Below are 72,089 nucleotides of genomic sequence, written 5' to 3'. Positions count from 1 at the left end.
AGACATAGATTCAGAGAAGGACAGAAACTTCTTCAAGGACACACACCAGTAAGTGTTAGAACTGGAATTCTGTCCCGTCTGTTTGTCAGTGCTCTTGAATATTGCACTATGCTGCCCCAGATCCTGGCAATGCACTGCTCACCTTAACATTTGTAATAAAATTTTGGAGTCATTGACTCCTCCCTTGCTGGAAGACCTGAGAGAGAATCTGGTCCAGATATTTACTACCTTGTTTTAACCACAGAATCTATTATTCCAAAGAAATTGCACAGAGTAAAAAATAAAAGTAGAGCAGTTCAGCCCATGGATACAAGAACTGGAGGATGAGATGAAGTCATGTGAGGATTTTCTTTTCTTCGTTCTTGCTTTTTTTTTTTTTAATGGAAGATAGTAGAGAGCCTGTCAGAAGTTGATGAAATTGATCTAAGATAAGATAAAATGAATAATTTAGAGAGATGGAGAAAACATTGAGAAACCAAAGAGAAACTTTCCTGAGCATAAGGATTTTTGTAGTATATGGTTGGTAATAACAACAAGAACAAAAATGGAACAAACTAAATTTACACAAACAGGCAAAGGGTTAAACTGTGGACCATTCATTTTTATGGAATACAATATGCAAGTTAATACGAATAAGGACAGATTTTTAAGACCTACCCTTAAGTGAAAAAAGCAAGATGATCAAAACCACACTAAGACATCTTCTCTATAAGGGAAGACAAACCAGATATTTCTACATGCACGTATAAATGTATAGAAAGTCAGAAAGAAGTCTGGAAAATACACTAAACTTTGCCCTCTGGAGAGGGGCCTGGGATAAGGAGGAAGTTCAGTGGAGATGCTTGCTCTATCTGTATTATTGGAATGTTGTACATTGAGAATGTGTCTTGTATTGCTTTGGGCAAAACAAAAAACAGTATTGAAAACAAAACTTTTCTTTCATGTACATTTACATGGACAAATATATAGACCACAATTGCTATTTCTTCCATATCAACTTATCTACGTTATTGGTAGCCAGAAAATGTTGATTTTGCACAAATCTGCATTTCAGTGAAAAGTATCATTTGGCTATAAACTGATGTGAAAGATTTCCACACACCATGCAGTTCAGGCTTTGTGTTCAGCTGTACTACCACAGTGTGAGAGACACAGTACCTGCCCTTTATGGGACAATCTCTAACAGGTGAGATTGTCAAGGTAAATAATTGTAATACACACCCTAATCATACAATCCGGCAATCTCACTCCCTGGTATCTACCCAAATGAGTTTAAATCTTATGTCCACACCAAATGTGCACACAGATGCTTATAGCAGCTTTATTCATAATTGCCAAAACTTGGAAGCAACTAAGATGTCCTTCAGTAGGTAAATGAATAAATAAACTGCAGTATATTCAGACAATGGTATGTTATCAAACCATGAAAATACTTGGAGGAACCTTAAATTTGTATTAATAATTCAAAGAAGCCTATCTGAAAAGGCTACATATTGTATGATTCCAACTATGTGACATTGTGGAAAAGCCCAATCTCTGGGGACAGCAAAAGAGATCGGTGGTTGCCAGGGAATGGGAGAGAGGGAGGGATGAAAAAGAGCAAATAGGACTTTTATGGCAGTGAAACTACTCTCTATGATATGATGATGGATACATGTCATTATATGATTGCCAAAACCCATAGAAACTACACTGCCAAGAGTGAACCTTAATGTAAACTATGGACTTTGGGTGATAATGATGTGTCAATGTAGGTTCATCAATGTAATAAATGTACCAACCTGGTGAGGGAAGTTTATAGTGCTGAAGGCTGTACATGTGGCGGGGTAGGAGTTAAATGGGAACTCTTTGTACTTCCTGCTCATTTTCAAGATGAACCTAAAACTGTCCTAAGAAATAAAGTCTACTGTAAAAAAATATAATTGTAAACTTTCCAGCCCTAAAATTTTATTATTCTAAATTTTTTTAAAGAAGAAACCAGGGGCTTCGGTCAGACAGCAGGGAGAGGACTGGGGTTGGCGGCGTGAACACAGCCTGAAGGGGTTAGTGCACCACAGCTAGCCGGGAGGGAGTCCGGGAAAAAGTCTGCAGCTGCCGAAGAGGCAAGAGACTTCTTCTTCCCTCTTTGTTTCCTGGTGCGCGAGGAGAGGGGATTCAGAGCACCGCCTAAACGAGCTCCAGAGACGGGCGCGAGCCGCGGCTATCAGCGCGGACCCCAGAGACGGGCGTGAGACGCTAAGGCTGCTGCTGCCGCCACCAAGAAGCCTGTGTGTGAGCACAGGTCACTCTCCACACCGCCCCTCCCGGGAGCCTGTGCAGCCCGCCACTGCCAGGGTCCCGTGATCCGGGGACAACTTCCCCGGGAGAACGCACTGCGCGCCTCAGGCTGCTGCAACGTCACGCCGGCCTCTGATGCCGCAGGCTTGCCCCGCCTCCTCTGTACCCCTCCCTCCCCCGGCCTGAGTGAGCCAGAGCCCCCGAAGCAGCTGCTCCTTTAACCCCGTCCTGTCTGGGCGGGGAACAGACGCCCTCAGGCGACCTACACGCAGAGGCGGGTCCAAATCCAAAGCTGAACCCCAGGAGCTGTGCGAACAGAGAAGAGAAGGGGAAATCTCTCCCAGCAGCCTCAGAAGCAGCGGATTAAAACTCCACAAAGAACTTGATGTGATGCATCTCTTGAATACCTGAATAGACAACGAATCATCCCAAATTCAGGAGGTGGACTTTGGGAGCAGGATATATTAATTTTTCCCCTTTTCCTTTTTTTTGTGAGTGTATATGTATATGCTTCTGGGTGAGATTTTGTCTGTATAGCTTTGCTTTATAATAGCTTTATTTTACTTCACTATATTATAGCCTCTTTCTTTCTTTCTATTTTTTCTCCCTTTTACTCTGAGCCGTCTGGACGAAAGGCTCTTGGTGCTCCAGCCAGGCATCAGGGCCGTACCTCTGAGGTGGGAGAGCCAACTTCAGGACACTGGTCCACAAGAGACCTCCCAGCTCCACGTAATACCAAACGGCAAAAATCTCTCAGAGATCTCCATCTCAACATCAAGACCCAGCATCACTCAATGACCAGCAAGTTACAGTGCTGAACACCCTATGCCAAACAACTAGCAAGACAGGAACACAGCTCCATCCATTAGCAGAGAGGCTACCTAAAATTATAATAAGGCCACAGACACCCCAAAATACACCACCAGACATGGACGTGCCCACCAGAAAGACAAGATCCAGCCTCATCCACCAGAACTCAGGCACTAGTTCCCTCCACCAGGTAGCCTACACAACACACTGAACCAACCTTAGCCACTGGGGACAGATACCAAAAACAACGGGAACTACGAACCTGCAGCCTGTGAAAAGGAGACCCCAAACACAGTAAGATAAGCAAAATGAGACGACAGAAAAGCACACAGCAGATGAAGGAGCAGGGTCAAAACACACCAGACTTAACAAATGAAGAGGAAATAGGTAGTCTACCTGAAAAAGAATTCAGAATAATGATAGTAAGGATGATCCAAAATCTGGGAAATAGAATAGACAAAATGCAAGAAACATTTAACAAGGACGTAGAAGAACTAAAGAGGAACCAAGCAACGATGAAAAACACAATAAATGAAATTAAAAATACTCTAGATGGGATCAATAGCAGAATAACTGAGGCAGAAGAAAGGATAAGTGACCTGGAAGATAAAACGGTGGAAATAACTACTGCAGAGCAGGATAAAGAAAAAAGAATGAAAAGAACTGAGGACAGTCTCAGAGACCTCTGGGACAACATTAAACGCACCAACATTCGAATTATAGGGGTCCCAGAAGAAGAAGAGAAAAAGAAAGGGACTGAGAAAATATTTGAAGAGATTATAGTTGAAAACTTCCCTAATATGGGAAAGGAAATAGTTAATCAAGTCCTGGAAGCACAGAGAGTCCCATACAGGATAAATCCAAGGAGAAACACGCCAATACACATATTAATCAAACTGTCAAAAATTAAATATAAGGAAAACATATTAAAAGCAGCAAGGGAAAAACAACAAATAACACACAAGGGAACCCCCATAAGGTTAACATCTGATCTTTCAGCAGAAACTCTGCAAGCCAGTAGGGAGTGGCAGGATATACTTAAAGTGATGAAGGAGAAAAACCTACAACCAAGATTACTCTACCCAGCAAGGATCTCATTCAGATGTGATGGAGAAATTAAAACCTTTACAGACAAGCAAAAGCTGAGAGAATTCAGCACCACCAAACCAGCTTCACAACAAATGCTAAAGGAACTTCTCTAGGCAAGAAACACAAGAGAAGGAAAACACCTGCAATAACAAACCCAAAACATTTAAGAAAATGGGAATAGGAACATACATATCGATAATTACCTTGAATGTAAATGGATTAAATGCTCCCACCAAAAGACACAGGCTGGCTGAATGGATACAAAAACAAGACCCATATATATGCTGTCTAAAAGAGACCCACTTCAGACTTAGAGACACATACAGACTGAAAGTGAGGGGATGGAAAAAGATATTCCATGCAAATGGAAATCAAAAGAAAGCTGGCGTAGCAATTCTCATATCAGACAAAATAGACTTTAAAATAAAGACTATTACAAGAGACAAAGAAGGACACTATATAATGATCAAGGGATCGATCCAAGAGGAAGGTATAACAATTGTAAATATTTATGCACCCAACATAGGAGCACCTCAATACATAAGGCAAATACTAACAGCCATAAAAGGGGAAATCGACAGCAACACAATCATAGTAGGGGACTTTAACACCCCACTTTCACCAATGGACAGATCATCCAAAATGAAAATAAATAAGGAAACACAAGCTTTAAATGATACATTAAACAAGATGGACTTAATTGATATTTATAGGACATTCCACCCAAAAACAACAGAATACACATTTTTCTCAAGTGCTCATGGAACATTCTCCAGGATAGATCATATCTTGGGTCACAAATCAAGCCTTGGTAAATTTAAGAAAATTGAAATCGTATCAAGTATCTTTTCTGACCACAACGCTATGAGACTAGATATCAATTACAGGAAAAGATCTGTAAAAAATACAAATACATGGAGGCTACACAATACACTACTTAATAACAAAGTGATCACTGAAGAAATCAAAGGGGAAATCAAAAAATACCTAGAAACAAATGACAATGGAGATACGACGACCCAAAACCTGTGGGACGCAGCAAAAGCAGTGCTAAGAGGGAAGTTTATAGCAATACAAGCCTACCTCAAGAAACAGGAAACATCTCGAATAAACAACCTAACCTTGCACCTAAAGCAATTAGAGAAAGAAGAACAAAAAAACCCCGAAGCCAGCAGAAGGAAAGAAATCATAAAGATTAGGTCAGAAATAAAGGAAAAAGAAATGAAGGAAACAATAGCAAAAATCAATGAAACTAAAAGCTGGTTCTTTCAGAAGATAAACAAAATTGATAAACCATTAGCCAGACTCATCAAGAGAAAAAGGGAGAAGACTCAGATCAATAGAATTAGAAATGAAAAAGGAGAAGTAACCACTGACACTGCAGAAATACAAAAGATCATGAGAGATTACCACAAGCAGCTCTATGCCAATAAAATGGACAACCTGGAAGAAATGGACAGATTCTTAGAAATGCACAACCTGCCGAGACTGAACCAGGAAGAAATAGAAAATATGAACAGACCAATCACAAGCACTGAAATTGAAACTGTGATTAAAAACCTTCCAACAAACAAAAGCCCAGGACCAGGTGGCTTCACAGGCGAATTCTATCAAATATTTAGAGAAGAGCTAACACCTATCCTTCTCAAACTCTTCCAAAATATTGCAGAGGGAAGAACACTCCCAAACTCATTCTACGAGGCCACCATCACCCTGATACCAAAACCAGACAAAGATGTCACAAAGAAAGAAAACTACAGGCCAATATCACTGATGAACATAGATGCAAAAATCCTCAACAAAATACTAGCAAACAGAATCCAACAGCACATTAAAAGGATCATACACCATGATCAAGTGGGGTTTATCCCAGGAATGCAAGGATTCTTCAACATACGCAAATCAATCAATGTGATACACCATATTAACAAATTGAAGGAGAAAAACCATATGATCATCTCAATACATGCAGAGAAAGCTTTCGACAAAATTCAACACCCATTTATGATAAAAGCCCTGCAGAAAGTATGCATAGAGGGAACTTTCCTCAACATAATAAAGGCCATATATGACAAACCCACAGCCAACATTGTCCTCAATGGTGAAAAACTGAAACCATTTCCACTAAGATCAGGAACAAGACAAGGTTGCCCACTCTCACCACTATTATTCAACATAGTTTTGGAAGTGTTAGCCACAGCAATCAGAGAAGACAAAGAGATAAAAGGAATCCAAATCGGAAAAGAAGAAGTAAAGCTGTCACTATTTGCAGATGACATGATACTATACATAGAGAATCCTAAAGATGCTACCAGAAAACTACTAGAGCTAATCAATGAATTTGGTAAAGTAGCAGGATACAAAATTAATGCACAGAAATCTCTTGCATTTCTATACACTAATGACGAAAAATCTGAAAGTGAAATTAAGAAAACACTCCCGTTTACCATTGCAACAAAGAGAATAAAATATTTAGGAATAAACCTACCTAAGGAGACAAAAGAGCTGTATGCAGAAAATTATAAGACACTGATGAAAGAAATTAAAGGTGATACACATAGATGGAGAGATATACCATGTTCCTGGATTGGAAGAATCAACATTGTGAAAATGACTCTACTACCCAAAGCAATCTACAGATTCAATGCAATCCCTATCAAACTACCACTGGCATTTTTCACAGAACTAGAACAAAAAATTTCACAATTTGTATGCAAACACAAAAGACCCCGAATAGCCAAAGCAATCTTGAGAACGAAGAATGGAGCTGGGGGAATCAGGCTCCCTGACTTCAGACTATATTACAAAGCTTCAGTAATCAAGACAGTTTGGTACTGGCACAAAAACAGAAATATAGATCAATGGAACAGGATAGAAAGCCCAGAGATAAACCCACACACATATGGTCACCTTATCTTTGATAAGGGAGGCAAGCATATATAGTGGAGAAAAGACAGCCTCTTCAATAAGTGGTGCTGGGAAAATTGGACAGGTACATGTAAAAGTATGAAATTAGAACACTCCCTGACACCATGCACAAAAATAAACTCAAAATGGATTAAAGATTTTAGTGTAAGGGCAGACACTATCAAACTCTTAGAGGAAAACATAGGCAGAACACTCTATGACATACATCACAGCAAGATTCTTTTTGACCCAGCTCCCAGAGAAATGGATACAAGAACACAAATAAATAAATGGGACCTAATGAAACTTAAAAGCTTCTGCACAGCAAAGGAAACCATAAACAAGACGAAAAGACAACCATCAGAATGGGAGAAAATATTTGCAAATGAAGCAACTGACAAAGGATTAATCTCCAAGATTTACAAGCAGCTCATGCAGCTCAATAACAAAAAAATGAACAACCCAATCCAAAAATGGGCAGAAGACCTAAATAGACATTTCTCCAAAGAAGATATACAGATGGCCTACAGACACATGAAAGAATGCTCAAGATCATTAATCATTAGAAAAATGCAAATCAAAACTCCAATGAGATATCATCTCACACCGGTCAGAATGGCCATCATCAAAAAATCTAGAAACAATAAATGCTGGAGAGGGTGTGGAGGAAAGGGAACACTCTTGCACTGTTGGTGGGAATGTAAATTGATACAGCCACTATGGAGAACAGTATGGAGGTTCCTTAAAAAACTACAAATAGAACTACCATACGACCCAGCAATCCCACTACTGGGCATATACCCTGAGAAAAACCATAGGTTAAAAAGAGTCATGTACCAAAATGTTCGTTGCAGCTCTATTTACAATAGCCAGGACATGGAAGCAACCTAAATGTCCATCGACAGATGAATGGATAAAGAAGATGTGGCACATATATACAATGGAATATTACTCAGCCATAAAAAGAAATGAAATGGAGGTATTTGTAATGAGGTGGATGGAGTTAGAGTCTGTCATACAGAGTGAAGTAAGTCAGAAAGAGAAAAACAAATACAGTATGCTAACACATATATACAGAATCTAAGGAAGAAAAAAAAAAAAGGCCATGAAGAACCTAGTGGCAAGATGGGAATAAAGACACAGACCTACTAGAGAATGGACTTGAGGATATGGGGAGGGGGTGGGGTGAGATGTGACAGGGTAAGAGAGTGTCATGGACATATATACACTACCAAATGTAAAATAGATAGCTAGTGGGAAGCAGCCGCATAGCACAGGGAGATCAGCTAGGTGCTTTGTGACCACCTAGAGGGGTGGGATGGGGAGGGTGGGAGGGAGGGAGATGCAAGAGGGAAGAGAAATGGGAACATACTGTATATGTATAACTGATTCACTTTGTTATAAAGCAGAAGCTAACAAAAAATAAATAAATAAAAACACTTGAAAAACAAACAAAAAAAACCAAAAAAAAAAAAAAGAAGAAACCATTCCTGTTCATTAATGTTTAAAATCAGTTTTAAAGTATCGTTTGTTTAGAGGCTCCAAATCAAGTTAAACTTTTCCTAAAAGTAAACATTCATTCTTTAAAAGTATTAAATTTACTTTATAATTTTTTTCTTAACATTTTTATTGGAGTATAATTGCTTTACAATGATGTGTTAGTTTCTGCTGTATAACAAAGTGAATCATCTATATGTATACATATATTCCCCATATCCTCTCCCTCTTGCGTGACCCTCCCACCCTCCTTATCCCACCCCTCTAGGTGGTCACAAAACACCAAGCTGATCACCCTGTGCTATGCGGCTTCTTCTCGCTAGCTATCTATTTTACATTTGGTAATGTATATTACCATATGTCCATATGTCCATATATACACTACCAGTGTCTAACTTTGTCACAGCTTACCCTTCACCCTCCCCCGTCCGGAAGTCCATTCTCTAGTATGTCTGTGTCTTTATTCCCGTCTTGCCCCTAGGCTCTTCATGACCCTTTTTTTTTTAGATTCCATATATATGTGTTAGCATATGGTATTTGTTTTTCTCTTTCGGACTTACTTCACTCTGTATGACAGACTCTAGGTCCAACCACCTCACTACAAATAACTCAATTTTGTTTCTTTTTACGGCTGAATAATATTCCATTGTATATATGTGCCACATATTCTTCATCCATTCATCTGTCAATGGACACTTAGGTTGCTTCCATGTCTAGGCTATTGTAAATAGAACTGCAGTGAACATTGTGGTACAAGACTCTTTTTGAATTATGGTTTGCTCAGGGTATATGCCCAGCAGTGGGATTGCTGGGTCGTATGGTAGTTCTATTTTTACTTTTTTAAGGAACCTCCATACAGTTCTCCATAGTGGCTGTATCAGTTTAATTTCCTACCAACAGTGTATGAGGGTACCCGTTTCTCCACACCCTCTCCAGCATGTATTGTTTGTAGATTTTTTGATGATGGCCATTCTGACCAGTGTGATATGATATCACATTGTTGTTTTGATTTGCATTTCTCTAATGATTAATGATGTTCAGCATTCTTTCATGTGTTTGTTGCCAATCTGTATATCTTCTTTGGAGAAACGCCTGTTTAGGTCTCCTGCCCGTTTTTGGATTGGATTTTTTTTTGATATTGAGCTGCATGAGCTGCTTGTAAATTTTGGAGATTAATCCTCTGTCAGTTGCTTCATTTGCAAATACTTTCTCCCATTCTGAGGGTTGTCTTTTCGTCTTGTTTACGGTTTCCTTTGCTGTGTAAAAGCTTTTAAGTTTCATTAGGTCCCATTTGTTTATTTTTGTTTTTATTTCCATTTCTCTAGGAGCTGGGTCAAAAAGGATCTCGCTGTGATTTATGTCACAGAGTGTTCTGCCTATGTTTTCTCTAAGAGTTTGATAGTGTCTGGCCTTCCATTTAGGTCTTTAATCCATTTTGAGTATATTTTTGTGTATTGTGTTAGGGAGTGTTCTAATTTCATTCTTTAATGTGTAGCTGTCCAGTTTTCCCAGCACCACTTATTGAAGAGGCTGTCTTTTCTCCATTGTATATGCTTGCCTCCTTTATCAAGACACATATTAATCAAACTATCAAAAATTAAATACAAAGAAAAAATATTAAAAGCAGCAAGGGAAAAACAACAAATAACACACAAGGGAATCCCCATAAGGTTAACAGCTGATCTTTCAGCAGAAACTCTGCAAGCCAGAAGGGAGTGGCAGGACATATTTAAAGTGATGAGAGGAAAAATCCTACAACCAAAATTACTCTACCCAGCAAGGATCTCATTCAGATTTGATGGAGAAATTAAAACTTTTACAGACAAGCAAAAGCTAAGAGGATTCGCACCACCAGACGAGCTTTACAACAAATGCTAAAGGAACTTCTCTAGGCAGGAAACACCAGAGAAGGAGAAGACCTACAATAACAAACCCAAAACAATTAAGAAAATGGGAATAGGAACATACATATCGATAATTACCTTAAATGTAAATGGATTAAATACTCCCACCAAAAGACACAGACTGGCTGAATAGATACAAAAACAAGACCCGTATATATGCTGTCTACAAGAGACCCACTTCAGACCTAGCGACACATACAGACTGAAAGTGAGGGGATGGAAAAAGATATTCCATGTAAATGGAAATCAAAAGAAAGCTGGCGTAGCAATTCTCATATCAGACAAAATAGACTTTAAAATAAAGACTATTACAAGAGCCAAAGAAGGAGACTACATAATGATCAAGGGATCAATCCAAGAAGAAGATATAACAATTGTAAATATTTATGCACCCAACATAGGAGCACCTCAATACATAAGGCTAATACTAACAGCCATAAAAGGGGAAATTGACAGTAACACAGTCATAGAAGGGAACTTTAACACCCCACTTTCTCCAATGGACAGATCATCCAAAATGAAAATAAATAAAGAAACAGAAGCTTTAAATGATACATTAAACAAGATGGACTTAATTGATTTTTATAGGACATTCCATCCAAAAACAACAGAATACACTTTCTTCTCAAGTGCTCATGGAACATTCTCCAGGATAGATCATATCTTGGGTCACAAATCAAGCCTTGGTGAATTTAAGAAAATTGAAATCATATCAAGTACCTTTTCTGACCACAACGCTATGAGACCAGATATCAATTACAGGAAAAAAACTGTATAAAATACAAACACATGGAGGCTAAACAGTACACTACTAAATAACCAAAAGATGACTGAAGAAATGAAAGAGGAAATAAAAAAATACCTAGAGACAAATGACAATGAAAACGATGATGAGTCAAAACCTGTGGGATGCAGCAAAAGCAGTTCTAAGGGGGAATTTTATAGCAACACAATCCTACCTCAAGAAACAACTCAAAAAACAACCTAACCTTACACCTAAAGCAATTAGAGAAAGAAGAACAAAAAAAAAACCCCTAAAGTTAGCAGAAGGAAAGAAACCATAAAGATCAGATCAGAAATAAATGAAAAAGAAATGAAGGAAACAATAGCAAAGATCAATCATACTAAAACCTGGTTCTTTGAGAAGATAAAAAATTGATAACCCATTAGCCAGACTCATCAAGAAATAAAGGGAGAAGACTCACATCAACAGATTTAGAAATGAAAACGGAGAAGTAACAACTGACACTGCAGAAATACAAAGGATCATGAGAGACTACTACAAGCAACTCTATGCCAATAAAATGGACAACCTGGAAGAAATGGACAACTTCTTAGAAATGCACAACCTTCCGAGAATGAACCAGGAAGAAATAGAAAATATGAACAGACCAATCACAAACACTGAAATTGAAACTGTGATTAAAACTCTTCCAACAAACAAAAGCCCAGGATCAGATGGCTTCACAGGCGAATTCTATCAAACATTTAGAGAAGAGCTAACGCCTATCCTTCTCAAACTCTTCCAAAATATAGCAGAGGGAGGAACACTCCCAAACTCATTCTACGAGGCCAACATCACCCTGATACCAAAACCAGACAAAGACGTCACAAAAAAAGAAAACTACAGACCAATATCACTGATGAACATAGATGCAAAAATCCTCAACAAAATACTAGCAAACAGAATCCAACAGCACATTAAAAGGATCATACACCATGATCAAGTGGGGTTTATCCCAGGAATGCAAAGATTCTTCACTATACGCAAATCAACCAATGTGATACACCATATTAACAAATTGAAGGAGAAAACCCATATGATCATCTCAACAGACGCAGAGAAAGCTTTCGACAAAATTCAACACCCATTTATCATAAAAACCCTCCAGAAAGTAGGCATAGAGGGAACTTACCTCAACATAATAAAGGCCATATATGACAAACCCACAGCCAACATTGTCCTCAATGGTGAAAAACTGAAATTATTTCCACTAAGATCAGGAAGAAGACAAGGTTGCCCACTCTCACCACTATTATTCAACATACTCTCACCACTATTATTCAACATAGTTTTGGAAGTTTTAGCCACAGCAATCAGAGAAGAAAAAGAAATAAAAGGAATCCAAATCAGAAAAGAAGAAGTAAAGCTGTCACTGTTTGTAGATGACATGATACTATACATAGAGAATCCTAAAGATGCTACCAGAAAACTACTAGAGCTAATCAATGAATCTGATAAAGTAGCAGGATACAAAATTAATGCACAGAAACCTCTTTCATTCCTATACACTAATGATGAAAAATCTGAAAGTGAAATTAAGAAAACACTACCATTTACCATTGCAACAAAAAGAATAAAATACCTAGGAATAATCCTACCTAAGGAGACAAAGACCTGTATGCAGAAAATTATAAGACACTGTTGAAAGAAATTAAAGATGATACACATAGATGGAGAGATATACCATGTTCTTGGATTGGAAGAATCAACATTGTGAAAATGAGTCTACTACCTAAAGCAATCTACAGATTCAATGCAATCCCTATCAAACTACCACTGGCATTTTTCACAGAACTAGAGCAAAAAATTTCACAATTCGTATGGAAACACAAAAGACCCCCAATAGCCAAAGCAATCTTGAGAAAGAAAAAGGAAGCTGGAGGTATCAGGTTCCCTGACTTCAGACTATACTACAAAGCTACAATAATCAAGACAGTATGGTACTATCACAAAAACAGAAATATAGATCAGTGGAACAGGATAGAAAGCCCAGAGATAAACCCACGCAGATATGGTCACCTTATCTTTGATAAAGGATACTTTATAATTTTTAAAGAACATTTATACCTTTATTATTTATAGAAATTACAGTGCAATTATTTACTCAACTAGCATTTACATAATATAAGATTGATAGGGACAGAGTAAAGGGACAACGTAGGTAATTAAATAGATAATCCCACTAGGGGACTAAGTAAAAAAAATATATGGGGGACCCCTGTAAGTTAATGATCACTTACGAAAACAGGTTTGCTTGACCACAAAACCAAGCAGGCGTGCTTAGCAACAAAACCATGCAACAGAAACATGAGACATGCCCCCAAACAATAAAAAAATGGTGGCATGAGACCCACATCCTGCCCAGTGAGCTCAGTAAGTTAGTGACCCCTAGGACATGCTCTCTGCCCACATGAAAAACAATAATATATGGAAAGGTGGCATTTCAAAGTGAAAGACCCTCATTGTACTGAGACCTAAAATAATTTTTCCATAGTGCCATAACAGTCCAGGCTTGACCATGTAGGGACAAGAAAACTCCCCTGTCCAACCTGGAGGAGGAGCTGATGATGGAGGCATGACGTCTACTCAAGAATGCAGAAGAAGGTTGTCTTTTCTTCCTCCCCACTTTTCCTTTGATTATAAAACTGTAACCCACTAAGTTCTCCAGGGCAGCACCCTGTTGCCCACCCGCTTGTAAGCCTCACAAGCATCCTATCCTAATAAATCACTTCTTATCTATCACTTTGCCTCTCACTGAATTCTTTCTGCATGGGGGACATAAAGAACCCGAGCTCTTCAGAGCCCCCCCAAAAAGCCACATAGCGGTTTCAAGATTTTTTAAAAATACTGAATTATATAGTTCTGCTTGCAAAACTAATTTATATCCTCTGGTCTGGTCTACCAGTAGGTGTCTAAAAGTTCTGAGGCTCAGAATGTCTACCCAATAATCACTAGAGAGGAATCCAATCTCTTCTCTGTCCCCCTCCTTGCACTGGCTGCTAAAGCACCCTGGGTGAATCAGGATTCTTTGGTGCCACACGTATAAGCTGAGTCCCACTTCACACCCTGGATTCTGCTCTCATTCACATTGTCAGGAATAGAGGGTAAACTAGAGGATGAAGATAGTGGGGGTGTCCACCAGGAGGGAAAAACAAGGGAAAGACCCTATTGCTGAGCTCTTACTGCATGTCAGGTCCTGTGCCAGGCCACCAACTAACATTGTCTATCGATTCGTGTTGAAATCCTGTAGCTTGAGTGTGCGCCATTATCTTCATGTTACGGGGAAAATGAGGCCCTTGCCTAAAGTCCTCCCACCCTTATATCCTATTCCTCCCCCGAGCCAATAACACCAGTCTTTGATTTTGTAATGAGGAGTCTTCATTTGGGTGCCTTTTGTTTAGGGTGACTGTGATGGTTAATTTTGAGTCACCTTGGAGAAGGAATGCCCAGATATCTGGTAAAACAATAATTCTGGGTGTGTCTGGGAGGGTGTTTCTGGAAGAGATTAGCATTTTAATCCATAGACTGAAGGAAGAGATCTGCCTTCACCAATGTAGTGGGCATAATCCTATCCTTTGGGGGCCTGAATGGAACAAAAAATCCAATTCTCACCTTCTCTCTCTTCTTGCCCATGAACATTGAAGCTTGTGGCTCTAGAGACTTCATACTCTGAACTTACACCAGGGGTCCTCTGGTTATCAGGCCTTCAGCCTCAGACTTGGAATAACACTGTCAGTTCCACTGTTTATCAGCCTTAAACTTTGGTCTGAGTTATACCATCAGCTTTGCTGGTTCTCTAGCTTAGAGACAGCAGACTGTGGGACTTCTCAGCCTCTGGAACCATGTAAGCCCCTTCCCATAATAACTCCCCTCTAATATATAACTATATATACAGCTGACACTGGAAACATGGGTTTGAACTGCTTGGGTCCACTTACATGAAGATATTTTTCAATAGTAAATATAGCACTAAACCATCTGAAGTTGGTTGAATCCGAGGACGTGAAACTGTTGATGGGGACAGCAGACTATGAGTTGTATGAGGTACATAACAGGTATTTGTTATATATCCTGATATGCTGATGTCAAAACATTCTATGCCCGTTTTCCATAACGGGGAGAATCAGGAGGTATTAAGGGAATAAAGTCAATCTCTAATTGACATGAACTAGTCCCCCCAAATGGTATAATTTTTAACACACTATAAAAATACTAAAAACATGTTACATGCCTACATGGTTTTAAAATTTTGCCAAAAGGAATTTGGATGTCTATACTGGCCACAACTAGGTTAATTCAAGAAGGACCACTACCCACCAATGACAGGCATGGGTTGGTGAGGACCAGAGGCTCAGCTTAGTTGTATAGATAACACCTTCCAGAACCATGGGCATTGTGTAGTGAAGCTTTTTCCCAGCACATACAAAGACCGGAAACTGAGACTAAAGGACCCACCAGGATAACAATGAGGACTACTCATGTCCAGGATCGTGGCCTGAGTCAGCAGTGAGGACCCTGCCAAGAGCTCTTCATGCTATTGGCTCACTGGCCACTGAGTATGTTCCCCTTGTTGTGTGTATTAACACACTGAACAGCCACAGAAATAAGCAATGTGGTAAGAGATGCCCCAGATAGAATAAAGAATTTGCAGGAATGGTAAGGTTTCAGATTATAGACAACTCAATGCCTTTTTTTGGTTGTTTTTTTTTTTTCTTTTTACCAGTAACTGAAGATTACTGAGGTATAAACTGCAAAAACAGAATAATACATCATGGGGGGCAGCAGTCGGTTTACACTGGGAGTCTCTTTATTTCTGACCATTTATTTACAGCCATCCACCCAGGGCTAACTCCAACATGTGCATCTCAAGCCTGAACTTCCTTCCAGAAACTTAGATCAATATTTCAGACTCTATAAACACATATTCCTGAATGTCCCATCAACTACCTGAGTCAAGATTTCCCCCTGCAATCCTGCACCCTTGCTGGATCACCTTTCCTTTCCCCATTCACATTGATCAGATGTTGGAAACCATGGGTCAGTTTTCCCTTCAGGAGGCACCTTTGCCTAGATTTCAGAGTCCAAGTTCTCAGAAGAAAGTTTTTGATAGAGAACTAGGCAGAATACCAACTAGGCAGGGGTATTATAGCTGTATACAACAGGCTCGGGATGATAGAATGTGTTTTCTCCACAGTGAGGACAGGGGCTGGAGTTAATCCAGATAGTTCTGGGACGTCCTAAGTCTCTAAGGATCTTCAACAGCTCAGCCTTAATCTGGACAAGTCTCTCTGGGTGGAAATCTCCCTGAGAGCTGTAACTCTCCCGAGGGGCAGGGTACAGCTCTTGACTTAAACTGAGCAGCCCGGAGGTATGTTGCAGCAGCTTCTCCATGATGGCCATGGAGAGGAGGTTCCCACACATGCTGAAGGTCCTGAGCTGGGAGCAGTGGCTCAGGGCAGGCAGGATGGCCTCAAGTTGGGAGTCCATGATCCCACACAGATCTAAGTCCAGTTCCTGGAGAGTGGCTGCAACTTTCTCCAGCAGAACTTGGAGGAGCTCAGGACTAAAGTTGGTCAGAGTGACACCACTCAGATCCAGGGCTTTTAGCTGACTGATGTTCAGGCATTGGGACAGATGTGTCAAGTCTGATTCTGTAAGCAGGCAGTTGGTTATTGAGAGGTTGTCCAAGGGGGTCTTCAGGCAGCTGGAGAGAAACCAAGGAATTAGGTCTTGAAAACTGAAGTGGCAGGTGAACTCCAGGTGAGAGAAAAGCCCAAGGTCAAGGTTGTTCTGACCATCAGATAAAGGTCAATACCCAGGATACCCAATCTCATTTTAGCCTGAGTCCTTTCATCTTCCTTGTGTGACTGGGTCAAGCTCACAGAATCTTGAAAGCTCTCTTTCCTCATCTGTCAAGCAGAATAAAATTTACTCTACTTCCTTATGAGGATGAATGAAGATTATGGCATGGACTAAAACATGCTCAGCGGAGAGTCTTACACAGAGTTTCAATCAAGTGGCACCACTGAATTTTAATATTGGGAGACATGAAACTGTGGTTTAATATTGGGGGACACGAAAAAAAGTGTTTTCAACTCAGGTTCCTTCAGTCCATGCTTGGGCCCCCAGCACCTATATCTCAGGCCAAGTGAGAGTCCTGGGTGATAAGCATAGAAAACCAACCTGGACAAGTTCCCAAATCAACTGTGGTTTTCCAGTCTACAGGGGCTCACTTATACCCCTGCATCACCTGCAAATCACCTACCCCTTTTTTTAATCCTTTTGGCTCCAGCTCCTTAACCATCCTCTCCAGAATCATGCATTTCCCATATGTTAATTACCTTATCTGGAGCACAACACAACTTTTGCTGAAATGAATTTGAGACAGGCTCACTGTGGTCACTAAACGGGTGAGCACAGAGCTTCTCTTTAGAAATGTTCAGGTCAGCTTACATATTTTACTAGGTCATCTGATTAAAGATAGATATCTCTTCCTAAGGCAGAAATCACAAAACCTCCATTGATAGATCTGAATGTTCTAATCTGTACCTTTTTATCATGGTGTCCTTTTCCAGAGCCTCTCTGCCAGTTTAGCCCTCTACCTTGATTTGTGTGGTTATGTTATACCACACTTCAAGATACAGCAGCAAAGGAGACAATGCATTCACATTCTATTGTTGTGTTTATTGTTACTCAGCCAGTGTGGCCACACTTACCTGAGCATTTGGTCCAGGCAACCTTCAAGAAAGGAGGGAGATTCCATATAGAGATCCCGGAGGTGGTGAAGTCTGAGGAACTGAGAGGTAAATTGGACAATGTGCTGCTGTTCCTGCTCCTCAAAGGCAGACAAGTAGACATGGGAGAGAAAGAGTCTCTGCACATTACTCATCTGGCCCAGGAGAGGAGCAAACATGGCCAGGGTAGACAGATGCCAGGTGCTATTAACTTGCACTTCTTGGATACAGTCCAGCTGCACCCTACTCAGGACTTCCTTAATGTTTTCCATGGACGTTGTAATGATCTTCAGCTTCTTACAGCACAGGTGTATGGAACCTTTTCTCTGCTCCACCCACCTGATAAGGTCGATGAGGAATTCATCCAGGTTACTTTCCTTGAGACGAAGTTCTACATACACCTCCAACAGAGCTAACGGCTGCTTTGTTCTTGAACTGTCCTCAGCCACTGGTGCCATCATTGAGCTTGAGTGCACATGGGAACTGGATCCAGACCACATCCTCCAGAAATACTGTCCAGTATTCCTTAAATCCAGAACCTGCAGCTTGCACCTCCTGTGGGGAAACAGAAGATTGGCAGCGATGGTTTAAGAGCCACACATAATGAAACCACAGTCTCAGAATTTAGGCAACACTCAGACTTCCCACGTGTGCTTTTACTTCACATTCCTGACATCACCTGCTGCCTTGCCCTCTTCTTCCCTCTCTGCCTCACCTTCCTCCATCTTGTTTCCCCTTCCATCCTTCCTGGTTCTCCACTTCTAGTACATTAAGCATCACTAGAAAGATGTGGGGGCATGTTCCTTCAGGTGCCCTTTCATCTTAGGTACTCCTACATTTCTGGAAGGCATTTCCCAAAGTGAACTCAGCAATGGCCAAGGCCTCTGAGCCTCTTCGTTTGGCATCATCAGAAGCCTCTAGTCCATCAGCTGGCCACCCACTCTTATGACACCAGCTGCCTCTCAAGGATGTCTAGGACTCTACCAGGATACCTGGATCAGACTCACCTGGGGCGATCCTGCTGGGCAACTAGGACATCAATACCATCCAGCACTGCTTGTAAGGTCCCCCGGTGAGGCATCTGCATCAGACCCCCCAGAGGCAGGCGGACAAAGGGCCAGGCTTGCACCATGGCCTTCAGGGTCTCACTGTGTCTCCCGTAGAAGGCCAAAATGAACAGTGGTGGGAAGAGCTCGGTGGGCAGATACTCCAAAGTGGAGATGGCTGAGGCCTCATCCCTCAGCAGGTCCATTGCTGCTAGGTCCAAGAGTCTGAGTGGGTTCCAGACACTCATGCTGACTCTGCTCCAAAAGGAATCCTGTGAATATTTGCAGGGAATAAGTCATCCTTCTCAAGCCAAGCATGAGTAGAGCTTCATGTGTCTCCTTACCCTTCAGAGGAACCAATTCAGGGCCAAGGTCACTGCTCCAGCAGCAGTGGAAGAGCCTCCGTTTATCCAAATTCCACTCTGGGCTCTGTTGGCACAAAGTCATAGCTCTGCCCCTTCTGGCACCATAAGAAATGTCTCACAAGTACCATGGAGATGGAAATATCAACCACTAGCCTATCCATTTCCATCCATTTCTTTGCTTAATTATGTCTTGCTGGGAGGTGGGTACCATGAGCCTGAAAGCTGACCCCAATCTTTTTTTGGGGCAAACTCTCAGATCATCACTTAATGTCCTAAGACTATGGGAATAGGAGAGTTATGTGGACCAACACAGCCTCCATCTTCAGTTCCCACAGTTAACCTGGCTGGGAAAGATTAAGGAGATACCCTTAAAATGAGTGTCATTTGTGCACAAACTAAATATTTTAAATGTCAAGAAATAAAATTCCAAATAGATAGATGTTTCTCATTCAAAAGTAAATCTTGTTGGTTAAGATATTTTAAAATGATATACATCAAAGTGCAGATCAAAATGTTTGGTATTAAGGCAAAGCTACACTTAAAGGCAAAACAAAAACATTTAATCCATTCTTTGAAAAGGAAGAAAAAGGAAAATCTCCCTGCCATCCCTAGTTGCATGCAATCGTTCAAGACCAGATTACCATAGATGAGATCTGGGTGTCCTTAACTGAGATTGTTAACTTACCAGCTCTGATGTGATTGGCAGGGTATTCAGACCTCAGTTCTGTTTGGAGAACCCAGGCAGTGACACCAGAGCAAGAAAATTCTGCATCTCTTCTTTGGTACCTGAGGCTTTTGTAGATCTTTCTAATCACATCATACCCCTTTTCAACTACTATCTTCCAATCAGAAAGTTATACCTAATTAGATTCTAGACTGTCCATCAGGTTAATCCTGATTGGATCTTTGTCTTTCTTCAGATGAGTTGACTGAATCAGATATCCATTCAAGAAAGAGAAAGAATGGGGAGGAGGGGGGGCAAGAGAGTCAAGGAATCATTTCTGATTCACTCCACAAACATTGATCGAATTTTACTAGTATGGACAGTTGTAGCTCTGGGTGTGAGACAGGAAGGGTTTAATCTCTTCCTGAATGAGAATAATAATACCAAAAGCATTATTTTGGGGGGATCTTCAGCCAGATCAAAATAATGAAAATGTCCCAGGATTTTAAAAACTTTCTAAAGACAGTGGTTTCTTTCCCCCCAAAGCCCCAATATAAAGAAGTCCTAAGGAGGAGATATGGGGATATATGTATATGTATAGCTGATTCACTTTGTTATAAAGCAGAAACTAACACACGATTGTAAAGCAATTATACTCCAATAAAAAGATTTTAAAAAAAGGTCCTTGTGTCAAGTTGCCATTTAAGTGTTATGTGGGTAACATAGCAGATCATGAACTGATTCAAGGAGCAAGAGAAATGCAACTGGGGATGTGTTGGTCCTCCAGGCTTAAGTCATGGCTTCTCTGATGGTGGTCAGGTAATAATCACAGTGAGAAGTAAGGGTGGGGGTTGAGGAGTATTCAGCTGAGTATACATTAAGTGACCCTGTGAATGACTCAAACAGTGTAAAATATGTTTGTTTTCTTCCCTATTCGGCAGGCTTGAGATTAAAATTTTTTCTCTGGATGGAGTCTAGAAATTTATAGGGAGTAACTAAGGGAAGACAATGTTATCTTTGAGCTCCTTACTTCCCAGAAAGATGGGCTCAGCTCAGCAAATTGGCTTAAAAACACTAAATCTGAGAATGTGAGTGGGGAGTGAGGCACCCAGCCCTGGGAATTTGGACATTTCCAAGTCTAAGAGCCACTGAGGGTGGCGCTGTGGGCTTTTTGGGAACTTGGAGCCAGGGAAAAAGTAAACATGGGTCAGTTGCAAATAACCCTGTCCTCATCATGGCAGCTGCTACCAGGAGGTATTTTCTTCTAGGTTCTTCCCACAGAGCAGAATTCCCAGATGGCAATTAGCCCCAGCCACTTTCCAGGGGCTTTGGGAACCAAACCATAATCCCATTGGCCCCTTTCCAAGTATATTTTGATAATTCCTGTTTCCTCAAGCTTAGCTAAGTTCAACACAGGTTCTGACTGAGGCAATGCCATTAAGCTCAGAAATAAAATTCTGTTTTTCTCCTCATATTTAGCACTGTTCACAAATTTCAACCCATTTCCCTCACAGAATTCAGAAGCTCTATTTGGTGTTTAAGTGTCTGTCACTTTCAGGGATGACTCCCACACTGGGCTGCATCACAGGGAGATTCTTTTATATACAGATGACTCTTGAACAACATACCTTTGAACTGCTCAGATCCACTTACCCGTGGATACTTTTCTATAGTAAATGTAGCCCTACACCATCTGCAGTTGGTTGAATCTGAGGATGTGGAACTGAGGGTAGGAAGGGTTGACTATGAGTTATAAGATGTATATAGGAGGTGTTTTTTTATACATGCTGATATGTTGATAATAAAGCATGCTATACTAGTCTTCCCTGATAGGGAGAGATAGTAGGTATTATAGGATTAATGTCAGTCTTTCAATGACATGACATAACCCTACAAAAGGATATAATTTATTTTTTTTTTAATTAATTAATTAATCAATTTATTTATTTATTTATTTATTTTTGGCTGTGTTGGGTCTTCGTTTCTGTACGAGGGCTTTCTCTAGTTGCGGCAAGCGGGGGCCACTCTTCATCGCGGTGAGCGGGCCTCTCACTATCGCGGCCTCTCTTGTTGCGGAGCACAGGCTCCAGACGCGCAGGCTCAGCAGTTGTGGCTCACGGGCCCAGTTGCTCCGCGGCATGTGGGATCTTCCCAGACCAGGGCTCGAACCCGTGTCCCCTGCATTGGCAGGCAGATTCTCAACCACTGCGCCACCAGGGAAGCCCCCAAACATTTCGTATATACCACTGGCCACCAAGGCTGGGATTCTTTGAAGGGTGTTCTCCATCTTGGTATCTGTTGGAAAGATTCCATTCGCTACATTTCTATCCTGGGTATAAATGGTCTTTGCATAAAAATGAGGTAAGCTGGATTGTACTCAATAGACATTTTAACTCCCAGCCTTTCAATTGTCTTTATTAATGAGGTGCAGTAGAGCGAGATTAGTAACAATGATAATCATAAACATCTCTGTTGAACACTCACAAGGTGGGCACTTTTCATCCACTTCTTCAAATAACCTTCACAGAAAATGTAAATGTCACTGCCCTTTTCCTTATTTTTAGGCTAGTGAACCCGGTTCTGGGCCAGGGAGAAGAAACTGCCCACTTCCAGGCAGTGAGCAATTGTAGGTTCCCTCAGGTGAGAGGCTCGGAAGGACCCCACCACCACCACCACTGAATTGTCAGACATCCTAAATGTTGGGAAGGACTGACTAACAGACTTCACATGAAGGTCAGTGCAAATGGAGAAATCCATAAGGACAGACAGTACATCAGTGGTTGTCAGGACCTGAAAGGTTTGTGAGAAAATGGGGCATTACTCTCAGTGGGTACAGAGTTTCATTTGGGGGTGACAAAAGTGTTCTCAGATTGTGGTGACATATCTGCAATTCTGTGAATATACTAAAACGCACTGAACTGTGTGCTTGAATTGGATGGATTGCACGATATGTAAATTTTATCCCAATAAAATTATTATATATTTTTTAAATGTGACACTTCACACTATGGGTTTTTTTTTTTAATTTTGGAAAACATAACTACTTTTGGTAAAAATGTATTATTTATATTCACCTGTAATGGGTTAGGAGTTGTTATGCATAATTGAATTAATAAATGAGTTTTTAACATCCTCCCACTTTAATTAATATTGTAAATGTTGTAGATAAAACCCACATACACAAAAGCTCTTTGGGATCCTCAATACATTTTAAGAAAATAAAGGAGTCATGAGATCAACAATTTGAGAACTGCAGAGCTAGGAAAAAGTTAAGCAGAAATGAAAGCAGTGGTTTTTCCCTACCAGTGAGAAAGTTAGGTGACCCTTCTTTCCATGTTTTACTGTTACATAATCCTGCACACACCACCCAGGCAGACCTGGTATGGTCTGAATGGTGAGGGTTAGCACAGGGTGACACAGCCACACTTTCTCTGCTCCTTCTCAGTTGCCTGTCTTAGCTTATACAGCTAAACCAATCAAAAGCACTAATATTTGTTATTGTCTTCTTCATGGTAAAACCCTTGTCTCTCTCATTTCTTTTTTCTCTCTTCCTTTTGGCATAATTTCCCAGAATAATATTTCTCCAGTTTCATTGAAATATAATTGACATATAACATTGTATTTGTTTTATGTGTCCAAATGAATGATCTGATGTATGTATATATTGCAAAATGATTATCACAATAAATTTACTTAACATCCATCATGTCACATCATTACAAATTTTTTTCTTGTGGTGAGAACTTTTAAGATCTACTCTCTTGATCATTATATAGTGTCCTTCTTTGTCTCTTGTAATAGTCTTTATTTTAAAGTCTATTTTGTCTGATATGAGAATTGCTACGCCAGCTTTCTTTTGATTTCCATTTGCATGGAATAGCTTTTTCCATCCCCTCACCTTCAGTCTGTATGTGTCCCTAGGTCTGAAGTGGGTCTCTTGTAGACAGCATATATACGGGTCTTGTTTTTGTATCCATTCAGCCAGTCTGTGTCTTTTGGTGGGAGCATTTAATCCATTTACATTTAAGGTAATTATCGATATGTATGTTCCTATTCCCATTTTCTTAAATGTTTTGGGTTTGTTATTGTAGGTGTTTCCCTTCTCTTGTGTTTCTTGCCCAGAGAATTTCCTTTAGCATTTGTTGTAAAGCTGGCTTGGTGGTGCTGAACTCTCTCAGCTTTTGCTTGTCTGTAAAGGTTTTAATTTCTCCATCACATATGAATGAGATCCTTGCTGGGTAGAGTAATCTTGGTTGTAGGTTCTTCTCCTTCATCACTTTAAGTATATCCTGCCACTCCCTTCTGGCTTGCAGAGTTTCTGCTGAAAGATCAGATGTTAACCTTATGGGGATTCCCTTGTGTGTTATTTGTTGTTTTCCCCTTGCTGCTTTTAATATTTTTTCTTTGTATTTAATTTTTGATAGTTTGATTAATATGTGTCTTGGCGCGTTTCTCCTTGGATTTATCCTGTATGGGACTCTCTGTGCTTCCAGGACTTGATTAACTATTTCCTTTCCCATATTAGGGAAGTTTTCAACTATAATCTCTTCAAATATTTTCTCAGTCCCTTTCTTTTTCTCTTCTTCTTCTGGGACCCCTATAATTTGAATGTTGGTGCGTTTAATGTTGTCCCAGAGGTCTCTGAGACTGTCCTCAGTTCTTTTCATTCTTTTTTCTTTATTCTGCTCTGCAGTAGTTATTTCCACTATTTTATCTTCCAGGTCACTTACCCGTTCTTCTGCCTCAGTTATTCTGCTATTGATCCCTTCTAGAGTATTTTTAATTTCATTTATTGTGTTTTTCATCATTGCTTGGTTCTTCTTTAGGTCTTCTACGTCCTTGTTAAATGTTTCTTGCATTTTGTCTACTCTGTTTCCAAGATTTTGGATCATCTTTACTATCATTATTCTGAATTCTTTTTCAGGTAGACTGCCTATTTCCTCTTCATTTATTAGGTCTGGTGTGTTTTTACCTTGCTCCTTCATCTGCTGTGTGTTTTTCTGTCTTCTCATTTTGCTTAACTTACTGTGTTTGGGGTCTCCTTTTTGCAGGCTGCTGGTTTGTAGTTCCCATTGTTTTTGGTGTCTGTCCCCAGTGGCTAAGGTTGGTTCAGTGGGTTCTGTAGGCTTCCTGTTGGAGGGGGCTAGTGCCTGTGTTCTGGTGGATGAAGCTGGATCTTGTCTTTCTGGTGGGCAGGTCCACGTCTGGTGGTGTGTTTTGGGGTGTCTGTGGCCTTGTTATGATTTTAGGCAGCCTCTCTGCTAATGGATGGGGTTGTGTTCCTGCCTTGCTAGTTGTTTGGCATAGGGTGTCCAGCACTGTAGCTTGCTGGTCGTTGAGTGAAGATGGGTCTTGGTGTTGAGATGGAGATCTCTGGGAGATTTTCGCCGTTTGGTATTACGTGGAGCTGGGAGGTCTCTTGTGGACCAGTGTCCTGAAGTTGGCTGTTCCACCTCAGAGGCACAGCCCTGATGCCTGGCTGGAGCACCAAGAGCCTTTCATCCACACGGCTCAGAATAAAAGGGAGAAAAAATAGAAAGAAAGAAAGAAAGAGGATAAAATAAAATAAAGTAAGATAAAATAAAACAAAGTTATTAAAATAAAAAATAATTATTAAGAAAAAAAAATAAAGAAGTGCTGGTTCATCAGATGCATAGGTTGCCCAGTCATTATTTCAAAAGGAGACAATTGATGTTTATTGAAGGGGGTAGACCTCAGGTTAAGGAGTACCAAAGGAAGAGGTTTTGGCCCTGGAATATTAAATACCTCTCAAAATCCAGCCAATTGTATTTTAGTTGTGTTACTGTTCCTTTCTACTAAGCCTTAGGTTTGAGGGTGATAAGCACAGTGAAAATGTTACATTTTCAGCCAAATCTTACAAATGGATTAAATAATCTGTCCAGTAAAATGGGTTCCCTGGTCACTACACAACTCTGAAGGAGTTCCCCAAACTGGAATATTCTTTCCAATAGTAATTTGCCTATGTTAAGGCCATTGTTCATCTGCAAAGAAATGCCTCCACCTAGTGTGAAAACATGTATACCATTACCAGGATGTATTTGTAGCTTTGAGACGAAGGCACCTAGATAAAGTCCAGTTGCAAAACTTCAAAAGGTCCCTTGGGGTGGGAAAAGTGACCTTGAGAACCATGAAGGAGTTTACCAGGATTACATTTAGGACAAATAGAACATTGGTCATAAAACTTATGGGCTATAGTGAGAGAAGTTCTTCAAATATATTGCTTTCGGGTACCCAATGGGTCAAGGAATGTACATGCTGGAGTAAGGGTATTGGGGTATTTATAGGTATTATAGGCCTTTTATTTGGTCCAAACCTCATTTGTGATATGGGATTGACAAATCCCCCTTTTTTCTTCTAGGTCTACTTTTCATTTTCTGAAACAAGTCCTTGAGCCTGCAAAGGAAATATCCTAATGGTTTCATAACAGTTATGTCTGAGCAGAGGACATATTCTAAACTGGGCAGAGGTAAGGCTTAAGACAGCTTGTTTAGCTGCAGCATCAGCCAATAAATTTCTTTTGGCTTCTGTTGAATCATATTTTTATTTGGAATGTCCAGGTATTTTAATGATGGCCAGCTGTTTGGGCAATTGAATGGACTTTAATAGTTTTGAGACTAACTGTCCCTTCTTTATAGGCTGGCCAGAAAAGATGATAAGTCCTCTCTGTTTCCATAGCATTCCAAAATTCTGAGCTACTCTGAAGGCATAGCAGCTGTCAGTATAAATATTTGCTCGTTGATCCTTGACTAATTGACAAACCCTAATTAATGCAATCAATTAAGCTTTTTGGGTCAATTTGGTGTCCAGTAAATAAGAACTTCTGATTATTTCTACTATGGAAGTTATTGCATACCCAACTTGATGATGTCCCTGCTCATCTTTTAAATAGAATCCATCTGTAAACCGACTTAAATCAGCATTAGCAATGGAACTTCCTGTAAGTCAGTCCGAGGAGTAAGAAGATAGTCAGTTAGCACAATGCAATCATGGTTATTGTCATCTTGAGTTGTGGGAAGTAAAGTTTCAGGGTTAAGTCTATGAAATCAAACCAAAGTAATATTGAGTGAAGAGAGTAACAATACTTCATAAGAGGCCAATCAAGTCACAGAATATTTTTGAGTATGATGAGAATTGAAAAGAGATTCAACTGAGCAAGAAACATAGAGTAAACTCCATTATGAGTTCTGCAGTAGCTTTGCATAAGAGATATGTCATTGATATACCCCTCATACAGCAATTAAACATATGGATTATAACATCCTATGAGTTGGAGCTTGTCACAATGCCACTGAGTTAATACACACAGGGCATTTCCTCTATCTTCATGCACAAAGAGGAAAAATGGTAATTTATCATTAGGATGGCCTAATGCTGAAGCCTGGGCTAATGCAGATTTTAAAGCATTTATAACCTTTTCTCTTTCCATCGTCCTTTCAATTGGGTCTAGTTGGTCAGACCTAAGTAATGCATAGTTTGGGCAATGAGGGAATAAATTGGTACCCAATTATGTCAATACTTGGTTAGACCTAGAAATCCTCTTTGTTGTTTGTTTTGGGAAATGAGAAAGCTAGGATTCCCTTAATTCTTTCAGAGTGAATCAATAACCCTTCTTTAGATATTAAATGACCTAAATATTTCACAATTGATAAGTAGAAATGTAATTTGTCCTTGGACACCTTATACCGCATAGAAGCTAATTGTTGAAATAGGTGAATAGTGTCTCTTTGAGAGTCCTGTTCAGTTCTAGGACACAAAAACAAATCACCTGCCTATTCAAATAAAGCAGAGACATTAAGAAAGTGTACATCAGCTAAATCAGCTTTAAGTGTTTGAGGAAAATAAATAGGGCTCTCAGTATAGCCTTGTGGCATAACTGTACAGGTACACTGACAATCTTTGCATGTATTGTTTTCTTGTTCTACTGGAGTACTAAAGGATGCACTACATAGGTCTGTTACTGAAAAATAACAAGTATCTGCTGGAATGGCTGACAGCAGAGGGTGAGGATTAGGAATCTCAGGCTGGCGAGGGATCACAATGTTATTTATAGCTCTCGGGTTCTGAACAATCTCCAGCCTTTTCCATTTGGCTTTCTTACTGGTAAAATGGGAGTATTACAAGGACTGGTGTAAGGAATGATAAGTCTTTCTTAAGTAATTTCTGAATAATGGGTCTTATTTCACTTAATGCCTCTGGTCTGAGTGGCTATTGTCAGATATTGGGTAGAGGCTTGGAATTATCAATAGTTACTTTAATAAGAATAGCTATTTTAATTTTCCCAGTACCTGATGAAAGAAGGTGACCATAATTCCTCAGGCATTTGTAACAGTAAATCATTAACTTCCTCTTGATTTGTCTGAATTTTCATTTTCATAACCATCGATTTCTCAGTAATTCTCTTCTGATCTGCACCTACATCTTCTAAATCTAAAATCATTTCACTTTATTATATGCCTCTAAAACTTCTTTTCCTAAGAAATGAATTGGAACACATTTCACCAAAAGGAACACGTGTCTTTCTGTGATAGTTCCTAGCTGAAAAGTTATTAACTCTGATTTTATAACCTGCATAGAAAAATTTTAAACCCCTATAATTTGAATAGATTGATTATTCTGAGGGAGAGGGCAATGAATAAGGGAAGGGTTAAGAACAGATAATGTATCCTCCTTGTCTACAAGAGCTTTAAAAGTTTCTCCTCTAATTGTTATTTCAATTTCCCCTAAGGTATTCATGAAGAACAGGGGAATGCTCTCTCACAATCCTCAAAGGGTTCTGATTCCTTTTTAATTTTGCCTGTTTAAAGTCTTGCTTGAATTTGTGGCATACTCTTTTTAAATGTCCAGGTCTCTTGCAATAAAACAGGTGCACTCATCTCAAGCCTGGCTGGAACTTGGGCAGGTTAGTTTTGGAAGGCCCCCAAACTGCTGTATCTGTACATTCATAATTTTGGCAGTTCTTTCATTTTCTCATTTCTGTAAGGTTTTAGAAATTTGCCAGCAATTTTGATAAGGGCATTAGTATGCACGGTAGTACAATAAAGTTCATGTCTTTTATTTTTTATTATTTTGTTTATTTTCTTTCTTTTTTTTTTGGCTGCATCAGGTCATAGTTGCAGCACACGGGATATTTGTTGAGGCATGTGGGATCTTTCCTTACGGTGCGTGGTCTCTTCGTTGGGGTGCTCAGCTTTCTCTCTAGTCACGGTGTGAGGTTTTCTCTCTCTAGTTGTAGCGCACAGGCTGAATAGTTGTGGCGCGTGGGCTTAGTTGCCATGCAGCATGTGGGATCTTAGTTCCCCAACCAGGGATCGAACCCATGTCCCCTGCATTGGAAGGTGGATTCTTTACCACTGGACCACCAGGGAAGTCCCATAAAGTTCATGTCTTTAATCTGGACAATTCTTCATCTAATCCTTCTAGAAAAATGAAATTTAATATTGGATCATTCTGATGGTTCAAGGAATTCTCTGGATCAATGCCAGAGTGCTGTTTGTATGTCTTTTCAAACCTTTTAAAATAATCAAAAATAGTTTCTCCTGGCCTCTGATTGTGTTGATGGACCTTGGCCCAATCTATTTTCTGAGGGAAAAGTTGGGGGATAGCCTGATATAAGTTTTGGGCTTTATTTAAATTTCTGGTGATCTGTAGCCTCATGTTTATAAAAATCCTTCATAGGTGTCTTTCAGTTTATGTCTTGGAGCCATTCTTTTGCTCAATGAGCTGGTACAAGTCTGAATATCCAGGCTCCTGAGTTCTTAATGTAAGATCAAATTCCTTAGCAAAATCTAAAGGATCATGTAAAGGATTTGGAAAATCCTTAGTTAATTTCCTAAGTCCTGTCCTTGTCCAAAGGATATAAGTAATGGCAGTTCTCCCCTCTGCTTGTGCCCTTTAAGGGAGCTGCCATTACCTTGGAATTCCTTTCATTTTCTACAGTGGACCCAATTATTATTTTTTCTCTTGGTGGGAGGGAGGGCAGGAAGGTCAGGGCTGGGGAACTCATAGAGGAGAGGATATAAAGAAGCCTGAGAAGGAGGTTGAGGATAAAGTTGTAGAAAAGAAACATTGGATCTGAGGCTTTTTCTAATTTAGCCACCATTTCTAAAAATTTTCACTTTGTTTCTTGCAAGGAAGCCATTTTATTATTCCCTTATTGAGGCTTCCAGGTAACAATTAAAATATACCTCCCATTTTGGTTGTTTGATTTTATAGCTGGCTTTTTTTAATTGATCATGCAAATAAATCAATTCAGATAAATCAGAAATGTCCAATTTTGGCCATCTCAGGGAAAAGTTATCTTTGGTCAGATTTTCCCATTTAGTTAAATACTTGCAAGTGTCTGTTCCATAAGTATTATATCTAAAATTACCTGGTGTTTCCATAGGTGGCTATCCCTCTGGGAGCTGTTTGGCTTTCAAGGCACAGGTTCCCGTTATTCATTTGGTAGTCTAATTCAGATATGAAATATGATCTGAACAAATTTCTAGGAAAATGTGATGGATTGGATATGTGCTGCTTCTGAATCTAGCTCACAATGAGTTACTTTTGGTTCAGCTCAACTGTCTTAATTGTCTTCTTTTCTCCCTCTGACAGTCTAAAACTGCCATGGGTGCCTGGGACACTAGGTGATCAGCATTTTTATGTCCCGTGGCAAGCAGAATTTACTTAATGATTGTAGCGGGATCCTCTGTGGGACTGTTAAATGTCATGAGAATTGATCCTCAGACACTTCAGAGCTAGGTTCTCAATTGCCTGAGAATGCCTTGTGGCCAGAAGGGGCAGATGTCACATTTTCTTTGGAGCTGAGCAGGTACAGTCTCTTATTTCAATAGCAAATAGTTTGTTCTGACCATATGATAATTTGTTTTCAATTTAAGCCAAAATTAAAAAAGATTTTATGTTTCTGTAGGCTTCCTACCCAGATCCTCCTAGGTCCCCATTTTGGGAAATTCATAGGTGTCTCTTAAGATTCCAAGTTAAAGCAAAAAACATTTCAAATGAAATTCAGGATGTCATTTAAAACAGGTATCAGGAGAACTCACCAAAGCACCTGAGGAGTATGAAGAAGCCACTGGAGCCCAAAGGTCCCATGCTGACACCAAGTGCCGATTTGGGGTAGACTCCAGGTATCCTCTGGTGGGTGTCTATGATATCCTGCCAACTACGCTAAGAAGATGTTGACAATAAGTCAAATAACAAACAAACTAAGAAGAAAGAAAAGAGATTTTTATTTCAGCCAAACTGAGGATTATAACCAGAAAACAGATTCTCAGAAGCTCTGAGAACTCTTCCATTGCTCAGGAGGTAAGACGCAGTTTTATACATTTTTGTGACAAAGAATTTGTGTATCATATTGACCTGTTACTATTGTACATATGTTCTTCAAAGATTTTTTTTTTGGTCAGTCATGTATGTACAGAGAAAGCCTTTGATCAATGTAATCCCCTTTACGAGTGAAAAAAATTAATCTTAAAATTGAAATGCTGGGCTTCCCTGGTGGCGCAGTGGTTGAGAGTCTGCCTGCCAATGCAGGGGACATGGGTTCGAGCCCTGGTCTGGGAGGATCCCACATGCCGCGGAGCGGCTGGGCCCGTGTGCCACAACTACTGAGCCTGCGCGTCTGGAGCCTGTGCTCCGCAACAAGAGAGGCCGAGATAGTGAGAGGCCCGCGCATCGCGATGAGGAGTGGCTCCCGCTTGCTGCAACTAGAGAAAGCCCTCGCACAGAAACGAAGACCCAACACAGCCATAAATAAATAAATAAAATAAATTTAAAATTGAAATGCTGGCATCTGAAGAAACGAACCATTGTTCTCAAAGGTGGAGCAGAAAAAAACATGATTTTTTCCTCTTCGGGTTACAACATAATGATTTGATATATGTATATATTGCAAAATGATTACCACCATTAATTTACTTAACATCCATAACCTCATATAGTTACAAAACTTTTCTTTCTCCTGATGAAAACTTTTAAGATCTACTCTCTTAGCAACTGTCAAACACACTATAGAGTACTATATACAGTACATCCCCATGACATTTTTTTAATAACTGGAAGTTGGTATCTTTTGACCACCTTCATTTATTTCCTACATCCTCCCATCCTGCCTCTGGCAACCACCAATCTGTTCTCTGTATCTATGATTCTATTTTTCTTAGATTTTACATATAAGTGAGATCTTACAGTTTTTGTCTTTCTCTGACTTATTTCCCTTAGCATAAAGCCCTCAAGGTCCATCCATGTTGATGCAAATGGCAGGATTTCTTACTTTTTTATAGCTGAGTAATATTCCTCTATATTAATATATCACATTTTCTCCATCATCCATTGATGGGCACTTAGGTTGTTTCCATATCTTGGTTATTGTAAATAATGCAGCACTGAATATGAGGTTCCAGAAATCTTTTTGAGATAACGAGTTAATTTCCATATTTCCCTGGTGTTAACAGAATTTGTAGGGATAAAAGTGAAAATGTGACATGAGAGACTTGCTCTGAATAAGAGGGACTAGATTCCTCCCACTAAGTGGCAGCTTTCTCTGGAAACTGAAAAATTTGTGGGAGTGGTGGAGGCAGAGTCCTCATACTGTGCAGTGGTCCCACAGGGAAAACCATTCATTAATTAAAAGACTTGCTCATCCTCAGATCATGCATATGAATCAACCATTCAGTGATCTGAGGTCCCACGGTGGTTTTAGATGGCCAGAGGGAGAAACAAAGACACATAAGACAGTTGAAATCACTCTACAGTGACACCTACAGGAGGTAAGCTCACAAGCGGCACATTGTCTCACCACACAATTTCTTTAGTAAATTTTATTCCCAACAAATTCAACTTTAAAATGGGAAACAAAGTCTCTCAATTAGAGAAATGAGGGGTGTTAGAAAGCCAACCTCCGACTAACATCCGAGCCTGATTCACTTACAATATGCATGGAGCTTACACTTGCAAGCAACTACTTACTTGGGGAAATTATATTAAGGGAGATCTCAATTTTAAATGACCAAATGGGGTTCTTTTGACATTCCAAATTTGATAGTTTTGCACACACAGTCAGGAAAAGCCAGCTTGATAAAATATCTTTTCAGAATCCTAAACTTACAGAAACAGAAGCCCTTCTAGGAGTAAGTTGCTTTTATCTCCCCATTTCTTTGAGAGGTAAATGTTCTATCTGATTTTCTTAGGTGTTTTTTTTTCCTCTGGGTTTTGAGAGCTTGGTCTCTGCCATCCAAAAGGTACACATATTGTGTACATCTGACAACCGGTCAAATAGACTGGGATTCTGAGCAGCATTTTTGGCTGTGCCAACTTTCAGAGGCCTTTGTCATCTTAACTTTTGTTTCATCCACCTACACAACAAAGACTTTTTTCTTTCTTAGACTATTTTTAGGAGTAAACGTTCTAGACCTTGTGAAGGCTACATCCTTTGCATTGTCTTCAGGGGACTACTCGTGCATCTTACTTCTTTAAATTGCTATTAAAATATCAATACTACTGGAGGGAGCTTCAAGATGGTGGAAGAGTAAGACGCGGAGATCCCCTTCCTCCCCACAAATACATCAGAAATACATCTACATGTGGAACTGCTCCTATAGAACACCCACTGAATGCTGGCAGAAGACGTCAGACCTCGCAAAAGGCAAGAAACACCCCACGTACTTGGGTAGGACAAAAGAAAAAAGAAAAAACAGAGACAAAAGAATAGGGACGGGACCTGCACCAGTGGGAGGGAGCTGTGAAGGAGGAAAGGTTTCCACACACTAGGAGCCCCTTTGCGGGCGGAGACTGCGGGTGGCAGAGGGGGGAAGCTTTGGAGCCACAGAGGAGAGCGCAGCCACAGGGGTGCGGAGGGCAAAGCAGAGAGATTCCCGCACAGAGGATCGGCGCCGAGCAGCACTCACCAGCCCGAGAGGCTTGTCTGCTCACCCGCCGGGGCGGGCGGGGCTGGGACCTGAGGCTCGGGCTTTGGTCGCATCGCAGGGAGAGGACTGGGGTTGGTGGCATGAACACAGCCTGAAGGGGTTAGTGCACCACAGCTAGCCAGGAGGGAGTCCGGAAAAAGGTCTGGAGCTGCTGAAGAGGCAAGAGACTTTTTCTTGCCTCTTTGTTTCCTGGAGCGCAAGGAGAGGGGATTCAGAGCGCCACCTAAACGAGCTCCAGAGACGGGCGCGAGCCGTGGCTAACAGCACAGACCCCAGAGACGGGCGCGAGCTGTGGCTGTCAGCACGGGCCCCAGAGACGGGCATGAGACGCTAAGGCTGCTGCTGCCGCCACCAAGAAGCCTGTGTGCGAGCACAGGTCACTCTCCACACTGCCCCTCACGGGAGCCTGTGCAGCCCGCCACTGCCAAGCTCCTGTGATCCGGGGACAACTTCCCCGGGAGAACGCACGGCGCGCCTCCGGCTGGTGCAACGTCATGACGCCTCTGCCGCTGCAGGCTTGCCCTGCCTCCTCCGTACCCCTCCTTCCCCCCGCCTGAGTGAGCCAGAGCCCCCGAAGCAGCTGCTCCTTTAACCCCGTCCTGTGTGAGCGCAGAACAGACGCCCTCAGCCGACCTACATGCAGAGGCGGGGCCAAATCCAAAGCTGAACCCTGGGAGCTGTGCGAACAAAGAAGAGAAAGGGAAATCACTCCCAGCAGCCTCAGAAGCAGCGGATTAAAGCTCCACAAACAACTTGATATGCCTGCATCTGTTGAATACCTGAATAGACAACGAATCATCCCAAATTGAGGAGGTGGACTTCGGGAGCAAAGGTATATATATATTTTTTCCTTTTTCTCTTTTTGTGAGTGTGTATGTGTATGCTTCTGTGTGTGATTTTGTCTATATAGCTTTGCTATTACCATTTGTCCTAGGGTTCTGTCTGTCCGTTTTTTTTTTTACTTTTTAAAATTTATTTCTTAATAATTATTTTTTGTTTTAATAATTTATTTTATTTTATTTTACTTTATTTCATTTTATATTCTTTCTTTCTTTCTTTCTATTTTTTCTCCCTTTTATTCTGAGCCGTGTGGATGAAAGGCTTTTGGTGCTCCAGCCAGGCATCAGGGCTGTGCCTCTGAAGTGGGAGAGCCAACTTCAGGACACTGGTCCACAAGAGACCTCCCAGCTCCATGTAATATCAAACTGCAAAAATCTCCCAGAGATCTCCACCTCTACTCCAAGACCCAGCTTCACTCAACGACCACCAAGATACAGTGCTGGACACCCTAGGCCAAACAACTAGCAAGACAGGAACACAACCCCATCCATTAGCAGAGAGGCTGCCTAAAATCATAACAAGGCCACAGACACCCCAAAACACACAATCAGACATGGACGTGCCCACCAGAAAGACAAGATCCAGCCTCATCCACCAGAACTCAGGCACTAGTCCCTTCCACCAGGAAGCCTACACAACCCACTGAACCAACCTTAGCCACTGGGGACAGACACCAAAAACAATGGGAACTACAAACCAGCAGCCTGCGAAAAGAAGACCCCAAACACAGTAAGTTAAGCAAAATGAGAAGAGAGAAAAACACACAGCAGATGAAGGAGCAAGGCAAAAACCCACCAGACCTAACAAATGAAGAGGAAATAGGCAGTCTACCTGAAAAAGAATTCAGAATAATGATAGTAAAGATGATCCAAAATCTTGGAAATAGAATGGGGAAAATACAAGAAACGTTTAATGAGGAGCTAGAAGAACTAAAGAGCAAACAAACAATGATGAACAACACAATAAATGAAATTAAAAATACTCTAGAAGGGATCAATAGCAAAATAACTGAGGCAGAAGAAAGGATAAGTGACCTGGAAGATAAAATAGTGGAAATAACTACTGCAGAGCAGAATAAAGAAAAAAGAATGAAAAGAACTGAGGACAGTCTCAGAGACCTCTGGGACAACATTAAACGCACCAACATTCGAATTATAGGGGTCCCAGAAGAAGAAGAGAAAAAGAAAGGGACTGAGAAAATATTTGAAGAGATTATAGTTGAAAACTTCCCTAATATGGGAAAGGAAATAGTTAATCAAGTCCTGGAAGCACAGAGAGTCCCATACAGGATAAATCCAAGGAGAAACACGCCAAGACACATATTAATCAAACTGTCAAAAATTAAATATAAAGAAAAAATATTAAAAGCAGCAAGGGGAAAACAACAAATAACACACAAGGGAATCCCCATAAGGTTAACAGCTGATCTTTCAGCAGAAACTCTGCAAGCCAGAAAAGAGTGGCAGGACATATTTAAAATGATGAAGGACAGAAACCGACAACCAAGATTACACTACCCAGCAAGGATCTCATTCAGATTTGATGGAGAAATTAAAACCTTTACAGACAAGCAAAAGCTAAGAGAATTCAACACCACCAAATCAGCCTTACAACAAATGCTAAAGGAACTTCTCTAGGCAGGAAACACAGGAGAAGGAAAAGATCTAAAATAACAAACCCAAAACAATTAAGAAAATGGTTATAGGAACATACATATCGATAATTACCTTAAATGTAAATGGATTAAATGCTCTCACCAAAAGACACAGACTGGCTGAAAGGATACAAAAACAAGACCCATATATATGCTGTCTACAAGAGACCCACTTCAGACCTAGGGACACATACAGACTGAAGGTGAGGGGATGGAAAAAGATATTCCATGCAAATGGAAATCAAAAGAGGGCTGGAGTAGCAATTCTCATATCAGACAAAATAGAGTTTAAAATAAAGACTATTACAAGAGACAAAGAAGGACACTACATAATGATCAAGGGATCGATCCAAGAAGAAGATATAACAATTGTAAATATTTATGCACCCCACATAGGAGCACCTCAATACATAAGGCAAATACTAACAGCCATAAAAGGGGAACTCGACAGTAACACAATCATAGTAGGGTACTTTAACACCCCACTTTCACCAATGGACAGATCATCCAAAATGAAAATAAATAAGGAAACACAAGCTTTAAATGATACATTAAACAAGATGGACTTAATTGATAATTATAGGACATTCTATCCAAAAACAACAGAATACACATTCTTCTCAAGTGCTCATGGAACATTCTCCAGGATAGATCATATCTTGGGTCACAAATCAAGCCTTGGTGAATTTAAGAAAATTGAAATCATGTCAAGTATCTTTTCCAACCACAACGCTATGAGATTAGATATCAATTACAGGAAAAAATCTGTAAAAAATATAAACACATGGAGGCTAAACAATACACTACTTAATAACCAAGAGATCACTGAAGAAATCAAAGAGGAAATAAAAAAATACCTAGAAACAAATGACAATGAAAACACGATGACCCAAAACCTATGGGATGCAGCAAAAGCAGTTCTAAGAGGGAAGTTTACAGCAACACAATCCTACCTTAACAAACAAGAAACGTCTCAAATAAACAACCTAACCTTACACCTAAAGCAATTAGAGAAAGAACAAAGAAACCCCAAAGTTAGCAGAAGGAAAGAAGTCATAAAGATCAGATCAGAAATAAATGAAAAAGAAATGAAGGAAACGATAGCAAAGATCAATAAAACTAAAAGCTGGTTCTTTGAGAAGACAAACAAAATTGATAAACCATTAGGCAGACTCATCAAGAAAAAAAGGGAGAAGACTCAAATCAATAGAATTAGAAATGAAAACGGAGAAGTAACAACTGACACTGCAGAAATACAAACGATCATGAGAGATTACTACAAGCAACTCTATGCCAATAAAATGGACAACCTGGAAGAAATGGACAGATTCTTAGAAATGCACAACCTTCTGAGACTGAACCAGGAAGAAATGGAAAATATGAACAGACGAATCACAAGCACTGAAATTGAAACTGAGATTAAAAATCTTCCAACAAACAAAAGCCGAGGACCAGATGGCTTCACAGGCGAATTCTATCAAACATTTAGAGAAGAGCTAACACCTATCCTTCTCAAACTCTTCCAAAATATAGCAGAGGGAGGAACACTCCCAAACTCATTCTATGAGGCCACCATTACCCTGATACCAAAACCAGTCAAAGACGTCACAAAAAAAGAAAACTACAGATCAATATCACTGATGAATATAGATGCAAAAATCCTCAACAAAATACTAGCAAACAGACTCCAACAGCACATTAAAAGGATCATTACACCATGATCAAGTGTGGTTTATCCCAAGGATGCAAGGATGCTTCACTATACGCAAATCAATCAATGTGATACACCATATTAACAAATTGAAGGAGAAAACACATTTGATCATCTCAATAGACGCAGGGAAAGCTTTTGACAAAATTCAACACCCATTTATGATAAAAACCCTCCAGAAAGTAGGCATAGAGGGAACTTACCTCAACATAATAAAGACCATATATGACAAACCCACAGCCAACATTGTCCTCAATGGTGAAAAACTGAAACCATTTCCACTAAGATCAGGAACAAGACAAGGTTGCCCACTCTCACCACTATTATTCAACATAGTTTTGGAAGTTTTAGCCACAGCAATCAGAGAAGAAAAAGAAATAAAAGGAATCCAAATCGGAAAAGAAGAAGTAAAGCTGTCACTGTTTGCAGATGACATGATACTATACATAGAGAATCCTAAAGATGCTACCAGAAAGCTACTAGAGCTAATCAATGAATCTGATAAAGTAGCAGGATACAATATTAATGCACAGAAACCTCTTTCATTCCTATACACTAATTATGAAAAATCTGAAAGTGAAATTAAGAAAACACTACCATTTACCATTGCAACAAAAAGAATAAAATACCTAGAAATAATCCTACCTAAGGAGACAAAAGACCTGTATGCAGAAAATTATAAGACACTGATGAAAGAAATTAAAGATGATACAGATGGAGAGAAATACCATGTCCCTGGATTGGAAGAATCAACATTGTGAAAATGAGTCTACTACCCAAAGCAATTAACAGATTCAATGCAATTCCTAGCAAACTACCAATGGCATTTTCCACAGAACTAGAACAAAAAAATTCACAATTTGTATGGAAACACAAAAGACCCCGAATAGCCAAAGCAATCTTGAGAAAGAAAAGTGGAGCTGGAGGAATCAGGCTCCCTGACTTCAGACTGTACTACAAAGCTACAGTAATCAATACAGTATGGTACTGGCACAAAAACAGAAATATAGATCAATGGAACAGGATAGAAAGCCCAGAGATAAACCCACGTACATATGGTCACCTTATCTTTGATAGAGGAGGGAAAAATATACAATGGAGAAAAGACAACCTCTTCAATAAGTGGTGCTGGGAAAACTGGACAGGTACATGTAAAAGTATGAAATTAGAACACTCCCTAACACCATACACAAAAATAAACTCAAAATGGATTAAAGACCTAAATGTAAGGCCAGACACTATAAAACTCTTAGAGGAAAACATAGGCAGAACACTCTATGACATAAATCACAGCAAGATCCTTTTTGCCCCACGTCCTAGAGAAATGGAAATAAAAACAAAAATAAACAAATGGGACCTAATGAAACAAGACGAAAAGACAACCCTCAGAATGGGAGAAAATATTTGCAAATGAAGCAACTGACAAAGGATTAATCTCCAAAATATCCAAGCAGCTCATGCAGCTCAATATCAAAAAAACAAACAACCCAATCCAAAAATGGGCAGAAGGCCTAAATAGACATTTCTCCAAAGAAGATATACAGATTGCCAACAAACACATGAAAGAATGATCAACATCATTAATCATTAGAGAAATGCAAATCAAAACTACAATGAGATGTCATCTCACACCAGTCAGAATGGCCATCATCAAAAAATCTACAAACAGTAAATGCTGGAGAGGGTGTGGAGAAAAGGGAACCCTCTTGCACTGTTGGTGGGAATGTAAATTGATACAGCCACTATGGAGAACAGTATGGAGGTTTCTTAAAAAACTAAAAATAGAACTACCATATGACCCAGCAATCCCACTATTGGGCATATACCCTGAGGAAACCATAATTCAAAAAGAGTCACGTGGGACTTCCCTGGTGGCGCTATGGTTAAGAGTCCACCTACCAATGCAGGGGACACGGGTTCGAGCCCTGGTCCGGGAAGATCCCACATGCCAGGGAGCAACTAAGCCCGTGCACCACAACTACTGAGCCTGTGCTCTGGAGCCCGTGCTCTGCAACGGGAGAGGCCACCACAGTGAGAAGCCTGCGCACTGCAACGAAGAGTGGCCCCCGCTAGCCGCAACTAGAGAAAGCCTGCGTGCAGCAACGGAGACCCAAAGCAGCCAAAAATAAAAATAAATAAATAAATTTATTTAAAAAAAAAAAAGTCATGTACCACAATGTTCATTGCAGCTCTATTTAAAATAGCCAGGACATGGAAGCAACCTAAGTGTCCATCAACAGATGAATGGATAAAGAAGATGTGGTACATATATAAAATGGAATATTACTCAGCCATAAAAAGAAATGAAATGGAGGTATTTGTAGTGAGGTGGATGGACCTAGAGTCTGTCATACAAAGTGAAATAAGTCAGAAAGAGAAAAACAAATACCGTATGCTAACACATATATATGGAATCTAAGAAGAAAAAAAAAAACGTCATGAAGAACCCATGGGCAAGGCGGGAATAAAGAAACAGACCTACTAGAGAATGGACTTGAGGATATGGGGAGGGGGAAGGATAAGCTGGGACAAAGTGAGAGAGTGGCATGGACATATATACACTACCAAACGTAAAATAGTTAGCTAGTGGGAAGCAGCTGCATAGCACAGAGAGATCAGCTCGGTGCTTTGTGACCACCTAGAGGAGTGGGAAAGGGAGGGTGGGAGGGAGGGAGATGCAAGAGGGAAGAGATATGGGAACATATGTATATGTATAACTGATTCACTTTGTTATAAAGCAGAAACTAACACACCATTGTAAAGCAGTTATACTCCAATAAAGATGTTAAAAAATAAATAAATAAAAATAAATAGGTCATAGCATAGGGAATATAGTCAATAATATTGTAATAACTTTGTATGGTGACAGATGATAACTGGACTGATTGGGGCGATCACTTTGCAATGTACAAAAATATCGAATCACTATGTTGTACACCTGAAACTAATATTATAATGTCAGTCAATTATACTTCAATTAAAAAAAAAGAAAGAAAAAAATTTTAAAAATAAGGCTAGGATTCACCAGGCTGGGTCACTGCTGGGCATGTGCACGCCTGTGGAGCCACAGTCTCCCCTCAGCCTCCACAAAGCTCCCCCAGTCCATATAAGCGGGGGTCCATTTCACTTTCCCTGCCCAGCATCCCCCCAAAAATAAAATAATTTAAAAAATTAAAAAAACAAAAATAGTGCTAGTAATAGTCCCTATTTCACAGGGTTTTGTTACGAAAGTTGATGGGTTGATATTTGTAAACTACTTACAATATTGCCTGTAGTTAGTGCTTTATAGACATTTACAAAATAAAATAAAATGAGAAACTTTTTGTCTGAAAAAAAAATCAATACTACTCATCAATAAATCCTTAAATTGGAGAAATTTCTAAATTGGAAAAATTTGGAGAACTTTTATAAAGAGCTAATTTATTGATATCTATTAAAAAATTAGAAATTGGATTTAAAAAAATACATATATGTAATGACTAACCTAAGATGTCCCTTAGTTTAAAACAAATGAAACAAACAAAAATCGGTTTGGAAAGATTTATTTATGGTCTCAACTTCACCTAATGGTTCTTACAGATGCTAATATTAATCTTCATTTTCCACAAAACCTTTCTTCTTTCTCTAAGTCCTGCAACAAGTTGATAAAGTATACCTTTGTAAACAAAGATGAAGCATTTAATCTTTTTCTCTCTACATGATTTCCCCAGAATTTGGCTTCTCCAGATGGCTCCCCTGTGGACTTGATGATTTATTGCAACCAGATTAAAACTCATTATACTAATCATGGTTTTTTTTTTTTTTTTTTTTTTTTTTTTATAAATTTATATCTTTATTTATTTATTGGGTGCGTTGGGTCTTTGTTGCTGTGCGAGGGCTTTCTCTAGTTGCAGCGAGCGGGGGGCCACTCTTCATCGCGGTGCGCGGGCCTCTCACTGTCGCGGCCTCTCTTGTTGCGGAGCACAGGCTCCCGACGCGCAGGCTCAGTAGTTGTGGCTCACGGGCCCAGTTGCTCCGCGGCATGTGGGATCTTCCCAGATCAGGGCTCGAACCCGTGTCCCCTGCATTGGCAGGCAGATTCTCAACCACTGCGCCACCAGGGAAGCCCCTAATCATGGTTTAATTTGTTCTTACTTGTTTTCAAATTACTTTTGTCTTGTGCCTCTCTCCACTGTGCTACAAATTTATAAATGTAACTAGCTGTATAACTTATATCCCATCTACTTTATAAAATTATTGTCTCCTGCACTACCCAATGTGAAACCAGGCATCTGACATAGGTAAACATTTTGAGGCCATCAATCATATACATAACTCTACAGAGAATGTTTGTAATAGTGCAACTCTAGATAAGAGAAGAACGAACAAGGGAAATATTTCCAGCATCATAATAGACTACTAAAACAGGAGATCCAGGGAATTTTAATAAATATGCTATTACCAGATCTGTAGCTGGTTGAATCTGAGGGTGCAGGGCTGAGGATGCAGATGGCCGACTATAAGTTATATGCTGTATATTACAGCTATTATATTATACATCCTGATATGCTGATGTCAAATCATGCTATATTAGTCTTCCTCAATAAGAAGGACCAGGAGGTGTTAGGGGAATGAAGTGAATGTCTTATTGACATGAACTAGCCTCTAAAAGTTATAAGTTTTAAATGTGGTATAAACATAATAAAACCATGTTCCATGTCTGTCTGATTTTAGTATTTTTTGGTAGGAATTTGCATGTCTTTTCCAGCCACAACTAGATAAATTCAAGAAGGAACAGTTCCCACCCATGACAGGCATGGGTTGTTGTGGACCAGAGAGTCTGGCTAATCTCTCATTGCAATGGCTCATTGACTACTGAGTATGTTCCCTTTGTTATTTGTGTTAACCCACTGAACAGTCACAGAAGTAAGTAAGGAGGTAATATATAACCGAGAAGAATAAAAGAACTGGGGAATGATAGAATTTCAGATCATAGACAACTGAATGACTTTTTTTTTTTTCCCCATCAGTAACTGAAGATTCCTGAGATGTAAACACAGAAAACAGGATAATATATCATGGAGGGCATCTATCCATTTACACTGAAGATCTCTTTATTTCTGAACATTTCTACAACTGTCCATCCAAGGATAACTCAAACATGTGTGTCTCAAACTGAATCCTCCTCCAGAAATTTAGGTTCATATTTGACTCTATAAACACATGTCTAAAAGTCCCATCACCTTCCCAAATCAACATATCCTTCTGGAATCGTGCACCCCTGCTGGATCACCTTTCCTTTTCCCAGTCACACTGAGCAGATAACAGAAACCATGGGTGTGTTTTCCCTTCATAATGTACCTATGTCCTAGATTTCAGTTTCCAAGGGTTCAGAAGAAAGCTTTTGATAGAAGCAACCAACTAGGCAGGGTATTACATCATTATATACTGGGACTTATGTGATCACATATGTCAACGCCACAGTGAGGACAGGGGCTGGGGCTAATCCAAATGGTCCTGGGATGTCCTAAGTCTCTAAGAATCTCCAAAAGCTCAGCGTGTAGAAGGGTAAGTCTCTCCTGGTGGAGAACACCCTGAGAGCTGTAACTCTCCCTTGGGGCAGGATAAAGCTCTAGATTTAAACCAGGCAGCCCATCAGTATGACGCAGGAGCCTCTCCATGACAGCCATGGAGAGGAGGTTCCCACACATGCTGAAGACCCTGAGTTGGGAACAGTGGCTCAGGGCAGGCAGGATGGCCTCGAGTTGGGAGTCCATGATCCCGCACAGGTTTAAGTCCAGTTCCTGAAGAGTGGCTGCAACTTTCTCCAGCAGAACTTGGAGGAGCTCAGGACTAAAGTTGGTCAGGGTAACACCACTAAGATTCAGGCCCTTTAGATGACTAATGTTTGGACACTGGAAGAGATGCGTCAAGTCTGATTCTGTAAGCAGGCAGTTGGTTATTGAGAGGTTGTCCAAGGGGGTCTTCAGGCACCTGGAAAAGAAAAAAGAAAAAACAAGCAATTAGGTCCTGGAAACCAGACTGACAGGTGACCTCAGGTGTGAGGTCAATGACTGTCCCAAAGCCTAGGTCATTATTACCATCTGGTAAAGCTCAATATCCAGAATGCCCACTCTCATTTTAGGCCGAGTCCTGCCATATTCTTTGTGTGACTGGGTCAAGTACATAGAACCTTGAAAGCTCTCTTTTCTCATCTGTCAAGCAAAGTACAACATACTCCATTTTCTTAGGAGGACGAATGAAGATAATGGAATACTCTAGAACATGCTCAGAGGAGAGCCTGACACAGAGTCGCAATCAAGTATGGACACCACTGAATTTTAGTACTGGGAGATGAGATAAAAAAGATTTCAACTCAGATTCCTTCAATCCATGCTTGGGCTCCAGATGCCTACATCTCTGCCCAGGTGAGGCTGTTGGAAGACATGTAGAAACAACCAACCTGGGCAAGATCCCACAACATCCACTGGGGTTGCCAGTCTTCAGGGGCTCACTTACATCCCTGCATCATCTACAAACCTTCTATCAGTTTTTATTATCTTTTTGGCTCTGCTTCATTACCATCATCTCCAGAATCTTGCATTTCCATATATTAATTACCTTATATGCAACACAGAACAACCTTTTTCAGCCTGGGGCTTTAAGACAGGCTCATTGTAGTCATAAGTTGGTGACCACAGAATTTCTATTTAGAAATGCTCAGGTCTGATGTGGTTTTTCCTCTTCAATGCCCCCTTCTCTTACCTATTTACCTAAGTCATCTGATCACAGATATCTCTTCCCAAGGAAGAAATCACATACACAACTTCACTAGATCTATACCCCCTAGTTTATACCTTTCTAGCATGGTGTCACTTTCCAGAGCTTCTATACCAGTTGGTCCCACATCTTGATTACTGTGCTTATGTGATACCGCACTTCATGGTAGAGCAGCAAATTAGACAATGCATTTGGTATTCTAGTATTGTGTTCACTGTTACTCAGCCAGTGGTGCTACCCTCACCTGAACATCTGGTTCAGGCGACCTTCGAGGAAGGATGGGGATTCCATATGGAGATCCCGGAGGTACTGCAGCCTGAGGATCTGAGAGGCAAACTGTAGAAGATATTGATGGTCTTGCTCCTTGAAGGCAGACACATGAATGGGGGAGAGAAGGAGTCTCTGAACATTCCTCATCTTGCCCAGGTGAGGAGCATACATGGCCAGGGTGGACAGCTTCCAGGTGCAATTCACTTCCACCTCCTGTACACAGTCCAGCTGTACTATACTCAGAACTTTCTTAATATTTTCCTTGGGCATTGAAACAATCTTCAGCTTCTTACAGCACAGGTGTATGGAGCCTTTTCTCTGCTCCACCCACCTGATGAGGTAGGCAAGGAATTCATCCAGGGTCTTTTTCTTGAGACAAATTTCTATGAATACCTCCAAGGGAGCCAAGGGCTGCTTTGTCCTTGAAATGTCCTCAACCACTGGTGCCATCGATGAGCTTGAGTACACATGGACTCTGGCTCCAGACCACATGCTCCAGAAGTTCTGGCCAGTATTCCTTAAATCCAGAGCCCTCAGTTTGCACCTCCTGTGGGGAAATAGCAGATTGGGTGGGATGCTTTAAGATACACACTGAATGAAACCACAGTCTCAGAATTTAGGCAGCACTCAGAATTCCCATCTGTGCTTTTCTTTCACATTCCTGACATCACCTGCTGTCTTGCCTCTTCCCTCTCTTCCTCACTTTCCTCCAGCTTCTTTTACTCTTCCATCCTTCCTGCTTCTTCACTTGTAATATCGTTAAGCATCACAGTAAGGAGGCTAGGACACATTCTTTCAGGTTCCCCTGCATCTTAGGTACTACTACACTTTTGTAAGGCATTTTCCAAAGTGATCTCAGGAATGCTCAAGGCTCCTGAGCTTCTTCAGAAGCCTCTGGTCCACCCCTTGGTCATTCACTCTCCCTGACACCAGCAGTCTCTTCCAGGATACCTAAGACCCTGCCAGGCTAACAGGATCAGACCCACCTGGGGCGAACCTTCTGGGCTAGCAGGACATCAAGCCCATCCAGCACTGCTTGTAAGGTTCCCTTGTGAGGCTTCTGCATCAGGCCCCCTAGAGGCAGGCGGGCAAAGGGCCAGGTTTGCACCATGGTCTTCAAGGTCTCCCTGCATCTCCCATAGAAGGCAGCTATGAACAGTGGTGGGAAGAGCTCCGTGGGCAGATACTCCAAAGAGAAGATGGTCGACGCCTCGTCTCTCAACAGGCTCATTGCTGCTAAGTCCAGGAGTCTGGGTGGGTTCTCAACACTCATCCTGACTCTGCTCTGAAAGGAATCCTGTGAAACTGCCAGGGAACAAAGCATCGTTCTCAGGCCATGCATGAGCACACACTTGTCTGTTTCCCCACCCTTTAGAGGAATCAACTCAGGGCCAAAATCAATGCTCTGGCAATGGTGAACCAGAATGGAAGAAACCCAATTTTTCTGGATTCCAGTCTGGGTTTGGTGGGCACAAAGTCATAGCTCTGTCCCTTCTGGCACTAGAGCAAGAATCTCACAAGTACCAAGAAGGAAGAAAGGCAACGAGTAACTCATCCATTTCCATCCACTGCTTTGCTTAATGCAGTTCCCCCTTGCAAGTTTGTACCATGAGACTGAGCAAGCTGGCCCCCTTGTTTCTAGGGTGAAAACTTTTAAACTATCACTTAGGGCCCAAACTATGGGGACAGGAGTTCATGTGGAACAGTTTCCATCTTCAGTCCCCAAAGTTAGTTTTCTGGGAAAGATTAAGGAGATACCTTTAAAATGAATGCCAGTTGTGTATAGAATAAAAACTTTAAATGTCAAGAAATATCATTTACAACAGTTAGATGTTTTTCATTAACAAGAAGAAAGTGCTTGATAAGACATTTAAATGATATAAACCAAAGCACAAATCAAAATGTTTAGGATGAAGGCAAAACTACACTTTGAGGCAAAACCAAAGCCTTAAATTTGTTCAACCAAAAGGAAAGGAAAAGGAAAACTCTCCATGCCATCTCAGACTGCATTCCACCATTCAAAACACACTTACCATTGGTAAAATATCCTTAGCTGAGGTTGATAAGTTACCGGCTCTGATGTAGCTGGCAGGTTGCTCAGACCTCAGACTTAGTGGAGAATCCAGGCAGTGACTCCAGAGTGAGAAGTTTCTGCATCTCTTCTTCGGTGCTTGAGGCTTTTATAGAACTTTCTGATCACATCCTCCCACTTTCCTACGACTAACTTCCAACCAGAAAGCACTACCTGAATAGATTCCAGAATATCCCTCAGGTTAATCCTGATTGGATTACTGTCAATCTCAGATGAATTGATTGGGTCAGACCTCCATTCTTGAAAGAGTAAGAATGAGGGGGTGGGGGATGGAGTCAAGGATTTATTCATTGATTCACTCCACAAAATTGGATTGAGTTTTACTAACATGGACAGTCCGGGTGTGAGAAAAGGAAGGGATTATCTGTTCCTGACATTATACAAAAAGCAAAACCAAAAACAATGTCTTGAACACATCATTGTTGGGAGATCTTTGGTCAAATCAAAATTATTAAATGTCCCAGAATTAAAGCAGCTTCATAAAGACAGTGGTGTTATGTCCAAAGGAAACAAAAAAAATCCTATTTGCTTCAAGTTGTCACTTAGGTGTTATATTGGAAACATAGCAGATCACGAGCCTATTCAGGGAGCAAGGGAAGTGCAACTGGGGAGGTGGTTGGCCCTCCAGGCTTAAGTCCTGGCTTCTCTGAAGGACCTCTGGTCAAAAATCACAATGAGAATTAAGGGTGGGTGCTGGGCAGTGTGGTGGTGGCCATTCCTAAAGGGACCCTGTGAATCACTCAAACAGCATCATATTTCTTTTTTCCTCTTGGGGAAGAGGGACATTAAAGACTTTTCTTTGGGTGATATTTAGAAATTAAGCAGGAGTGGCTAAGAGAAGACAGTGTCATCTTTGAGGGTGTTTCCTCCCAGAACGTTGAGATCTGGACAGCAAACTGCCACGAAAAGACTAAATCTGAGAATGTGAGCAGAGGGAGAAATGACCAGCTCCGCGAAGCTGAGAGATTCAAAGCTGAGAAGCTGAAAAGCTGAGACATTTTCAAGTCTGAGATCCACTGAGGGTGGGCACTTTGGGCTCTTTGGGAACTCAGAGCCGGAGGGAAAATAAATGTGGATCAGTCCCTTCTAACCTTGTCCTCAACATGGCAGCTGCTACCAGTAAAAGTTTTATTTTAGGTTCTTCCCACAGAGGATGCAGCCGAGATGGCAATTAACCCCAGGCATATTCTAGGGGCCCTGGGAGCTGAACCATAATCCCACTGGCCCCGTTCTAAGTATTTTTTGATAGTGTTTCCTCAAACTTTGGTAAGATTCTGATCGAAGTGACACCATTAGACACAGAAGTAAAATTCTGTCCTTCTCTTCATATTAAGTACCGTTCAAAAATAACAACACTTTCCCCCCCAAACTTCAGAGGGTATATTTGTGTTTAATGATCTGCCACGTTGAGGGAGGTCTCCCGCCCTGGGCTACATCACACGGAGATTCTTTTGAAATTTAAAATCATAAAAAAGGGAGAACCTTCCTCCATCCCCAAGAATTTTCCATGCCTCCACCTGCCCCCATTTAATGTAATGCCCAAACCATTCTCATATACCGCTGGCCACCAAGGCTAGGGTTTTTGAAGTGTGTCCTCCATCTTGGAATCTTTCTGGGATATTCAATTCACCATATTTCTACCCTGAGTATAAATGGCCTATGCATAAAATTGGGTTAAACTGGGTTGTACTCAATAGAGATTTTAACTATCATCTTTATTAATGAGCTGCAATAGAGTGAGATTAACCATACATGCCTGTTTATGGAATAAAAATTGGGTGAGCAATGGTGCCAGCACTTTTCATCCACTATTTCAAATAACCTTCACAGAAAATGTAAACTTCACTGCTCTTTCCCATTTTTAGGCTGGTGGATTCAGGTCTGAGCTTGGCAAAAAAACCTGCCCACTTCCACCCAGCGAATAAATGGTAGATTCCCTCAGGTGAGGGGTTCAGAAGGACCCCTGAGTTGTCAGACAACCTAAGTGTTAGGAAGAACTGGCTGACAGACTTCAGGTGCTGTCAGTGAAAATGGGAAAATTGCAGAGTCCAAGCTGCTGATGTTTCTACGGGATCCCAGCTTCTGTGAGATCCAAGGAGGTGGGAGGGATCAAAGTGTTGGAATGTTCTAGAAATTATAAAAGCCCAGCACCTTTCCTTCCCCCTGAGTAGAGGATACCTCCTCTGTCTACCTCCACACAGAGCCTGTTTGCTCAGGGGACACACTGTGTGTCGAAGAGGAGGGAGCATACGTGCACAGAGATGCCGTCCTTCCTGCCCAATTCTGGGCCTAGCGGGACTCCCAGGGTCTGATGTGAATCCTGGATTTGGCATTTCTACTATGTCCTGGTGAGCTGTTCTCATGACCTTGTTAGCTGTCCAGGTCAGAGCAGCTCTCTGAGCCCATCAGGGGGACGTCCTGACTCCCTTCTCCAGTCACAGGATCCCACGTGAGATTCTAAAATATATGCAACCGGGTCTCTGCATAATCGTTTAGAATATTTCTGTACATCCATTTCCTCTTCCAGAATAAGCTGGCTCAGCAGTTCTCTCTTTCTGCAGCCCACCAACATCACCTCTCCTAGAGCCTGGAGCCTGGCTACAATGCTGGGACACACTTCCACTGAGATCAGCAGAAATCAAGGAATTCTTCTCAAATTCCACTGAGCTATTTTGGAAAATATGACTAATTCCAAGGCATAACATTCCCCTGCAGATCCATCGAGGCACCCAGAAATGCTGGAGGGCAACCCCTCCTGGGTTACAGAGGAAGATCTTGACTCTTCTGGTCTTCGCAGAGGTGACAGTTGATGATGGGAGGTCCTGAGGACGAGTGCCCTGCAGAGGGTCTCCCCGATGTGGCTCTCTTGGCCCAGCCCTTGAGCTGACAAAGTTCTCCCCAAGCCCAGTATGTCTTTTCTCTCTCCCAACACAGATCTCTTCTTGCCCTGAGTTGTCTTGCCCTCTGTGCCTTTTTAAACATTCAGGTCTCTGTGTTGGGTCTCCTTGCCCCCTCCAGTACTCAACAGGGTGTGGTTACACTTTAGATCCACTAAAATCTTGCTATAAAAAAAGGAGCTGTCACTCTTCTTCAATAAAGATTTGATGCAAATGTCCCACTGGATCCAATTCATCTCAAAGGACGGGTTTGTAGACACATGGTGGGTGGAGAGCAGATATGGTCTGCTGACTCTCTCCAGGCAGGATTGGGCCACAGGCACTGAAGGAAGGAAGAGGGAGGAGAACAGAGAATATCCATGGGAGCTGGTGTGGGGCCCAGAATGAGGGGAGAGGAGGGAAATGGCAGCTGAGCAGGAGATCATGTCCTCTGACTCTCACAGGGCTGTGTCCCTTCAAGTCTGGGGACTTGTGCCTGAGACCACTGGGAGCACGGGTGTCCTGGTTTTGGGAGCTGTGAATATTACCAAACCAATCTTGGGTCTGCTTGCCCACTCTCAGTAAAGCCAGTCTACTGGCACCGTGTCGTGGTAAGAAAAGTGCAGCGATTATTTCCAGGCCAAGGAAGCAGTACAGGTGGCAATGCCTTAAAGGCCTGAATTCTTAGATGGCTTTCAGGGAAAGGTTTTTAAAGACAGGGTGAGGAAGAGCATTTTTAAGTTCATGATCTTCTCCTGGACATTCTTCTGAATGGTTAGGGTCAACATCATCAACCTTCTGCTTCCAACTGGTCTGGAATCTACCTGCTCCTGGTCAGCATACAGTTAACTTCTTCAGCCTCATGGGAATTTCAGTATCTGCAAAACAGCTCAAAGGATATTGCTGAGAATATTATCTATAACCCTTGAAGAGGAATTAAATGTTCTGGACTTTTTTTTTTTTTAATGGCTAAACAATCATCATTTTGTCCTGCTTGAATGTTTTCCTTTATTTTTGCATTTTCTCACTTCTCTGATTAAATTCATTCTTTGGAACTCAGGGAAGGCCTTAGGAGGCTAAAATTTTTCCATAAACAAGAGGCAGGCAGAGGACATGTAGAGGAGTCTGTCTAGGGAGGCACCATAGGGTCCTACTCAGTGACATGAGTTCAAAAGGGACTGGCTTCTATTGCCCTGACCTGCATTAAGTTCCAGTGGCTGCCCCCAACCTCTACCCCAAGGGCACAGAGTCTGGCCAATGGAGACTGGAGAAACAGAGTGGTGAGTATTCATTCTGGATGCAAAGATGAGGGGCAGCTTAAGAGGGAAGTGGAGGGTCCCCACCATGGCATTTAGGCCAAGGAAAGAGATGCTCTTGGGAAGTTTTGCAGTTTACTCTCCTCACCCATCACACCCTCCAGACTTTGAAAATTGTGCTTTTCAGGAGGAAATAAGAAAGAATGACATCTGGCACTGTGTCCCTGTCATCCAAGTGACACTAAGTTGCCTACTTTGATCTGAAGAAAGGTCACAGGAGATGAAAATCAAACCATGACGCATTAACTGCCCACCACAAATGAAGGAGTAGCCCAGAAGCCCACAATGGACTCGGGGGCACTGGACTCCCCTTGTGATAGAAATCCTCTAATGTCCATGGCTGAACACTGGTAGGGTCCGGGGGGTGTGGGGACTCTGTGGACACATTCCCTTGGATGTCTTCAGCACACGTGAAACTCCCCTAACACACAACACCCAATATTGCCCCCCACTTCTCTCTCCTTGATTCATTTAAAAGTATTTATTTTCTTATAACTGGATAATTGTAAACTGTGACCTATGTCATCCCACTTCCCCCTTTTCTGACTCCTAGAAACCTCCATTATATTCTCTATTTCTATGAAATTGGTTTTTTTTAATTATTCTACATATAACTGATACCATATAGTATTTGTCATTCTCTGACTTATTTCACTTAGCATAATGTCCTGCAGGTTCATCCAAGTTTTCACATATGGCAAGATTTTCTTCTTTATATGGTTTAATAATATACCTTTATGTATATACCACTTGTTCTTTATCCATTCTTCCACCAATGGACGTTTAGGTTGTTTCCTTGGCTATTGTAAATAATGCTGCAATGAACATGGATGCTCATATATCTCTTCAAGGATCTAATATACTCAAGGTGACTATAGTTAACACTATAATATTATATACTTGAAAGTTGTTGAGAGGAGATTTTAAGCATGCCAACTACACACACAGAAAAAGTTAACTATGTGAGCTGTGGATGTTTTGATCGTCTTGATCTTGTTAATAATTTCACAATATATATGTATATCAAATCACCATGTTCACTTAAAATATATACAGTTATATTTGTCAATTATTCCTCAATTTAAAAGAAAAATTACTGAGTATCTAGTATGTGCCAACTGCGATTCTGGGTGAAGGGGCAACGTCCAATGAATGTGACATATTCCTCTCTCTGTTATCTCGAGGTACAGCTTTTACATTCTATTGAGGCAGACAAAAAAAACACATAAGCTAAAAAATACCTGTACCTAGACCACAGTAGTGCAAGAGGGTGAAGGGGCTCAGAACTAGCCTCCCCAGAGTGTGCAGCTTTGACACGCAAACTGTTTTGAGCTGAAGGTAATAAAGACCCAGCAGACTCAAAAAGAAATATTTTACCTCTCCCTGAACTACCTAAAAGAATTTGGATAGGGGGTCTGGCCCTGAAAAAGAGCTATTATGAAGAGAGAATTTTATCTGAATGATGTATCTGTATAATAGGACAAACATCTAATTACCAAACACCTGCTCTTCTGTGAATTACCTCTTCCCCTTTGAAGTCTGGGGTCTCTGTCCCATTCCGTGTGCTGAGATCATGGAGAAGCCTCAATTGCTTGGCTTCTCCGTGAGTCTCACTGTGCTTGTGGGACTTCCATATGCTTCCATTTAAATTTGTTTTTCTCCTGGTAATGTCTTATATCAACTTGATTATTAGACTAGTTGAAGAACATCGAAGTGTAGAGGAAAATGCTTTCCTCCCTAACAAAGATAAAAATGAATGTGTAAGATGAAACTACAACACAATCTTAATAATCAAAAGGGAAAAAAAATCTATGATTATCCTGTGACCTTTTAAAAGGTTAACTCTCTTGCTGTGGTTATATATATATAGGTAAATGTAAAAGCAGTAAAAGGAATATTTATTTAGAACACAGTATTTTAAAACACTGAGAATTAAATTGTTTTATTTCTTTATAATGAATTTATCAACAGTAGTGTGAGCAGCGACTGCCTTCTTTTCATGGCATAACTGATGACCGGGAGCCAACGTTATTTCTATGCTTTGTAAATTGTCATCCTCCTTTCTAAGTCTGCATCAGCCTTCCACCTTGGATCCTTTGTGTTTCCAATGTCATGAAATTCCCCCAGAGTTTTGTTAGTCGGAAATTTTTGGACTGTGTCACTTCATCTGGGGCTTCTTCAGAGTTTCCTTCACACACTATCCTCCTTCTTGCATCTCTGGGAGAAAAGGGATGTGAGCCTGAGAGGAACAGAGGCCATAGAGAGAGGGTCACCCTTGACTGGTTCAAGATCACACGCAGGAAAATGGAGGGAGAAGGGTCTGGTTTTACATGCTTTTTATCCACAGGAGGTGCCTCACCACATTGCCTCACTGTGTAGGTTGCCTCCACTGAAGGAGAAAGGGCTCAGATCAGCAAGTCACTGGAATAGCAGGAGGGAAACATTCCCACCAGTAATAGTGTGGTGTATCTGATGAAAACTGCTTTTTTCATTCTGGGCAGAAACCCACAGGATCCCGGTGATCAGCAATCAGTTGGTCCAGGGAGTTGGGAGGAGTTTCTTCTCTTTGAGCTGGGAAGCCAGGGGTGTGGGGCAGGTTTTGAGGCCACACCCACTGGACTCGGGAACACAGGGAGGAAAAGGATGAGGGGCTGCCTCAGGACTCCCCCATAAGACCTGCAGTGCAGGTCTTCTATGAACTGCAGAGTCAGGAACCAGCCGACTTGGGGGTCCTAACACATCCCTGAGTCCCTCTTCTAGAGAAGACTCACCTGCAGGACAACTGGCCCTGGCCCTCTGAAGGAGAGGTCTCCAGAATCCACCTGAGTCTAAGATCGATAAAGGGGGACACAGGAACTTGGGAATTGGTGGGTGGAGGGAACATGTCCGGAAGGACTGCACCTATTACCCTTCCCCATTCACTGAAGTCACAGCAGGTTTCCCTCCTTCCAGGTCCTCTAGGGATTCTTGCACCTGGAAGTCAGGCTGGCTCAGCCAGCATCTTATGGGAAGGGGGATGGGTGCAGAGCTCTCATGTGTCATTTCAACTTTTAACAAGTCTCTAAATGAGGGCTCTCTCCCAGTGGTCTCATATTCTCTTTGAATATGAGGAAGTCTTGGGAAACCCAAGACTTTTATCTGCACTCCTTCCTGGCAATGGCCAGGCAGGGATTTGAGGACTTTGGTTTTTCCCTGTCACGGGGTCCACTCCATCCTGGAGGGTCATGACAACTTCTAAGTGTGTCTACATACATTCTAACGTACAAGTGAGGTCAGCCCCATTCCAGCTGGATTATTACATAGAATAGCTGGTCAAAAGCCTCCATTTTTCTCACCTGGGAGCTACAGCCTTGACACATTCAACAAGCATTTGTCCTTGAGTGGCTGCTGAGGCAGTGACACAGGCCTCAGTGACTCTGGCTCACAGACCATAGCTTTAAAAATGCAAACAAGAAGGATCAGTTTTTAAAGTGAAAAGTCTTACTAATTTTCTTATGAAAATGCAGGGGCTCATATGGAAAGCTACAAAGGCAGGCAGGCCCCAAGTTGGGTCACTCTGGGTATTTAGGATATTCAGAAGTGCTTTTCTGCTTGAGGAGAAACCAGCTGTGAAAGTACTATCAAAGAAGACCAGAGAGGGACAGAGGTTAAAGTGCGGAAGGCAAATTTGATGCAGGACTATTGCAAAAATGGAAGAGAGACCCAATAAGGAACTGGGCTCCATTCAAAATACAATAAGGACAAGTGGGGATCTACAGCTAGGGAACAGGGGTGTAGGTGGATGGCATATTACTGAGAGGAGACATCAGGACTGGGGCGGGGTGGGATTCTAGCTTAATCAACCTGACAAGATTCCTACTGCAGGCAGCCAATGATGACCAGATACCAAGAGTGAGAAGTGAGAAATTTTGATCAGATATTGTGGATGATCAGATATCAAGGGTGGAGTGGGCAGGTAGCTCTCCCTTGAAGTTTCTCAAACATGCGACCCAAGAGACTCTACTTCATCCCTTTTTGCAAATCAGACTGGCACACCCAGCCTGGTGGCTTCTCAAATGGTCATCTGTGCTCCTATTTCATTATTGTGTTTTACACTTGGAACACACTGCCTCCAGGAAAGCCACCAAAAAAACCTAGTCAACAAAAGTCACAGCGGTTGTGGAAAGTAAATGATGTCCACTGCACTTATGTATAGAAGCACAAGTCCCCGACTGTATAACTGGAATTGATACTGAGCCCAAGCTTGTACTGCTCGCCACACAACAGACCCAGAAACTGAGAGATGGGTTGTTTGTGCAAAGAATAGTGAGTTTATTTGGAAAGCCGGCAGACCAATAAGATGGTGGACAAGTGTCCCAAAGAACTAAGTTCTCTGTATTACAATTTAGGCGTCTTTTATAATAAAAGGGGAGGGGTTAAGTTCTGGTTCTGGCCAGATGCCAGAGGGAATGTGTTAATTTCTTCCTTTCTACAGCCATTCAAATGTGGGCCTGCTTAGGATGTTTCCTATGAGCTAAACAAAGGTATTTTAGCTTAATGCTCATTAAGGGTTCCAGACACGGGCCATTATATAACAGAATGCAAAGGTTCTTTCCTATTACAGAATTCCCATCTTCTCAGGACACAATTCTTAATAACTTGGAAAAGCGAACATATGGGGTTGGCTGAGATGCTGCGACTTTGCCCTCAGCCCCATCTCATTGGATTTTACTAAATATCCCATAAACTGTGTGTGCATCACTATCTTCATTTTACGGGGAAACTGAAGCTCTTGCCTAAGGTCCTCCCAGCCCTATATCCCCTTCCACGCCAGAGTCAACAATACTAGTCTCTGAATCCTTAGCAGGGAGCCTTCACTTTTTTTTTAATTGGAGTATAGTTGCTTTACAATGTTGTGTTAGTTTCTACTGTACAGCAAATTGAATCAGCTATACGTATATGTATATCCCCTCTTTTTTGGATTTCCTTCCCATTTAGGTCACCACAGAGCACTGAGTAGAGTTCCCTGTGCTGTACAGTAGGTTCTCATTAGTTATCTATTTTATACATAGTATCAATAGTGTATATATGTCAATCCCAGTCTCCCAGTTCATCCCACCCCGCCTTTCCCCCTTGGTATCCATATGTTTGTTCTTTGCACCTGTGCCTCTATTTCTGCTTTGTAAATAAGACTGTCTATGCAAATTTTTTCAGATTCCACATATATGCGTTAATATATGATATTTGTTTTTCTCTTTCTGACTTACTTTGTATGACTTACTTTGTCTCTAGGTCCATCCACATCCCTACAAATGACCCAATTTTGTTCCTTTTTATGGCTGAGTAATATTCCATTGTATTTATATACCACATCTTCTTTATCCATTGATCTGTTGATGGACATTTAGTTAGTTTCCATGTCCTGGCTATTGTAAATAGTGCTGCAATGAACATTGGGGTGCATGTATCTTTTGGAATTAAGGTTTTCTGTGGATATATGCCCAGCAGTGGGATTGCTGGGTCACATGGTAGTCACTATGGAGAACAGTATTTTTAGTTTCCTTAAAAAACTAAAAATAGGGAGACTTCATTTGGGTGCACTTTGTTTAGACCCACTGTGATGGATAAATTTATGTGTCAACTTCACTGTGACAAGGGATGCCCAGATAACAGGTCAAACATTAATTCTGGGAGGATATTTAAGGGCATTCTAGGAAGAGATGAGCATTGGAATCAGTAGACTGAGTGAAGAGATTTGCCTTCACGAATGTGGGTGAGTATCACCCTATCCTCTTGAGACCTAAATGGAACAACAAGGGCAAATTCCCTCTTTTTCTCTCTTATTGCCCATGAATATTGGAGTTTCTGGCTCTTGAGCCTTGAAAGTCTACAATATACATTCTGGTCCCCTGGTTCTCAGGTCTTTAGCCTTGACTTGGAGCTACACCATAAGTTCCACTGCTTTTCAGCCTTAAGACTAGTTCTGAATTATACCACGGACTTTCCTAGTTCTCTAGCGAACAGACAGCAGACTGTGGGACATCTCAGCCTCTGGAACCAGGCAAGCCTCTTCTCATAATACATATGTGTCTACATATACAGGTGAATCTAGAAAAACACGTGGGTGAACTGTTCGGGTTCACTTCTACGTGGTTATTTTTCAGTAGTAAATATAGTTCTACACCATCTGTAATTGGTTGAACCTGAGGATGCTGAACTGAAGATAAGGAGGGCCGACTACGAGTTATATGCAATACATAACGGATATTTTGTTATATATTCTGAAATGCTGATGTCAAAACATGCTATACTTCTCTTCCCTGATATGGAGAGACAGGAGTTGTAATGGGAATAATATCAATCTCTTATTGAAATGACCAAACCCCCAAAAGGATATTATTTTTAATGTGGTATGGAAATAATAAAACCATGTTAAATGCATGTATTCTTTTAGTATTTTGCTAAAAGGAATTTGGATGTCTGGCCACAACTAGATTATATCAATAAGGACCACTACTGACCCATGACAGTCATGGAATGGTGAGGACCAGAGTCTCAAGCTTATTGACAGTGTGGACAACACCTTCCAGAACTGTGGGCCTTGCCTTTTGCAGTGAAGCCTTTCTCAGCACATGCAAAGGCCAGGAACTGAGACTTATGGACCCATTGGTAGAACTGTGAAGAATACTCATGTCCAGGGTCATGACCTAACTCAGCAGTGAGGGCACTGCCAAAAGCTCTTCACTCCAATGGCTCAATGACATGGAGTATATTCCCCTTTTCTTGTATTAACCCACTGAATAGCCAAAGAAGTAGGCAAAGACATAAGAGATTCCCCAGATGGAATAAAGAACTTGAAGCAATAGTAAGGTTTCAGATTATAGACAATTCAATGCCTTTTTCTTCATCAGTAATTGGAGATTCCTCAGGTATAAACTGAGCAAACAGAATAATATATCATGGAAGGCAGCAGTCCGTTTTCACCGAGGGTCTCTTTATTTCTGACCATTGCTTTACAAACATCCATGCAAGGATAACTCCAACATGTGGGTCTCAAGCCCGTAACCAGCTCCAAAAATTTACATTCATACTTGACTGTATAAACACCTATCCCCAAAGTTCCATCACCTCCCAGAGTCTATATTTCCAGTGCAATCCTGCACCCACACTGGATCACCATTCCTTTTCCCATTCACATTGAGCAGATATCAGAAACCATGGGTGTGTTTTCCCTTCATAGTGTACCTATGTCCTAAATTTCAGTTTCCAAGTGCCCAGAATAAAGTTTTACATAGAGGCAACCAACTAGACATGAGTATTACAGCAGTATATAACAGGCTCGATGTGACTGCATATGTCATCACCATAGTGAGGACAGGGGCTGAGGCTAAGCCAGATGGTCTTGGGCCATCCTAAGTCTCTCAGAATCTCAAACAGCTCAGCCTGAAGCTGGGCAAGTCTCCCTTCCAGGGGAACACCCTGAGGGCAGTAACTTTCCTGAGGAGCAGGATACAGCTCTTGACTTAAACAGGGCAGTCCAACGGTGTGTCGCAGCATCTTCTCCATGACGGCCATGGAAAGGAGGTTCCCACACAGGCTGAAGGACCTGAGCTGGGAGCAGCTGCTCAGGGCAGGCAGGATGGCCTCAAGTTGGGAGTCCATGATTCCACACTGACTTAAGTCCGGTTCCTGGAGAGTGTCTGCAACTTTCTCCAGCAGAATGTGGAGGAGCTCAGGACTAAAGTCGGTCAGCCTGACACCACTCAGATCCAGGCCTTTTAGCTGACTGATATTCGGGCACTGGGACAGATGGATCCAGTCTGATTCTGTAAGCTGGAAGTTAGTAATTGAGAGGTTGTCCAAGGTGGTCATCAGGCACCTGGGGAGAAACCGAGCAATTAGTTGTTGGAAACTGAGGTGCCAGGTGAGCTCCAGGTAAGAGACAAGTGATTTCTACAGGGCTAAGGTTAGTCTGACCATCTGATGACGATCAATACACTGATTGCCCAGTCTCGCTCTAGGCTCGGTCCTGTCACCATTGTGTGACTGAGTCACTTCACAGGATCTTGAAAACTCTCTTTCTTCACCTATAAAGCAGAGTACAACATACTCCACTTCCTTATGAGAATGAATGAAAATAATGGAGTACTCTAGGACATGCTAAGACAAGAGCCAGAGAGTTTCAATCAAGTGTGGACATCACTGAATTTTAGTATTGGTAGATGAGATAAAAAATGATTTCAGGAGGCTTCCCCGGTGGCGCAGTGGTTGGGAATCTGCCTGCCAATGCAGGGGACATGGGTTCGGGCCCTGGTCTGGGAGGATCCCACATGCCACGGAGCAACTGGGCCCGTGAGCCACAATTACTGAGCCTGCGCATCTGGAACCTGTGCTCCGCAACAAGAGAGGCCGCGATAGTGAGAGGCCCGCACACCGCGATGAAGAGTGGCCCCCGCTTGCCGCAACTAGAGAAAGCCCTCGCACAGAAACGAAGACCCAGCACAGCCATAAAAAAAAAAAAAAAAAAAAAAAGATTTCAACTCAGATTCCTTCAGTCTCTGCTTGAACTCCAGATGCCTATATCTCTGGCCAGGTGAGGCTGTACAGAGACATACATAAACCTACACAACGTTGACCAGCATCAACTGGGGTTGCCTGTCTGTATGGGATCACCTATATCCCTGCATCATCTACAAACCTTATATCACTTTTTACTATGCTTTTTGCTCTGATCCACTACCATCATTTCCAGAATCATAGTTTTCCCATATATTAATTAATGTAATTAATACATATTAATTATCTGGAGCATAAGACAACATTTTACAGGCAGGGGATTTAAGACAGGCTCATTGCAGTCACAAAACTTGTGAGCGTTGAGCTTTTCTTCAGAAATGCTCTGGTCTGATGTGGTTTCCCCCCTTCAATGTCCTCTTTCCTTACCTATTTTTCTAAGTCATTTGAACATAGACTCTCTTCCTAAGGAAGAAATCACAAACTCCTCATTGCTAAATCAAAACATCCCAGTCTATAATCTGTACCTCCCTAGCAGTGTGTCCCTTTCCAGAGCCACTATACCAGTTTAGCCTCCTACCTTGATTTGTGTGGATATGGGATACCACACTTCAGGATAGAGTAGCAAAGGAGGCAGTGCGTTTGACATTTTAGTGTTTTCAAGGTTTAGCGTGTTCAGTGTTACCCAGCCAGTGGCCCAACTCACCTGAGCATCTGGTCCAGGCAGCCTTCAAGGAAGGAGGGAGATTCCAGTTGGAGGTCTCGGCGGTGGAGCAGCCTGAGGAACTGAGAGGTAATTTGGACATGACGCTGTTCCTGCTTCTCGAAGGCAGACAGGTGGATGTGGGAGAGAAAGAGTCTCTGCACATTACTCATCTCACCGAAGAAAGAAGCAAACATAGCCAGAGTGGACAGATGCCAAACGCCATTCACTTCCACTTCCTGGATACAGTCCAGTCGCACCATACTCAGGACCTTCATAATATTTTCCATGGGCGTTGAAAAGATCTTCAGCTTCTTACAGCACAGGTGTATGAAAACTTTTCTCTGCTCCACCCACCTGAGGAGGTAGGTGAGGAAGTTATCCAGGGTACTTTTCTTCAGACAAAGGTCTATGAAAACTTTAAACGGGGCCGAGGGCTGCTTTGTCATTGATCTGTGTTCAGCCACTTGTGCCATTCGTGAGCTTGAGCACCCGTGAGTGCTGGCTCCAGACCACATGCTCCAGAAGTTCTGGCCAGTATCACGTAGATCTAGCACCCGCAGTTTGCACCTCCTATGGGGAAAAAGGAGATTGGTGGGGATGCATTAAAATCCACACAGAATGGAGAAACAGCCTCAGTATTTGACAACAGGCTGCCCACCTGTGCTGTAACGTTAGATTACTGACATCACCTGCTGCTTTGCCTTCTTCCCTCCCTGTCTCACTTTCTTCCATCTCTCTTTGCCTTCCCCTACTTTCTGGTTCTCCACTTCTAGTAACATTAAGCAGCACTGGGAGGAGGTGAGGCATGTTTTTTCAGGCTCCCCTGCAACATGGGCACTCCTATGCTTCTGGGAAGCATTTCCCATAGTGAGCCAAAGCCTCTAAACTTCTTCACTGCCATCTTCAGAACTCTCTGTTCCATCCTTTTTCCATCTACTTAGCCTCACCCCAGCTGCCTCCTCTAGGACGATCCAGATTTTACCAGGCTACCAGAATCCGACTCACCTGGATTGAACCTTCTGGGCAAACAGGACATCAAGTGCTTCCAGCACTGCTTGTAAGGGCCCCACATGAGGCATGTCTATCAGGTCCCCCAGAGGCAGGTGGACAAAGGGCCAGGCTTGCACCATGGCCTTCAGGGTCTCGATGCATCTCCCATGGAAAGCCTCCATCAACAGCGGTGGAAAGAGTTCTGTGGGTCAATCCTCCACAGCAGAAAAGACCAAGGCTTCTTCCCTCAGCAGGTTCATTCCCGCAATGTCCAGGAGTCTCGGTGGAGTCCAGAAACTCATCCTAATTCTGCCCCAAAAGGAATCCTCTAGAACATTCGAGGCAACAAGTCATCCATTTCAGGCCAAGCATGAGCATACCTAAGACTGTCTCCCTACCCTTCAGAGGAACCTACTCAGGGCCAAGGTGCCTGCTCTGGAAGGGGTGGAAGTGCCTCACCTAGCCTATATTACACTCTGAGCTCAGTGGGCACAAAGTTTTAACTCTTTGCCTTTGAGGGATTCAGAACAATCATCTAACAAGTACCGATGAGGAAAAAAGGCATCCACTAGCCCATTCAGTTCCATCCACTGCTTTGCTTAAGTCTGTCCCACTGGGAAATGGGTACCAAGGATCCTGAAAACTGACTCCAAACTTTATTTGGGGAAGACTTTCAGACCATGACTTAGAGCCCTAAATCTATGGGAAAAGGAGTATTATGTGGACCAACGCAGCCTACATCTTCAGTTACCCCAGTTAACCTGGCTAGTAAAGATGAAAGAAATACCCCTAACATGCATGCCATTTGTACCCAAAAGTAGTGTTTTAAATATCAAGAAATAAAATTCCAAACAGATTTTTTTATTAAAAATATCTCCTTGGTAAAGACATTTAAAAATGATATCAGCTAAAGCGCAAATCAAAATGTTTGGGATTCAGGCAAAACTACACTGAGAGGCAAAACCAAAACCTGAAATGTGTTCATCTGAAAGAAATGATTTTTCAAAAACTCTTCGTGCCATCCAGAGTTCCATGCTACCCTTCAAGATTAGCTAACCATGGGTAAGAAGAGGGTGTCCTTAGCTGAGGTTGGAAACTTAGTGCTATGATGGGGTTGGCGGGGTGCTCAGACCTCACACCCTGTGGAGAACACAGCTGGTGAGTCCAGAGTCAGAAGATTCTGCATCTCTTCTTCAGGCTTGAGACTTCTATAAACCTTTCTAATCCCATCATCTCTCTGTCCAACTACTAACTCAATCAGTATGGTATACCTGATTAGATTCCAGACTGCCTATTGGATTCATCCTGATTGGATCTTCATTTTTCTCCAGATTAATTGATTGATCAGATATCAATTCAGGAAACAGAAAGAATAATGGAGGGGGTAATCAAGGACTCATTCATTGATTCATTTAACAAGTATTGATTGAAATTTACCAATATGGACAGTTATATTCCTGGGTTTGATCAGGGAAGGAATTGCTGGTACTTGACATTGGACAACGAAAAACCAAAACTTGAAATCATCATTGTTGGGGGAACTTTGGCCATATCAAAATTACCAAAATGTCCCTGAATGAAAACAGCTTCATGAAAACAGTGGTATTGTTCCCAAAGGAAACAAAATAAACCCATCCTTGTATCAACTCGTCACCTAGGTGTTATGTAGGAAACATAGGAGACCGTGAGCCTATTCAGGCAGGAAGGGAAGAGCTTTTGTGGATGTGGTTTGTTTTCCAGCCTTCTCTGAAGGTTGACAGGTCAAAATCTCAGTGAGAAGTAAGAGTAGGGCTGGACAGTTTGGAGCTGGGCATTCCTCAATGGACGACATGATTAATTGCAACAGTGTAAAATAAGGCAGTTTTTTCCCTCTTGGGAAGGAGGGAGATTTAAAGACCTTTCTCTGGGTGATATTTAGAAAGTAAAAAAGAGTGGCTCAAAGGAAACAGTGTCATCTTTGAGGGTGTTTCTTCCTAGAAAGTTGGGATCAGCACAGCAAACACCATGAAAAGACTAAATCTAAGAATGTGAGAAGAGGGAGAGATGTGAGTCCTGGGATCAGACATTTCCAAGACTGAGAGCCACTGAGAGTGGGCACTGTAGGCTCTTTGGGAACTTGGAGCCAGGGAAGAAATAAACGTGGGTCAGTCGCAAATAACAGTCATCCAGGGGCAGGTGCTACCAGGAGCGGTTTTCTTTAAGTTTTTTTCTTACTGAGGACACTTTCCAGATGGCAAATAGCCCCAGCCACCTTCCAGCAGTCTTGGAAGCCAAACCATAATCCCATGGGTAACCTTTCCAAGCGTATTTACATAATTACTCTTTCCTAAAACTTAGCAAAGTTCAACACAGATTCTGATCAAGGAGATGCCATTAGGCACAGAAATAAAATTCTGTTTTTCTCTTCATAAATAGCAACACCTTTCCTGCACTAAATTCAGAAGCTCCGTGTGGTGTTTCAGGTTCTGCCACTTTCAGGGATGACTCTCATCTGGGCTGCAGCACACAGAGATGCTTTTGAAGTTTAAGGTCACAAATAAAGGGAGACCCTTTCTCCATCTTCAAGAATTTTCCATGTCTCTCTCCCCCCACCATTTATTTGATGACCAAACGATACTTATATACCTCTGCCACCAAGGTGAGGACTCTTTGAAGGGTTTTCTCCCTCTTGGTCACTTTCCAGAAGATTCCTTTCACCACATTTCTACCATGGCTATAAGTGGCCTTTGCAGAAAATAGGGTTAAATTGGATTCTACTCAATAGGCATTTTAACTCCTATGTCACCAATCCCTTTTATTAATGGCCTGCAATAGAGTGAGATTAGTAACAATGATTATCATAAACCTTTCTGTTTACTGAACATAAACTGGGTGAGCAATGGTATGGTCACTTTTTATTCACTACTTCAGATAACCTTCAGAGAAAATCTAAACATCACTGCTGTTTTCCCCTATCTTGGGCTGGTGAACCACGGTCTCTGCCAGGTAGAAAAATCTTCCCATTTCTATGCAGTGAATAATCAGGTGATAGGATCAGAAGGACCCCTTGAATTGTCAGACAACCTAAATCTTGGAAAGGACTGACTGAGAGACTTCACGTGATGTTAGTGGAAATGCGGAAATAGCAGAGTCTAAGCAGGGGTTGTTTCCATGGCATCACATCTTCTATGAAATCCAAAAAGGGCATTGTTTAAAGTGACAAGTTGAAACTAATTCTCTGAAGAAAACTCGAGGGCTGGTATGGAAAGCTACAAAAGCAGCCAGACTCCAAGTTGGTCATTCTCATATATGTGGGAATTTGGGGGATATTCAGAAGGACTTTCCTGCCTGAGCAGTAATCAGCTGTGGAAGTTGTATCAGAGAAAATGAGACAGACACAGGTTTATGCGGTGAAGGCAAATTTTATTCAGGACTATGACCATAGATAACCCAGCATGTAACTTGGCTTCATTCACAATTCAACAAATGCAACTAGGGATTCACAGCCAAGTAGCAGGGGTTTTGTTGGCCGGTAAATTACTGAGAGGAGACGTCAGGTCTGGGAGAGATTCTGGCTGAACCAATGTAATAGATTTCTTGCTAAAGGCAGCCCAGCATGATCTGATACCAATAGTGGGCAGTGAGGAAATTTGATCAGGTTTCTGGGGTCATCAGATATCAAGCATGGGGATTTTTGCTGAACTGACTTATGGTTCTTATTGAAACTGGATTTTACAAGGAAGTACACAGACAATCCCAGGAGAGGATTCAGGAGTCTGAATAAATTTTGGTCAAACAAAGAACGTTTTCAGTTGAGGGGATTGTGTTGGGGCACTGGGTGGATGGTGCAAACGCTGATTTAGTGAAGTGTGTGGCCAACTTGGGAACAGGTGAAAGTCACTGATGCTGGGCAGGGAGGGCACAGGCAGGTCACGTGGGAGTTGGAATGAAGAGGGGATCCTTTGAAAGATTTCCATGCTCTGATTAACGGTCTCACACTCACTGTGATGGGTGCCTGGAGATGACGTTGCCAGTGGACAAAGGAGCAAAAAGGGAGAGAGCATGACCCGCATCCTGGCCTGGACAGAGCAGTCGTGTTGGAGACCCACAGAGGTGGAAAGACACAGGAGCCTTGGCAGTTTACAGGAGGCTTGAGGGTGGGTGTGGGGAAAACAGAGGAGGATGGCCGCTGGAATGCTGATTGGTCCACTGGGGTCTTGTTCTCTTTACGGTGATGGGTTTGTTCCCCATCCTCTACTCCTCCTGCCACACCCAAACACACGCACATCCCACAGATTCATATCTTGAAGCTTTATTCCCCAATGTGATGGGATTTGGAGGTGGTCCCTTAGAAGGTAACTAGGTTTGGAGGACGTCATGGAGATGGAGCCCCATGATAGGTTTAGTGCCCTTAGAAGGGAATGAAGATACCTGAGCTCCCCCACGCCCCACCATGTGAGGAAACTAGGAAGTTGGCTCCCTCCACAACCCGACCATGCTGCCTCCCTGATCTCAGCCTTCCAGTCTCCAGAATCATAAGATATAAATTTTCTTTGTTTAAGCCACTCGTCCATAGTATTTTGCTATAGTCGCCTTAATCAAGTAAAACACATATGAATGGGATAGCAAGAGTGTATGGGATAGTGTAAGCCTTTGTGGTCCCATGAATGTTTTCTTTGGACAAATCACACAAAACACAATAAGAAGGTGATGCTGTCCATAGTAGGTTAAAATAAAATACAGGTCACATGACTGACTTTCTACTGTAATCCATTCTTATATAAGGTTCCCTATGAATATAGCAATCACTCTTTCATTCATTATTTCAGGTCATATCTTATTAATATTTACTATAATCCTGGGGTTCCACTAGGTGTAGATGAAGTTTAGGAAGTGAAAGTTACATGGATCCAATCCTTGTGGAATTGAAACTCATCTCATAGGATTAGCAGAAACTGGAAACTAATAGAAATTCTTGAGTTTGTCTCACAGAACAGCAGAGAAGGGAATACCTTGTTTAAAACACTCCTCTTGTAACCTGAGGTCACCTGTCAAGCTTGTCTTCATTGTTCCTGCAAATTTCATACCCTGAAATCTTCCCATACCTTAAACAATACATTACAACACTCCTTTTACTGTGACCTATAGATAACACCTCTGACATATAAGTCACTATAGTAATGGTTCTTTAAGTTGTTTTTTTCAGGTCATGGATCTAGTCTTGCCCAGTTCAAACCAGTCAAGACCAGCGACCATTCATTTGGGCCTGTGGCAGTGCACAGTGAATGACCATTTGACGTCAGAGGGCTAAAAACTGCATCCTCAGATCATGCTAATGCCACCATCTTCTGAACATGCATCCCATGTAGTAGCATGTAACAGAGATATGCCTGCACAGAACAGTGATTACCTCACCTTCTTCCTGCCTTCAATCGCCTTTCCCTGCACCTCCGACCTTACTATACCCTTCACCCATAAATATCCCTGCTCCCTTGCCTTTGAAGTGGTAGATCTCAGACTTGTTCTCGGGTCTCCTCCCTTAGCTGCCTTGTAAATTAACCCTTTCTCTGTTGCAAACCTTGGAATCTTGTTGTTTGGCTTGCTGACCGTCAGGCAAATGAAACTGGTTCAGTAACAGAATATTGCAATTCATACTTGTAAGCATCTTAGATCAGCATGCTGAGATGTCCAAAGGGTGATCATTATGGTGAAAGCACCAGAGATTGCAAAGTTCTGGAAATTTTCATTATATTTCCACTCAAGTTTCTGTATTTTATTGAACATTTTCTATTGTCAGATTCTTTCCCATGACCAGTGATGAAAATAGGGGCATTATCATTTTGGAAAATCAAGACCCAACCTACAGTGAATTGGAGAATTAAGAGACAGAGTTTAAGAAGCTTCCATGAGGAAAGAAAAAGAGGAGTTCAGTTTTTTAGATTCCACATATAAGTGAGAACATACTATGTTTATCTTTCTCTGACATATTTCACTTAGCATAATGCCCTCATAGTTCATCCTTTTTGTGGAATATGGTAGGATATCTTTCTTTTCATGGCATAATACTATATATATAGTATATATATTATATATACTATACATATATGTATATATACACACACATATGAGGAGGAAGTTCAGGAGAGATGCTTCTTCTATCTGTATTACTGGAATATTTTACACTGAGAATGTTGTTTATTACTTGGGCAAATCCAACAAAAGAATGGAAAACAAATGGAGTTTTCTTTCATAGGTAATTTACGTGGACATATGTATTGACTGCAAGTGCTATTTCTTCTATACCCTACATGTTTATATTATTGTCAGACAGCTAACTTTGATTTTCTCCAAATTAGCATTTTAGTTAAAAATAATATTTGACTATAAACTGATGATAAAGCTTTCCATGGACCATGCAGTTATAATCTTTTACTGCCATGCAAGTCTCTGTGGGCAGTTATGGGCAGTGATTGAGACACTGTTCCTGCCCTTTATGGGACAATATCTGTCTAACAGGGGAGATTGTCATGAAAAAATAATTTTAATAAGTATCGTTATCCTATGATCCAGAAATCTCACTCTTTGGTATCTGTCCAAATGACTTGAAACCTTATATCCACACAAAAACAGGCACATGGAAGTTTATACCAACTGTTTCATAATTGCCAACACTTGGAAGCAACCAAATTGTCGTTCAGTACATGAAAGAATCAATAAACTGTGATATATACAGAAAATGGAATGTTATCAAACCATGAAAATGCATGGAAGAACACTCAGTGTCTATTACTAACTGAAAGAATCAATCTGGAAAAGGCTACATACTGTATAAGTCCAACTATATGGTATTTTGGAAAAGGCAAACTCTGAGAACAGTGAAAAAAATCAGTTGAGGTGTTGAGGTGATGAGGAGGGGTTGATGTGGATGAGGGATAATTAGGCAGAGCAAAGATGGTTTTCAGGGCAGTGAAAATACTCTGTATGATACTACAGTGGTGGATACATGTCATTATATATTTGTCAAAACTCAGAATGCACAACACCAAGAGGGAACCTCAATATAAGCTATATACTTTGGTTGATGATGATGTGTCAATGTAGGTTCATTTGTTATAACAAATGTACCAATCCAGTGGGGAATGTTGATAGTTGGGGAGGCTATGCACATGGTGGGGGAAGGATTTAAATGGAAACTCTCTTACCTTGTGCTCAATATTACTTAGAACACAAAACTGCTCTAACATATAAAGTCTACTTTAAAAAGTATAATTGTAATTCTTCCAGCTCTGAAATTTTATTTTTCTAAATATTTTTTAAAGAAGAAACAATTCTTTTTGAATGGCCTTTAAAATCAGTTTTAAAGACACTTTCCTTTTGAGGATCCAAATCAAGTTAACATTTTAAAAAATATCCACATGCATTTTTTTTTTTTTTTGGAGTACAGTGCTTTACAATGTTGTGTTAGTTTCTGCTGTACAGCAAAGTGAATCAGTTATACGTATACATATATCCCCTCCTTTTGGGATTTCCTTCCCACATAGGTCATTACAGAGCACTGAGTAGAGTTCCTTGTGCTATACAGTAGGTTCTCATTAGTTATCTATTTTATACGTAGTAGTGTATATATGTCAATCCCAATCTCTCAATTCATCCCACCCCCTCTTTCCTCCCTTGGTGTCCATACGTTTGTTCTCTATGTCTGTGTCTCTATTTCTGCTTTGCAAATAGGTTCATCTGTATCATATTTCTAGATTCCAATATATGTGTTAATATACGATATTTGTTTTTCTCTTTCTGACTTACTTCACTCTGTATGAGTCTCTAGGTCCATCCATGTCTCTGAAAATGGCACAATTTCATTCCTTCTTATGGCTGAGTAATATTCCATTGTGTATATGTACCACATCTTCTTTATCCATTCGTCTGTCGATGGGCATTTAGGTTGCTTCCATGACCTGGCTATTGTAAATAGTGCTGCAATGAACATTGGGGTGCACGTATCTTTTGGAATTATGGTTTTCTCTGGGTATATGCCCAGGAGTGGGATTGCTGAGTCATATGGTAGTTCTATTTTTAGTTTTTTAAGGAACTTCCTGGCAAGGGATTAATCTCCAAAATATACAAACAGCTCATGCAGCTCAATATCAAAAAAACAAAAATCCAATCAAAAAATGGGTGGAAGACCTAAATAGACATTACTCCAAAGAAGACATACAGATGGCCAAGAGGCACATGAAAAGCTTCTCAACACCACTAATTATTAGAGAAATGCAAATCAAAACCACAATGAGGTATCACCTCACACCAGTCAGAATGGCCATCATCAAAAAATCTACATACGATAAATGCTGGAGAGGGTGTGGAGAAAAGGGAACCCTCTTACACTGTTGGTAGAAATGTAAATTTACACATGCATTTTTTTTAAGTACTAAATTGTCTTTATAATTTTAAAAGACAATTTATATTTTCTATATTTATACAAATTACAGCACAAATATTTATACTAAATGAGCATTTACATTACAGCGATGTTTTTAGAATGCTGAACACTACAGACCTGCTTGCAACACTGGTTTATGTCATTTGGTTTGATCTACCAACAGGTGGCCTAGGAGTCATGAGGCTCAGAATGTCTATCACGAGAGGAATGGAATCTTTCCTATGACATTCCCCCTGCCCCTTCCAGTGCTGGCTGCCAAAGCACCTTGGGTGAATAATGATTCATTGCTGGCCTCATGTAAATGATGAGTCCTTTCTTCTTTCCTTCCTGTTGTAAGAATAGAAGGTAAGCTTGAGGAATGAAGAACCCTGGGGGTGTCTGCTAGCAGGGGAAAAGAAGGAAACAAGTCATTTATTGAGCTCCTACTGTATGCCAGGTCCAGCGCTAGGGCCTCAACATGCATCATCTCATTCATTCTACAGGAACCCCATATGCTGTTTGTGCCTGATTACCTCCATTTTATGGAGAAGCTGTGCCTCTTGCCTAAGATCCCCCCCAGCCCAATATCCACTCCATCCCCTGAGCCAACAATACCAGCCCCTGAATCCTCAGCAAGGAACCTTCATTTGGGTGCCCTTTGTTTATGGTCTCTGTGATGGTTAATTTTATGTAACATTGATTCTGGGTATTTCTGAGATGGTGTTTCTGGAAGAGATTAGCATTTGAATCCATCAACTGAGTAAAGAGATCTGTCCTCACCAATGTGGGTGGGCATCATCCAATATCTTGGGGGCCTGAGTGAACAAGACACTCTTCTCTCCCTCTTTCTCTTCTTGACCATGAACATAGCAGCTTTTGGCTCTTGAGACTTGAGACTCCAGGACTTACATGAGTCATCCCCTGGTTCTCAAGCCTTTAGCCTCCCACTTGGAGTTACATCATCAGCTTTCCCAGTTTTCAGCCCTAAGCTTTGGCCTGAGTTATAAAACTGGCTTTGCTCGTACTCTAGCTTTCAGACTGTGAGATTCCTCCGTCTCTGTAACCGTGTAAATCCATTCCCGTAATAAATCCCTCCTAATATATATCTGTATATACAGATGACTCTTGAACAACATACCTTTGAACTGCTCAGATCCACTTACCCGTGGATATTTTTCTATAGTAAATGTAGCCCTACACCATCTGCAGTTGGTTGAATCTGAGGATGTGGAACTGAGGGTAGGGAGCGTTGACTATGAGTTATAAGATGTATATAGGAGGTGGTTTTTTATACATGCCGATATGTTGATAATAAAGCATGCTATACTAGTCTTCCCTGATAGGGAGAGATAGTAGGTATTATAGGATTAATGTCAGTCTTTCAATGACATGATGTAACCCTACAAAAGGATATAATTTCTTTTTTTTTAATTAATTAATTAATTTATTTATTTATTTATTTATTTTTGGCTGTGTTGGGTCTTCGTTTCTGTATGAGGGCTTTCTCTAGTTGTGGCAAGCGGGGGCCACTCTTCATCGCGGTGAGCAGGCCTCTCACTATCGCGGCCTCTCTTGTTTCAGAGCACAGGCTCCAGACGCGCAGGCTCAGTAGTTGTGGCTCACGGGCCCAGCTGCTCCGCGGCATGTGGGATCTTCCCAGACCAGGGCTCGAACCCGTGTCCCCTGCATTAGCAGGCAGATTCTCAACCACTGCGCCACCAGGGAAACCCCAGGATATAATTTCTTAATGTGGTTTGGAAATACTAAAACCCTGTTATATGCCCATATGATTTTAGTATTATGCTAAAAGGAAATTGTATGTCTTTACTGGTCACAACTAGTTTAATTCAAGGAGGACCCCTACCCCCTCATGACAAGCATGGGTTGACAAGGACAAGAGACTCTGGTTCATCTGCAGTGTGGACGACTCCTTCCAGAACTGGAGGTCTTGACTTGTGTAG

At 41.3% G+C, this 72,089-nt stretch overlaps 3 protein-coding genes across 3 annotated transcripts; all 3 read right to left on the bottom strand.

Moving 5' to 3' along the window:
• Positions 1-16,398: 16,398 nt before the first annotated feature.
• Positions 16,399-19,296, bottom strand: LOC118881125 (PRAME family member 4-like). The gene is made up of 3 exons (XM_036825609.1): positions 19,010-19,296; positions 17,985-18,557; positions 16,399-16,972 (listed from the first exon to the last, which is right to left on the bottom strand). The coding sequence occupies exons 1-3, from the start codon at positions 19,294-19,296 to the stop codon at positions 16,399-16,401; spliced, it is 1,434 nt and encodes a 477-aa protein (XP_036681504.1).
• A 3,554-nt stretch (positions 19,297-22,850) lies between these two features.
• On the bottom strand, positions 22,851-46,530 carry LOC118881110 (PRAME family member 12-like). The gene is made up of 4 exons (XM_036825573.1): positions 46,244-46,530; positions 45,232-45,804; positions 43,801-44,201; positions 22,851-22,867 (listed from the first exon to the last, which is right to left on the bottom strand). Exons 1-4 carry the CDS (start codon positions 46,528-46,530, stop codon positions 22,851-22,853), a joined length of 1,278 nt encoding a protein of 425 aa, XP_036681468.1.
• A 12,295-nt stretch (positions 46,531-58,825) lies between these two features.
• On the bottom strand, positions 58,826-61,912 carry LOC118881092 (PRAME family member 8-like). Its single transcript, XM_036825536.1, has 3 exons — positions 61,746-61,912; positions 60,741-61,310; positions 58,826-59,399 (listed from the first exon to the last, which is right to left on the bottom strand). Exons 1-3 carry the CDS (start codon positions 61,910-61,912, stop codon positions 58,826-58,828), a joined length of 1,311 nt encoding a protein of 436 aa, XP_036681431.1.
• Positions 61,913-72,089: the final 10,177 nt, after the last annotated feature.

Source organism: Balaenoptera musculus, chromosome 1, assembly GCF_009873245.2.
Source record: "Balaenoptera musculus isolate JJ_BM4_2016_0621 chromosome 1, mBalMus1.pri.v3, whole genome shotgun sequence".
Taxonomy (NCBI): domain Eukaryota; kingdom Metazoa; phylum Chordata; class Mammalia; order Artiodactyla; family Balaenopteridae; genus Balaenoptera; species Balaenoptera musculus.
This window is presented reverse-complemented; position numbering and strand designations above follow the sequence as displayed.

Coding starts and splice junctions, on each gene's coding strand:
- LOC118881125 (XM_036825609.1), bottom strand. CDS start 19,296: ATGAGTGTCTGGAACCCACTCAGACTCTTGGACCTAGCAGCAATGGAC. Junction 18,558..19,009: donor GCCCAGCAGGATCGCCCCAG/GTGAGTCTGATC, acceptor GTTTCCCCACAG/GAGGTGCAAGCTGCAGGTTC. Junction 16,973..17,984: donor TGCCTGGACCAAATGCTCAG/GTAAGTGTGGCC, acceptor GTTTCTCTCCAG/CTGCCTGAAGACCCCCTTGG.
- LOC118881110 (XM_036825573.1), bottom strand. CDS start 46,530: ATGAGTGTTGAGAACCCACCCAGACTCCTGGACTTAGCAGCAATGAGC. Junction 45,805..46,243: donor GCCCAGAAGGTTCGCCCCAG/GTGGGTCTGATC, acceptor ATTTCCCCACAG/GAGGTGCAAACTGAGGGCTC. Junction 44,202..45,231: donor CGCCTGAACCAGATGTTCAG/GTGAGGGTAGCA, acceptor TTTCTTTTCCAG/GTGCCTGAAGACCCCCTTGG.
- LOC118881092 (XM_036825536.1), bottom strand. CDS start 61,912: ATGGAGGCTTTCCATGGGAGATGCATCGAGACCCTGAAGGCCATGGTG. Junction 61,311..61,745: donor GCCCAGAAGGTTCAATCCAG/GTGAGTCGGATT, acceptor TTTTCCCCATAG/GAGGTGCAAACTGCGGGTGC. Junction 59,400..60,740: donor TGCCTGGACCAGATGCTCAG/GTGAGTTGGGCC, acceptor GTTTCTCCCCAG/GTGCCTGATGACCACCTTGG.